The following is a 72,089-nucleotide window of genomic DNA, read 5'->3' as shown; positions in this document are numbered from 1 at the left end:
CTTGCTTTTACATTTGTATTCACACGATTCGCAAATGCAGTATGCACAATACTGCATACCACCACACAGTATCGTACCATCTTCTGTTTGAATAAATGAATATATTTGCCAAATTTCGCTTTTTCTTTGAGTTTCTTTAATAATAGGATAAACTAAACTAGTAATTGTTTTTATTGTCTCAACATTAATTTTTTATGTTTGTGTGTGTGTGCAATTGGCACACACTCATGAAAGTAAAGGCAAAGCAAGCAATAGCATTAAACAAAGATGGCAATAGCAAGCAATGAAAAAAGCACGAAATCGCGAATATGCATTAAAAGCGAGTGGCATTTTGCGGACCTCTGGCTGAAACACGATTTTCGTATGCTTTGACTTTTGACTTAAAGCCGGAGTACATGCTACTTAATGAATTAAGCCAGAAATCCTCTTATGTGACGAGGCCTTAAGTTATAAAATAAATTCGGTCACACATTCCAAATTTTATTGAAATCGGACATTCATATATAGCGTATTTGGTGCAGCAAAAACGTGAAATCGGCTGAAAATATATGGGAGCTACATTCAAGTCTGAACTGCTTTTCACCAAAAGCAATAGCGTTCTTCCTATGTCTAAAAAAATGATTTCCCCCAATTTTCAGCTTAATCGGACAACAAATGCAACCTGTACGTTGCGAAGTGACGCACGGACATGCACAAATCGACTCAGAAAGTGATTCTATTTATATCCCGAAAAGTAACTATGGGTCTATTACGTTTCCTTTTATGTTTATGTTAAGTCGCCGAATAAATGAAATTAGTTTTGTTCTTTTTTCGGGTTGATGCATGAAAGTAGCATAAAATTTAGTTTTAGACAAAAGATGTTAAAAGAAGAAATATTCTACACAAAATTTCACTATAAGTCCCAGAACAAACTATATATCTAAGTAAAACACTTTGTTAAGAAAATAACGTTACAAAATTAGATATAATATGTAGAAATTATTTGTTAAACTTTTAGACTCTTAATTAAAATTTATTCCATACTGAGTCAAAATCTCCTAAAATACTGCACTTTTTGGGGACTGTGTCAAAAGAAAAAATATTTCAAATCAAATTTCATTATGAGTTTCAGAACAAAAGAAATTTTTAGCTATAATATTTAACATCTCCCGAAGCTTTCGCTTTTTATATATGATTTAGGATCATATTCTACCGTTTTTATTCACATTTTCGTTATCTGCGGTCACAAAATATATTTTATTGATGTTTTTTCATAATAAATTCTATCAGAAGATTATGTGTGCTCGATTCAAACTGTTTTTGAAATATCTATGGTTTGGTAACGTCATTTTCTTAACAAAATGTTTGTTCTGGGACTTATAGTGAAATTTTGTGTAGAATATTTCTACTTTTAACAACTTTCGTCTAAAACTAAATTTTAACTTACTTTCATGCATCAACCCAAAAAAAAAAGAACAAAACTAATTTATTCAAAAAATATTTGGGTGTTTTGTTGGCAAATTTGATGTATATATTTTCTTGATATATATTGTATATTGAAATTTGATGGAGAATATTTTTGTCTTTAACGTCTTCTGTCTAGATTCTAGAATGAAGTTTTGTGGGACAAAACTTAATAAACTCAGATAAAGTAAAACATTAACCCTAAAACGTGATTTTACTTTTGGGAGATTCCTGGCATTTAGGTACGATTTAGAGTTTTGGTATATTCGGGGACATATAGTAAAATTTTATGACAAATAATTTTGTAGAATATTTTGATCTGATACGATCTCATTTTAAAGGACTTTTTAAACGTTTTTGAAAAAATGGACCAAAAAGACCCCTTTAGTGATTCGCATGAGGGTTAAAAAGATACACCGCATTGTTGCCCGTAATATTGCCAAGGACACTTTATACCTAAAATTAAAGGATTCCAAGGACTCGGATGTCGAATATTTCAAAACCTGTAGAAACGGGCGGAACTTGCCACGCCTATTTAGGCTACTTCTCGACGTAAACTTTCAAAACGCCGATACACGTGTCTTGTTTTATTCGGTCCTCTTTCATAATCGGGCCGAATTATCTTGTATTTTTTTTGTGTTGTACTGTGTTATTAGGGATTTTATGGTGAAGGTGAAATATTAACCCTCCGTTGGACACCTGAGTCTAGCCAGGCCTTTTTCATTTTATTTTGCATTTTAAACTGGGTTAAAATAAAGCTATGGAACTGAGATTTCAGGTAGCTTCATGAAATTTTCTTACCTTTCCAACGAAAGAAACATGAAATCAAAAGGATCACCAGAAAAGGAGCTACAAGGATTTTTTGACATACATATCACATTCGTAACACATGAGTCTGGCCAGACCCCACCTATTTTTTATTGAAAAATTTCCAAAATTTTTCTTAAAATTGGGTTTTTTCTACATTATTTGACAGAATGAATACCTTTTTATGAAATTTGTCGCATTTCACCCTACCATGTCTTCAAAATTGCATGTAAAAAGGTCGCAAAGTAGGAGATGGGTTTGAAATCAGTGTACGTACCACAACCTAAAAAAAATTCCTTGGAAGTAGGGTTACACATTTATTTTAGACAATTTTACACATAACTGGACAAATAAAACCCATTACAAAGCCTTTATGCTCTTTTTGTGGAGTGGAATGGTTCAAATATAGGATTCTCCATATGAATTAGAAGAAAGTCCTTAGGACATATGCCCTCATTTACCTATTGATATTATCGTTATTGCACTGCAATAAGCTGTAAAGTTATAAAATAGACCCTATTCATTCGAGTAATACCCCAAAATAAAATATAGTGCATTGGAGTTATATATAAATAGGATTTTCGAGCATAGATACAAGAAAAGTACGAATTTTTACTCCATAGACATATGTCCGTTTTTACTACCTTGATAATATTAATTAAATTTAGTGTTTTTAGGTATGTTTTTTTTTTACAAATAACGATTATATATGTAAGATTAGGATCCTTAAAACATATTCTACAACTTTTTATACGAAAATATTAATTAAGTTTACTAAAAAATTTATATTTATTACATGGGTCTGGCCAGACTCATGTGTTACGAATGTGACAAACAATATCGGTGTCCAACGAAGGGTAAATCAGCTGATGCACCTATTAATTAACTAAATACAAACAATTTTGGTATAATTAACGATTTTACTTCCAGTTCCCTAATAAGCTGACCAGGCTAGTATGGACCATTTTAGACAAGGGGGTTTATTTCTCACATACATATGTAGGGAATCTCAGGAATAAATCCATTTAAACCAGGGTTTCCGGTTTTTTCAAACAAAGCGGTTAACCGAACATTTCAATTTTTTTAAAAACCGGTTTTTGGTATTCAAAAATTGTTCAAAACCGTTAACCAGTTTAAACCGGCTTTGTTAAATATTTAGACAATTGTTCATAACTAGACAGCGGAATCCTATGCAAATGCATATATGGTTAGGATGGTCGCACGTTGGGGCAAGATTGAAAAAAACGGGTCTTAATTGAAAAATTGAAACACAAATGTTTGATAATCTGCCTTGACATGGTTAACGAGTACAAAATTCTACCTCACTAGCCAAAATAGCAAAGTCGTATGTTGTTTACTTTTCGTGTAGCACAGTGTTAAAGTTGAACATATTTTTAAAATTTAAGAAACAGGTGAAAAGTATTAAGTTTTGCTTTTAAATAACCACAACGTAGTTTTTGCTACATAAACTTGGCATTTTCAAAATGGATATTTCAAACAGAGGTAATTCTTAATATTTTAGGAAAAAATTATTCTGAAAAAGTCTTGTAGAAATGTGTTTAAAAAATTCGTCAAAATGTGTCCAGATTTTGCATAATTTTGAAATGTATTGGAGTATAACAAAAAAGAGTGTCGAGAAGGTCGTGAGAATTTTTTTGTATTTTTCTCTTGATTGTTGTCTTTGATATTGCGCAAACAAAACTTGCGTCTTGCTTGCGCATTTTGAGTTATGTCAAAAATGGTGGAAATAGCCTTGGGTCAAATTGTTTGCATTTTGGGGTTTTTGTCTTCATTTTCCCTGTTATTGTTGTACAGTATGTCGCGTTTTGGTTTAATATCTGTGTTCGCCCTACATAAGACAATGTGTGCAGGTCTACCATTATGTTATAGTTACTATATATAATGATTTATATGAAATGATGGCGATGCACAAGGGGTAAAATCGCAAAAAATGGAGATTAATTAATAATATTAAATTCGGTTTTTGGTATAACTGTCGTTACATGGTAATATAGTACAAAATTCTAAGTTTTTATCCAAAAAATCAAGATCATATATTGCTTACTTCTACAGTTACACTGTGATAAAGCTAAAGAATTTTTAATAATTTGAAGAGCACTATAAAAAATTAAATTTGTTGGTATATAAAAGTACTAATGGCCATTTTAGAATGGAATCGTCAACTACAGGTAGATATCTGAATCTTAGAAAAATATTTTTATGGCAAAAGAAGTGTAGAAACATATTAAAAATCATTTTAAAATGTGTCCATTGTTCCCTATTTTTGAAAAGTATTAAAGTTAAAAAATTAGCGGAATCTTTTATATGGAGGTTATTTCAAAACGAGAATATATAGATATGATGTTTGATAGAAATATTTTCAATCCCTTCAAAATGCACAATTGACAATTTGAGCCAGTTTAATTGCAATATATGCATAAAATATTCGAAAACCCCCAACTTTGACTGTACCCCTGTATGGGAGCTATACCAAAACATTGACCTATATTGTCAAATTTTCACACTATGAATTAGGCTTTCAGAACTATAAATCCTAATTTACAGATAAATGTACGAAAAAATGTGGTCAAAACCCCCGAAATACATAAAATCGGGAGATACCCTTGTATGGGAGCTACCCTAAAATATTGACCTAACTTAATAATTTTTTGCCAAATATTAGCTTAAACAATAATTTATCATATTAGAATATTTTAGATTCATCAAATAAGAAATGTAGACAAAACCGTAAAAACACTGCATAGTTTTTATGGTACCCATTTATGAGGGCTTCGAATATACCACTCCAATACTTCAATTTGCACCAAAACTGTGTTCCGTTATATTGATTGAAGTGTAAACAATCGAAAAATATTAACATTAGATCACTCAAATGCTTTCCTAATTTAATCTCCGTTTTTTGAAATCTTGCCCCAATGTGGGTCGTAGAGAAAATCTGATTAAACAGAATACGGTTTATCACAAAATAAAACGAATTAGGCCCAGAACGGTACTCCCGTTTTTTGGGTATTTTGAAAGTTGTAGCCTCAATATCCCACCGAAATGACTGAAATTTGGCATTTAGTCTTCCTTGGGGAAATAAAACATTCCACCTGAAATTTCTCGATATGGGTCCACGTCTTCATATAGCCCCCATAGAACGGTGCCTCCCGATTTCCGGTCTTCCTTGGGGGTAAAAAACATTCTACCTGAAATTTCTCGATAGGGGTTTACGTCTTCATATAGCCCCCATAGAACGGTACCTCCGGATTTCTGGTATTTTGAAGGTTGTGGCCTCAATATCACTCCAAAATGGCTAACATTTCGTATTAAGTCTTCCTTGGGGGTATAAAACTTTCCATCCGAAATTTGTCGGTATAAATCAACGTCTGCATATAGCCCCCATAGAACGGTACCTTTGGATTTGGATATTTAGAAGGTTGTGGCCTCAATATCCCTAGGAAATGGGTGAAATTTGGTATTAGGTCTTCATTGGGCGTAAACAACTTCCCACCTAAAATTTGTCGGTTTAGGTTGAGGCCTTCATATAGCCCCCATAGAACGATACCTCCCGATTTTCGTTATTTTGAAGGTTGAGGCTGTGGTTATACATTTCTCTATTTTATAGACTTGTTTGAAAAGAATTTTAAACAGAAAAATTGTATATACAAACATTTTTGTACCTATTATAGAAATATTTGTTGCATAAGAAAATATGTAAAATGCATAAATTTGCTTATGCAAAAATGTATGCATTTTGCATATATCATATGCTTTGATTGCAATTTAATCAGAAGCCAAAAATATGTCCAGTCCCAAAATTTGACATGAATCGGACCAAAATTAGGGGTTGCATAAAATTCCGCTGTCTACTCATAATTGATAAATATTTATTAAAAATGTGCGGCAAGGGGTAAATTAAATATAACAACTTGGTTATTATATAACTATCTCATAAAGTCCGGATTCTTCGTATTGCTTTGCCAACGTCAAATTACCGTGAAATGTCTGAATCAAAAATACATTTTGTTATCGTTATAACCTGACATTAATTATGCACAGACTTCGCTCGGAAAATTCGGCGGTCGGTTGAATAATGACTATGTTGTACCAAACATTCGCTACTGTAACTCTAGTGTTAAGTTCACTGTACTAGTTCAAACACGTATGAGTGACGGCATACAAACTAGCGTATTATGAAAAGCTTCAGGAACAAATTTTATACATTTTTGTGCCGAAAGAAAATTGTTTATCCAATACCGAATGTTTAAATATTAATCCCGAATAAGTGACTCGGCAATAACTGCGGGAGACCCTTAGGCCAAACAAAAAATAATAATAATAATAATAATAATAATACCAGTACCACTTTGGGAGTATTGTCTCTATAACAAAAACGCGTATTTAAGGTCGATTGGCGAAAAACTTGCCGTTCCCAAAACGATTTTTAAATATCTTTTGATATTTTTGTCTTATAAAATTTTTGATTTAAAAATTTGAACAAAAATGTATAGTTTAGTTAATTAAGTTAAAGAAAACGCAGTTATAGTACGTTTATATATGTATAACCCATGGCACAATTACCCAGGTAGTGGCATCGTAAACAAAAATAATTTTTTTATAGAGGGATTTGACTTTTCATATTCGATCAGCTGGTGTGATACCACTACCTGGTAGTTCTGCCATGATATAACCGGATTTAACAAACCCACTAGGTTCCAAATGTCATTCCATTGCTTATATTTCAAATAAATCCTCATAAAGAAGGTTAACCCTGGAAAAGGCTATAATATATGGCCTGTTCCTGTACTCTATAAAGTGGTTAAAGTTGTAAAAGTCGTAAAAGATTTTCATATAAATTTTGTGTACGGGAAAGCAAAATGTGTAAAAGTGGTAAAAATTGTAAGAACATTTTGGTTCTGGATCAGAGCTATAAACATGGCCTTAGTTACAAAATTTAACTTAGACTTATGTAGGCTGGTCAGATGGTATATTCAATTTGTCATCGTGCAAAAAAATAAAAAAAAATAAAAATTATAATAATATTAGGTGTGTACGATAACCCAAAAGTTTGTAAAAATTTGTACAAACTTTTACAAAATGCTGTTCGATAACAAACTTGTAAAGTAAAAGAGAGCGAATTTGGAGAGAATTGTGAGATAATTTTGGAGAGTTTTGTGACTGCGAACTTACAAGTGTTTGCAAGCAAAATTTTCCTTGTAAACATTTCCTTGATCAAACAGCTGATTTGAAATCGAATGTTTTGTGGCGGACTTTGCAATTCTTGGCAAAAACATAAACAAACAGTTGGTTATTAACTACTTATTTTGTAAAATAACTTATTTTGTAGTTTGTGGTGATTGTTTTATTTTTAAGGTATCAAATCCTACAAAAATGCGGCGCACCCATGGAGTAGGGGGAACTCTATGTGGACGGCCAGCCGTTAATTTATGATATGGAAAGAGAATTATTTATGTAGCAATGGATAGTCAAATAATTTTCGTAAACAACCTTCGATTGTAAAATTAAATCATATCCGCCAAACTCCTTGTTTGTCAAATCAGCTGATTTCTTGCAAGTTTTTACAAATTGTTGTTCGATAGCATTCTGCAAATTTTTAGCTACGAGAGAGTAAATTTAGTGGAGAGAAGTTACTGAGAACTTGCTGAGTACTTGCAAGTACTTTTTACTTGCGAAGTTATCGTACATACCTAATAATACCAGTACCACTTTAGGAGTATTGTCCCAATAACAAAAAAGCGTATTTAAGGTCGTTCGTCGAAAAATTGCGGCTCCCAAAACGATTTTTAATTATCTTTTGATATTCTTGTCCTATAAAATTTTAAATTTTGAAAAAAATGTGAGGTATAGTTAATTAAGTTAAAGTAAACGCAGTTAGTTACAAAATTTAACTTAGACTTATGTAGAATGGTTCCGTATTGAAGGTTATATTAAAATTCTATAAAAAAATAAGTTATATTAACTGCAAAAGGGCAGGGGTAAAAAGGGGCGACACATCTCTTAATATTTTGTGGTGGTATTTTTGATGTTTGCACAATACCCCACATATTCATAATCAAGAGAAAAATGCTAAATCGACATAACATAACGATGTCCATCATTCCTTCCATCTGTTGAAGAGAACATAAAGCTTACAACATTTAAACTAGAGCTGTGAAAAAACATTATACAACTCCTAAAGCGGCCCATACACTATCAAATTGGCTTGTCCAGCCGATGAACTAACTCCTTCTGTACGTGTGTGCTAGGGATACGTAAAATCGATTTCGGTTAATCGATTAATCGGTTATTAGCCGTAAAATTTCTAAAAGTTGTAGTCGACTATTGAATGTACGAAAAGCGGATAATCGATTATTCTAAGTCGACTTTCGGAAGACGGAGTCAACCAACTATTATTCGTAGTCAACCATCAGTCGTATTCTATTATTATTCGTAGTCTACTATTAAACGAAGTCGACTATTAGTCGTAGTTGACTATTTGGTGTGCTAAAACCGCGTAATCAACGGAATTTTTTTATACCACTGATTGCATCAACGAAAATGGTCGATTATATTCGATTATAATCGGTTTTCGGCGGTTAACGATTAATCGAAAGTCGACATTTTCAACACTCTCGAATAATCGACTAACCGAAAATCGAGTTTTAGTTTTTTCACAAAAACCGAATGATCGAAAAAACGATTATAGCATTTCACTGTATATCCCTAGTGTGTGCTTGATAAGTGTGTAGCAAAGCACTCAATCAGCCTTCAATTTGCAACCGAAATCTTCAAATTTTCCCCTAAAAATGAATGAACTTAATTGTTTTGCCTTATTAAGGCGAAGGTCATTTATAGTGATATTTAATTAATTCTCTTTCGAGTTGAGCTTATTATTTTTTTTATTTCTTCATAAACACAATGTTTTGTTTTGAAAATAAACCATATTCATCGGATTAACTGGGTTTCATTTTGAAAATCAAAACTAGTTTGATTTTCCTCAAACCATAAAATTCACACACACATTCTCATATTTTGAAAAATTTACACATACTACTACAAATATTGACATCAAAATTTGATAGTGTATGCCCCACTTTAGACTTAAGATCTATATAACATCTACACAGAAAAAAACTTTTCCGATAAACAGCTTTATCAATATTGGTATTTTGTAATTAACTAAAATGTAACTACATTTTTGAAATACGATGAAGTATAATTGATTATATTTTCATTAAATAACTACGTGAACAAAACCAGCAAGTCAAAAAATAGAAAATATTTGGAGAAATGTTTGATAAACAGTTTTGCAAATATGACAATTCGTTTATCGGCAAAAAATCGATCAAAATTTAATTAAATTGAGTAATTATTCAAGCTCGAGGTCATGTTTAATTTTTAAAATTTTCTTTATTAATCGATATTTACACAAATGCAATAACACTTTAAATAAACTATTCACAAACACAAAAACAAAGATAGAAAAAACAGAAAAGAACAATATTGTATACCAAATACCGTGCGCCGGCAATGAAAAAGAACAATGTCAACAATTATATGTTGGAACAACTAAAAATAAACTAAAAACAAGACTTTCAGCTCACAAGTCTGATTTAAAACAAAGGCATTACAATGAAAACCCAAAAACAGCGCTTGTGAGCCACTGTGCTAATAACTCACATTACCCAAACTTTGAGAATGTGAGAGTACTTGAGAATGAGTCTAATCACAGTAAACGGTATACGATGGAGATGTTGTGTATTCTAAATCAGCCATGCACGCGTCTTTACGAAAAAGTTAACTACAACTCTCTTTCCCATACAAAAACCCAAAATAGCATTCTCTTCTTGTGCACCATTGTTCTAAATGTACCAACAACACAACGAATGAATTTTAAAACAGACGTCGACAACAGCGCATTGAGTTACAGAGGCTTAATAGGCAAAGCTAAGAATATGAAGAAAACGCAATACGATAAGAAACATTAGTGCAATATTTACATCAGCTGTCGATGGTAGTGATTCTACCTTAGTTTATAAGTAAATATTTAAGTTTTGTTTTGACGATTTTTTTCCGATTTTTGTAAGTTAATTCTTAGTGCCTAAAGAAACCCACTGTGATACTAATTTATCTGTGTTTATACATATTAATTGTAGATCATCCTAAACACGCAATTCACAAATTTGCGAAATATCGATTAATAAAGAAAATTTTAAAAATTAAACATGACCTCGATCTTGAATAATTACTCAATTTAATAACATAAAAAGGTCGATAATACACAAAAGTTTGAATCAAAATTTAATTGAAATTTTTGGCATGGTAGAACAAGAAACGGTAACAGCAATACCCAGCTGACTGAACTGGGGTGAAATGTTAGTGTAAATACGACATTTTTTATATATATTTCTATCTTCGCTGTATATTAGAGATATATATTTTTTGAAGAACAAATAAAAAAAAAAAAATATTTCTTATAAAAACTTCTTCATATAAATGACATGTAACCTCCTCCAAGCCCAAGCGACGTGCTGCACAATAAAACACCGCTTATGGAGGCGGTACAACATTAGTTAATATGGCCTGGTATTTTGATAAGTTTGAAAAAATAAGGGCCTAATAAATATGTCGTCACCATAAATGCCCGTACACGTAAGCGACATGCAAATCCAAATTCGTTTTTTTTTGACATAATCTGATACATAAAGCTAATATACATGATCTGGCAAAATTTCAAGCTTCTACGTTCAAAAACAACGATACTATTCAAGAAATGGCATTTCGGAAAATGGGATAATATTGCAGATTTTGTTGTAATGGAGGATCTTAAAACTAAGCACTTCAGCGGTTTTGTTTTCACTACTAATTCCCCTTCGTATATGATCGATAATATCCCATATATTCGCCTTCATAAGATTAATAATCCATAAAACAGTTGCTTCTCCTGTAAAGTTTTGGATTTGTGGGTTACGTTTTTGGGGTATTTATGGTGACGATGTGTTTTTTGATTTCAAAAACAAGAGATTGAAACAACTTCTCCTTTTTCAATGAACTTCCAGCGACCTCAAACATGTTAGCAAGAATTATACTTTCTGCGAGAAATAATGCATTTAGTGAAATGATATAAATCTAACGAGTTTTCATTCATGTTTTCCATAATATTCAATCAAATGTGAAAAAAATATTAGTTTTTTAAATTGCAATAATTTATATATAATTTATAGACATTTTCTTATTTTGTTTACATTTATTTTTGACACTAACGTTACAAACAAAAACAAATTCCTATGTGGTTGTTGTTGAGTTGTATTTGTTGTAGTACTTACTTTACCTGATTTGTTCTACCATGAATTTTTGTATTGAAGATGGATTATATCGGTCCATGTTTTGAAATAGCCCCTATAGAACGACACGGCTATATTGATTAAATAAAATTGATTGCTGTAAATAAAATATTTTTTAACTTTCATGTATTGACAAAACTGAAGGGTAAAAAATGTTTGTGCATATATCTATATATATGCACTTTTTTCGCTAAGAAATGCAAAAATCATAAATCAATAATAAAAGACCCAAGGAAATCTGTGGAGACAATAAATTTTCTTCAATTTTTTTTTTGCAAATTTTCCCGGATTTTTCGCGATATTTTTTAGGTTTTATTCTTTTTTGCTATGACACCATTCCGAATTAGTGCGAATTATTAAAATTAGTTCTGCCGTTCTTGAGTTATACGCGTTGTAACTAACATCATTCCCTTTTATATATAGATTTATTATGAATTGTGTATACCCTTTTCTTTTTTCATTTAAATCTAAATACTAAATCACTCTTCACACGTCTGTATCAAATGGTCTATCAAATCGCGAAATTTTAAAACATAAATCATAATTTCAAAGAGAAAATTAGATATTATTAGCTTCACAAGCCCACAGAAATTGTACTGTGATATTAACCGTCTAATATTACATTTTAATTGTCTGTAGCCAATTAAAAAGCAATCATTTTAAAAACCTCTTGCCTACAAATTATAGTGCGATCAAAACTTTTCAAAAGAAACTTAATGTTGAAGGTGAGAGTTTGGCTTTGCCTGTATCGATAAAAATAAATTCAAACTTTGGCAAGGCATACTTCAGATTTCATAATCCCCAAGAGGATTGCTTAGTGCAAGAAACCGTAACCACACAAAACGAAGAAAGGATGTTAACGCTTATCAACAAATTTAACCAAGGGAACAAATAATCCGCAAACAAAGCAATAACAGCAACAGAAATTTGAGAAGGACGCGGCTGACGACTATAGGCGAAAAACAACAAAATGTGTAACAAAACTTTGCAAGCTCCATGAATTATGAGAGTTTGTGAAGATTTATGAATGACAAAACATATTTGATATTTTTGAAATCATCTCAAAATGTAAACATCTACCCACCCCATCCTTTTTTCATCGTCCTCTTCGTTACAACCCCATTATAAGGATTGCCATTGGATTTGAGTAAAGACCACAACAAAAGATGTTAAAGTATGAAAGCTGGAATGAAAAAAAAAAAAAAAAAAATCCATCACAAACAATGCACTGTAGGACACAAAGAACGCTAGCTAAGTCTGGCAGGGAGTGATACTTACAAATTTGCCGCAATTAGGTTGAATTTCAATTTTCCATAAAAGCCACTTAAAACAGAAGTATTGAAATAATTCAAATGGGACAACCAGTATATATGGGTGGTTGGTTGAGTAGTCAATGCCAGCCCGAATAAATGAAGGTGGAGTTTTCTTTTGTTTTAAAGGGATAGCAATATTGGTAATTGAAAAAAACATGAGTGCAAATTTTAAAGTAATGCTTTTCTTAAAAACAGGCAATAAACAAATGCTCTGTTCCAGAACCAGATGGAGTTTACTATTTTTGAAATTTTTACAATTTTCATTGGTCATTGGTCAAGAAACATGTTACTAAGGCCAGATGTTGTCATCCATACCAGGTTTACAATAGAATCTCATCCAGTTTTAACAGCTTTTATCTCGCACAGGTTACTGAAAGCATCATTTCTGAATATACACAATTTTCATATATATTTTGCACATATTTCTTTTTTGCAGCATTCCACTGAGTTCCAAGTTGTTGATTTCTGCATTCATTGACAATTTTTATCAAAAATAGCAACGTTTGCAGTTTTTCTGCTTCAATAAATTTGAATGAAATCGATCTCAGTGTTAACACCAAAAGAGATGTGTTCTTTCGTTGTTTTTTCTTTCGTACAAAATGAAAAATAAAACGGAAATGTTCACATACAATACGAGAACAATTTCACGCGAATTCTGATTGTCGATGTTGGGTTTATATGTCAAGGAGCTACAATTATTTAATTGAGACATTAATTTGATGAATTCATTAGTAACAGTACCTTAATCGAGTATATTTTCTAAAAAGGATTATGTAAGGTTTATTCTGAGGCATGCTGATAGGTATGCATGGATATTTGTTTGCTTTTCTCTTCAAATATAAAGGGTATACGAGGTAATTAGTGGTGATTCTCCCTTTTCAAGACGGTAAAAACTTTGCAGTGATTGAAACATCTACCCTGCAAATATTTTCTATCACCACTGTCGCATTCTTTTCCAAAAAGTAAGAATGACTAAAGAAACTGTTCTACTTATGCGGCATTAACTGGAGTGTCGCTTCCGTCACTAATTGAAGTTATTCAAGCTATGTAGATTGCATTGACGAACAAATATGTTTATTTCATTTTATCGTTTTATCTATATAAAAGGAAGTGATGTTAGTTACAACGCTTATAACTCAACAACGACTGGGCAGAATTTGACGATTCGCAATTTGGAATGGTCTCATGGCCTAAAAATGCGTAAAAATCCGCACTGGGGTATAGATTCGAAGAAACTAAACAACGTGTTTCTTATTTAAACGAGTGTAATGCAATGTTTTATTAAAATAGCAAGTAAGAAGGGCGTAAAGTTCGGCCTGGCCGAACTTTTTATACCTTCCACCACAACTGTATTGCAGTAATAATTTTAATTTTGAATGTATAATTTGATATATTTCATTATACAATATAATTGTTATTTTGTAGATCAACCTCTGAAGATGCAATTTTATAATTGCGAAATATTGGGGTAAATACCAAATAAAAATATACTGGCCTCAAGCTCGAAGAGAATTTTATTTATTAATTATTGGATAAAAGGTCGAAAAACATAACAAAATCGTAAATGCCTATGAATAATTAGTAACTGCTAAGCTCCTTTCTACGTTAACTATAATTCCTTGGAGAAGAATAATATCTTAACTGATAATAATCACTTTATGCTGATCATTTTCTGTGTGAAGGTTTTCTACCCATTGAAATTCCAAAATACCAAGTTACATCCACTTCAGAAGAAAAATGTAGAAACACTCTTTAAAAGAGTTCATCGTTGTTCTTTCTATCCTCTGACTTAACACAATACCAAATAACATCAGTCCCGATTAGAAAATTTGAAATACATAAAATTGGGCAATACCGGTCCATGAGTGTTAGACTAAAACCTACCTTTGGCACAACGTGGACGTTGATTTTTTGAAAGGAATGTTTGGTGTCTGTTATACCCCCATTATTATAAGTCTTCTTTTGTTATAGTTTGGACTTACCGAACATATTTATAGTTGTCCGGTTAACATAAAGTTAAAAGTGATGATTGAATTTCAGGGAGGAGCTTCTTGGCAATAACTTTCAATGTAAAAATTATATTTTTGATGCCTCTAAATTCGTTTATTTTGTGTTTTCAAATCCATCAGATAGTAAAAGAACACATATAATAATCGCCCATAATGTTTTGTACCCCTGGCTAAAACTTTAAAAATATCGAAAATCCGTGAGTGCAAATACCCCCAACGAAGACTAAATACAAAATTTTAGCCATTTCGGTGGGATGGATGTTGAGGCCATAACCTCCAAAATACCCAAAATCGGAAAGTACCATTCTATGGAGTCTATATGAAGACGTGGATCTATAACGACAAATTTTTTGTGAAAAGTTTTATATCCCCAATGAAGACTCAATACCAAATTTCAGGCATTTCTATGGGATGTTGAGGCCCAAACCTTCAAAATGCCGAAAACGGAAGGTGCCCGTTCCATTTGGTCTAAAGAAAGACGTGGACCTATACCGACAAATTTCAGGTGGAACGTTTTATACCCCCACCGAAGACTAAATACAAAATTTCAGTCATTTCAGCTGGTATATTGAGGCTAAAACCTTTAAAATATCGGAAATCGGAAGGTACCGTTCTATGGGAGCTATATGAAGACGTTGACCCATACTGACAAATTTCAGGTGGAAAGTTTTATATCCCCACCGAAGACTAAATACCAATTTCCAGCCATTTCAGGTGGTATATTGAGGCAAACACCTTCAAAATATGGAAAATCGGGAGGTACCATTCTATGGGTGATATATCAAAACGTGGACCGATATATCCCATTTTCAATACCAAACATCTATCATAAAAATTGTGAGCTGTATCTCGATTTCAACAGATGGACGGAAAGGCGGACATGGCTGTTTCGACTTAGAATGTTATGCCGATCAAAAATATATATAAAAGTTACAAACGTAATGACAAATTTTATTACACCTTATCATGGTGGGGGCTTGGTGTAAGAAGTAAGGTGTTTGCACGAATTACAACAACTAACAATATTACAATAACAACATGGTTTTATGGGAATTTAATGTCAATGACAACATTTGAATAATAGGGTCTTTCCGAAATAATTCAGAAAAATTGAGAGGAAATAAATGAAAAGATTTAAAATTTAATTTTAATTGGCATCGAAATTACTATATACATAATGTGATACATTCTACACTTCATATACGTATTTATTATGTGGCACTGAATAGAACAGATTGGAAATCAATTTATTAAATTTTGGAATATTTGGGGTAGATCATAATATATTCTGACAATTCTGTTTATAAAAAAAGTTCAAAACCGTAAGATTGTCACTTACACCTTATATTATTACACCATGGCACAGTGGATCCACCCATTGGCCAAAACTAAAAATATGAATGTCAAAATTTTGGAACAACATCTGGCAACTCTGACAGCTATGACATGGACCTTTTTAAAAACATATTAATTTTTGTTTCATTCGAACGCGATCGTCTTAAGAATAGCTTCAAAAGTTGGAACATTTGACTAATATTTTTTGTTGTGAGGATAACCTATATTTTAAGTGCAAATAAATATATTCAAAATATCGCGAATCTTACACGTATAGCAAACTATTATAGTGGATTTTGAAGGAGGAGGTAATATCTTAATTTTCATTAAAAAAAAAGTGTTTTAGTGTGTTGTGGATCTAGTTAGCTGCATATTTTCTTAGTGTATTTTGTAATGCCAATTCGATCATATACTTAAATTTGACCAAAGGTTTTAGTCATGATGCCCACCAGTGCCCACCTCGGGAATAATTTTCCAAAGTTGGTAATGGGTTTAAGATTATTCAGTATTAAAATCAGCTGCCATCTAGTGCCAGACTATAAGTGGTGGATCGCTGACCAAAACTGCCCAAGAATAGGGTTTCTATGGATATATTAGCGTATAACTCTGTTATCTGACCACGTACATTAACATAATTGATATCAGTGGCAAGCTGAAGAAATCTTCTTCCAAATTTGTCTTACGTTGGCGGTGCGTGCCTTCCAGGAAGAACGCTATAAGATCTATATTAAAAATTGTACCAATTTTTAGACAAAAATTTTGATTTTTTAATCCGCTAAATTGGTTGGATTTTGTGATGTTTTGGAGATTGTTTTGTTTCCCCAAGCCTATTTTTGCATCATAAATTTATCGGGACCTTTGTTCATGTCATTTTGTATTAACAGCATAAAACAATTTTTACAGTATACCCCCTCCAGAGGGGAAAGGGGGGAGAATGTTACGCTCGTGGTTTCTTAAAACTCTCTTCGCAGCAGCACAAAGCTGTAACCAGCGTATTGGCTTGATTTTTACACTCTAAATATTTTTGGCCATTTTCTCCATATAAGTGGATCCACTGTGCATGGGTGGGGGTATAAAAATTATCTTAGGAACCAAGTACAAGGTGGCGCAAAAGTAAACTTCCAAGGTTTTTTGGTTGTAATTTAAAAAAAAATAAAAACTTTTATTTTTCTTGGGGATTATTTCTATTTGGTCTTTTAATTTTTTTACATCAAGTCGAGAATATGATGTCAGATAAATGGCCGCCGCCACAGTTTCTTGTAATTTGAGCCCTTTTTAAAGCATTTTCCATCACTTTGGCCAAAACTTCCGCTGATAGGTCCTCACATTCTCGACGGATATTGTCTTTAAGAGCTGAAAGAGTCTGAGGCTTGTTGACATAAACCCGCGACTTCAAAAAGCCCCACAAAAAGAAGTCTGATGAAAAATCATCATAATGAAATAATGAATCATCATGATGAAAAATCATAAATAGTCACCAATATTCCGCGTTCTGGAGCAGTGTAGCGTAACATTGTTTATTAAGGGGTACTTTACACGGTATGTTTTTTACATATGAGTCACTTCTGCCATACAAAATGTATATGCAAAGTGGCAACTCATATGTAAAAAACATATCGTGTAAAGTACCCATAACGTGTATTTCGCATGTGTTTACTACACAAATGTCAAAACAGAACTGACATTAGGGGCCAATCGCAAAATTTATAGAATTTTCTGATAGGAGGAATACTTTTGCGCCACCTTGTATTACAATTTGACTTAACTTATAGTACGTTTATATATATATATATATATATATATATATATATATATATATATATATATATATATATATATATATATCCGAAGTGTTATTTCCATTGGCCATACGTCAAACAAATACTCATAAAGAAGGTTAACCCTGCAAAAAGCCATAATATAAAGAGGCTATTAGACCCACACACTTATCTCTTTAAGTGGACTGTATACTAAAAATAGATCCCTGTTGAACTAAATATCTCTTCTCCATAAATTATCCTCACCAACTAATTCACAATCTTTATTAGGAAATCAGCCTGTTCGCTACGTGATCATTGCGAAAATTATACACAGAGTATTATGGAGAAAATTCGATTTACCTCATATTTCTGTCGAGCCATTATGTTTGCATTATATCGTGACACTTTTGCACAGTTTTTGGCGAAAATTTAATATGCACCAACATCGTATGTAATTTTTACGCCTTTGCATTTTCAACACGGTGCTCTTGAACCAAATTTGAATTGAAGGTGCTTACACCTGGGAAGTTTTTGCGGATTCTGAAACTACAATGTTCATGAATTTATTTTCAAATTTTGAAAAACAGAACATTATATTGGTGTAGGAACACAAAAAATGTGGAATTCATTCATTTTTGGAGGAGAAATTCAAGATTTTTAGACTTGACTGATGGTTCGTGCTACACACTTCCCAGTTGTTCGGGTAACTAGGGAATAGCTAGCAATTTTGCTGGCTATTACTAAACACCCCTAGTTACCACCCAATCTACTCGCAATGTTATAGATTGGTGAATTTAACGTGGGGATGTCATAGGAAGAGGTCTATTGTCCCGTCACTGCATTACCAGTAACCACCCAATTCGATAGTCATGTGAAAGGCAATTGTCCCTTCACTGCATTACCAGTAACCACCCAATTCCATAGTCGTGTGAAAGGCAATTGTCTCCTCAGTGCATTACGAGTAACTAGTCAATTCGGTAGTCAGAAATGCCAAAAATATATATGCATTAGCCACACTTTATTTTAATACATGGAGTGCAAATATTTTACAAAGGACAATATAATCTTGTATACATATAGATCTTGATCCTTGATACTGGAACTAATGTATGACTACTTGATACAGCGACTTATCTTTATTTGGTCCTTGGAATGTTTTTCTCGTGGGTCCATCAGATCATTCAAAAGTTCCTGAAATAAAATGTATAGAAGTTTAATGAAATGACGCGATAATGAATTGTGTCAAAATATGTATCAATCAATACTTACCACATATACATATATTATAAATATTCTTCTTAAATTATTCATCCTTCTAATGATTTAGCTGGTAACACTTTTGCATCTTAATTTTTTTAACAAAAAACGCATCAATAAGTTTTTTAATTATGAATAAACAAACAAAATGACAGAATATTTTTTCTATTTTGTTAAAAAAAAGAAATAATGTTGAAAAGAGATTACAAGAGAGAAACATTGTCTAATACACTATCCATAGGGAGTCTATAAAATAGTCAATATATTAGACGCCGCATTATCTGTAACTAGTGAATTGACATCTTAAGCAAGGAAGCCCATTTCTAGTGACAAAAGCGGGCTATAGGCTATTTTGTGTGCCATTTGTGGGTGTAAAGTAACTAGGATCAATGAGTAACTAGTTACATGCCCGTGTCAAAGTAGACAATTGCTATTTATTGCACAACTGGGTTGTCAGTCACACATACAGAAAGGGTTCATCGGACTGACGGCACAGACTGAAAAATGAGTGGGAGCCTTAAAAGAAATAACGCGAAAAAGTTCAAATTATAAATGATTTGAGTCGTTTCGCTCACGTCAGGAGAATGACTGAAGACCAGAAGACAACTGCATACGAGGAATGTGGTGGTAGGTGCTGTTAGAGAAAACCAAAACCAACGAAAAATCCATGTTGAAGATAATATTGCCAAAATATGGTATTCACAAGATGAACCTACAATGTTATAATAATCAATAATCAGGACCGCACTAAAGAGGCGCAGAAATGCGGCCAAACAAATACTCTGATAGAACGAAAAAATGGGCATAAATATCGACAATTTCGTTCAAAATTGGAAAAGGCAGAAATCCGAGGTGTTGGAGATCTTTTTTTATGTGAATATTGTGATAAATGTTCCGTATCGGAACAATTATGTAAGTAACCGTGATAATGCATTATAATAGGTTATGGCACTTAATCCTAAACATGTTAAACTATAATTGACTGCGGTATTTACAATGCTGCGTCAGAAGTTCTAATATTCCTCACCAGGGTTTCGGAGTCTAGGTATTTTTGGAACGACTCCGACTCCAGGCCAGTTTTTTCACGACTCCGACTCCGGGTCGGCTCCGAGAGTGAATTCCTGTAACACTAAAATTAATAAAATGTGCACAAATTTTTAACTTTTTACTATATTTTGGCCTATATAGGCTAATCTGTTCGTTTTTCCTTACATATTCTTTAGAAATGGCTTTCGTTTGAATATAATACTCAACTACAGAACATAAATATTAAGTAAAATTCACATCTATATTGAAAAAAGGAAGAACGTTTTTGCCGGTTTTACGTTTTTTTTTCACGAGTATATTCTGGACGGAATATGAAAATATGAAAATGAAGGGGTAATACAAATCATGAGTACTAAATGCGATAAAAATTATAAGCAATTCATAGCCAAGTTTTAAACTAGATGTAAGCCAATGTGCTTAGCCTTAAAAGGAGACCCCCAGTTATAAAGCCCAATAAAAGCCATTTTTCTTGCGGTGCTAAATCTAGCACGAAAACTAATAAACCGATTGGCATATATTTTTCTGGCCGATTTCTAAATGTCATTTGGAGAAAAACACCTTCATATCTATCACTTCATTCTATCACCTTCATTCTATGATATTTATCCTTTTTTCAGAAATTGTGGGGATCACCCCTAAAACTAAAATTCAGATCACCCCTAAAACTGAAATTCATTTATAACTTTGGTGTCCTTTACCCGATCCTACATAAAATTTTCGGTGAACATCTATATACAGTTGCGAAAACAATAATAGCACCACCGTGAACAATTTCTTTGCCACTACAAAAACAATTAAGATTGTTGTTGTTTCCACTAATGTTGTTGTTAGGTGCATATCCTAGGGTGTTCCCTTTTATAAAAAAGTAAAATTTATATTCACATTTTTATAAATATTTGTTTTTGGCAGCTTTAACCAAAAACTATCAAAAAAGAGGCGAACAAAATAATAGCACCACTTACATTTTCTATAGAAAATATTTTACCTTTGGGATATTTTCTTGCATTTAAGCACTTGTTTGACTGAATTGAACAGTAATTTCTATTTTTTTTATTATTATTTTTATTTTAAAATAGATCGTAAAAGGGCCTACAGTGCAAAAAAGCCGAAAATAATAAACAACACCTCTGTTGATAGCAAAGTTAGCAGATTTGTTTGAAAATCTAAGAAAATGATTCATCACGCTATTAACTGTGAAAAAAATGCGTAAAGTAGTGGAATTAATTGATCCCTGACATAACATCAGGTCAAAATTTTCATCTGAAATGCAAAAAGGTACTATTTCAAAGGACCTAGTAGGCTATTAAAGGACCATATTGTATCGGAAACAGTACAAAAAGTTCGCAAATATCTCAGAAGACATTATTTAAAAGCACACAGTTCCTAGAAACGCCACAATTTTAACGGGTTACACGATACAGAGCCGAATAATAGTCACAATGAAATTTTAAATTTGCAAACCAACTGTGGGGCAATATTTTATGTAGTTGTGGTTCTAAATATTTATGTTTGCAGGAAAATAAATTCATTTCTCATTTACATGTTCTCAAAAAGCTCTGAATAGAACCAAGAATATATAGCAAAAACCATTATGAAAGGATTGTTTAACCGTAATAGTATAGAGCTGATTTTGTCTTTAGAGACATGACAAGAAAACCGTAAAGAATTAACTTATTATCGTTGAAATCCTAGAAAATATGACTCTATTTCATTTAGAAAATAAGATGACACTAGTTTGGTCCTTCCAAAAGGATATGAACAGTAATAAACTGGGTTATAACCTGGAAAAAAGTCAAAGAAATTGTCTTTTAGAAGTTCCTTGGCCTTTCTCTAGGGTTGTGCGTTGTCCCTAGGCTATGACAGATCAACAAAGTGTTAGCTAAGGTCAATAAGGCATCTACAGCATCAAAACCAAAGATCAGAAAATCATTTTGGATAGTTATTTAGAGGTCCTTTGAGAATAATCCTGCGAACAATACCAGAATCCGCTTGTTCGATACCAAGCTTATCCCGAGGCGTTACTATCGAATTCAACTGAACAATAAGTCAGTAGGCACTTGTTTCTCTTGATGTACTACTATTCTTGAGCAATAAAGTGAAAAAATTTTCAATGGTGGTGCTATTATTTTCTTCGCCCACTTTTTGGAGTTTTTGTTAAATTTGGTTTATTTTTTTTTTAAAGTGTCGAAAATAATTGCAATTCTTGTTACTTTTATATTCCTTAGAGTCGTTTTGTTCTAAAATCGCATGAAACGGTCAGCAAAACTTGCACATGAAAATAAAAATGCCTCGAAACCATTTGTTTAGGAGATGGTGCTATTATTTTTTTCGCAGCTGTATGTATATATAGAATCTGCCATCATGTTTGAAATTAAATTCCTCTGAAACTGCTGGACCGAATTTAATGAAATTTTGCATGTGGTGTTTTTAGATCTGAGAAGAGGTGTTTAGCTGCTTTTATGTACTGGTCAGTGAAATGACCAGGGTACCTCCCCCCACAAATTTTTTAAGAATACATAAGTTATCCCGGAAGTAAAATATCGCGGTCTCGACAATTCAAAGTTGCATTTAAAGGTAGTTTTTTTAGAATTACAGAGGGTTTCATATTTAGGATAATAAAATAAAAACGTGTTCAATGAAACAATACATTGTTAACAACATGTAAAAACGGCGTTAAGTTCAACTGGGCCGAACTTCAATCCGTTCTTTGGAAGCTATATATAAAACCTGGAAGGTTTTGTACACAAAGATGACTAGAAGAAAATTGTAGCCATTTCGGTAGGATAATTAAACTAAAACCTCCAAAATATCTATAATCTGGAGATACAGTTCTACGGTAGCTATATCAAAATGCATAAATATTTTATGCCTCCAAGGGAGACTTAATACCGAATTACATCCAATTCGGTTGATTAATTTAGCTACAACCCTTGAAAATGTCTAAAATTGGGAGGTACTCTTTTGGGTACCGGGAGGTACCCTTCCCATTAAACACCAAATTTAAGCCACTTCGGCGGATAATGCGCCTAAAACCTTAAAAATACCGAAAATCGGGTTTTGTACCAAAGTGCAAAGTTCTATATTAAATATTGTGAGCTGTATCTTGATTTCAGCTGAAGGATATCGCTATAGTGACTTATTTTTACGTTGATCAAGAATATTTCGAAGTTACAAATGAAATCAAGTTATGGAATAATTCAAATTTCAAATGGAGTAATTCGAATTACAATTTAAATGTTTCGAATTGCAAATGTAACTTAATTAAACAGCATCTGAAAAAGGCGTAGATAGATAAATACATATGTATGTAGATCGGTTATAAATGCTTACACGGAATAACAGACCCCTCCCCCACCCAAAAAAAACGGGCCAGCAACTACTTTTTGTATAAAATTTAATCTTGTGTTACTTTCTCAGTTCATGAACAAAAAGGACATGGAAGAAACTGAGCTAGAAGGACAAATGATTAGACTATTTAACTGAAAACATGTCATCTCAAAATTATGAAACAATATCTCCAAACAAAGATATAAAGCTATTTAGACTCAGATATTTCAGCTATGTACTCCTTTGGGGTTCCTAATATTGTCAATAGGGGCTTTCATTCCGAAAGAGAATTTTCCACCCCAGACATTCCTTGACTTCCATTTTGTGACACATGGTATTCAGTACGATTTCGCATAGAGACCACAATGTCTTTAATAAAATACAAAGATGACTTTTCATACAAACAATATCAGAAGTCCAGTGGACCTTTTGTTTGCAACAATTTAAAGTGTTAATCGGATCAACAAAACAGGGATGAATAGAGTAGACTTCAGAGGATAATATATATCCTGTGAATTGTCCTCTAACTTAGTATAATATACCGTTTGTATGTATGTTTTCTTATATCATCCTTTTAAAATAATGATTTTTGAAAAAATATTGGTGTGCCGAATTTAATGTTATATTTCTATAACGCAGAAAAAAGTTTGCCCGGAGTCGGAGTCGAGATATTTTTTTCGACTCCGACTCCGACTCCAGCAGAATTGCTCGAAACCCTGTTCCTCACCAAACTCGAACTCGAAATACACCTACTAACTACATACAGGTGACCAACTAATCGGAGGAAAACAGCCGCGTGTTAGTGCGACCAGACTTAAATTGAATTTTTTTTAACTTTCGCAGAAAAGTGTCATCAGATGAGTGCAATTTCACCAGGGAGGTCATTAAATGACTTAATTTGTACAATATATAGTCATGGACTCAACCCAACATTCTTAATAAAGTCAATTACTTCTTGAAATATTTATGATTAAATTATATGATTGAAAATCATAGCGATCACAATTCTATCGACACAAAAATGGATACATTTCATTTCCAAAAAGCTAATCTCAATCTCAACTCAACGAAAAGGATCCTATCTCAGAGGTTCCGAAATTTATAGCAACAATTGCTTAAGTGAAATATGGGGGCTATTCCAAAACGTGGACTTGTGTTCGTCATTTTAGGAGGAAAGTTTTTTTGGCCACTTTGAACTTTAAATGTTAAGTTAGATGCAATTTGCTCCGAAAATTTCAATAAACATTATGGCGGCTAATCCAAAAAGTGGGCGGATATAGCTCATCTTCGAACTTGTCCTGTCTGAAAACAAAAGACGCATCTGTGCAAAAATCCTATCTCAATTTGTCTGAATGCTAGAGAGATTACCATAGACAGACGGACGGGCATGCATAGATCGACTCAGAATTTCAGCCTGATCAGAAAAGGGTCACAAATGATTATTGCAATGCCTTTCAAATGGAAAAACAAACTTAATATAACTTCCATACTATGTTGGGGGGTATAAAACCAATGCAGATTATTGTTTCAGTCACTAATTTTATTTTCGCTATAATATAAATCTTCATATATTAATCCCTAAAGTTCATTGTATTTTTTCTTTCTTTTCGATAAGATAATAAAAAAACAAGATACAAAAACTCCAAAAATTTAGTTAAACTTGCTTAATTTTAATTTAAGTACAGTAAGTGTGTAAAATGTCTACTACTACCTACACACATTATGTACTTGTTCATAACGGTGCACATTTATAACTTCGTTTTGTTTTACACTGTAACGGAAATCAATGAATGCCGTTAAAATTAATATCCTGAAACACAAAAATCATCGACAATATAATCGTTGATAATACAGCTACTCTGCAAAGAAACTTTGAGTAATGAATCATTGCAGACCACCAAGCCAAACCCTAGCCATTTCCATTAAAATTTTCATATTTAATCTCGATGAAGCCAGAAGCAGTTATTTCTTTCTTTACTTTTACATCATCGGGATTTCCTCTACTCTACTCAGGTGCTTTTCAATTTAACACCACAGCTGTCGTCAGTGAGAAATCTATCATTTTGTTTCGCACTTGAAATATGCCTTGCGGTTAAGGATATAATCATAATCGTGGAATGGCGTATCTGCCAGTAAATGATTTATGAAATCAGTTTTTTATTCTTGCTGTTGAATTTGTATTTTATTTTCTTTCTTTCGGCGGTTGTTGTCAATTAAACATCGTAGCCGTGGCTTTTTAAAAAAGGCACATACAAGTTTTTCATTTTTTTTTAATTTTCCCTTGGAACGTTTACGAATGTATAAATTCGTTATGGTTATGCAAAATTTCGTGTCATTAACGGTGGGTGGTGTGACATGGCGCATTTGGGAAATCCTCTTCGTCAAACTTGACAGTAGCCCGTCCATCCCAACCCCTGATTTGCTGTGTGTTGTAATGATAATCTTTGAACGGCGCTTATGACTGTTGTGAGGTTTCCAACTTGGAAACTGTCGCAACACCTGGTGTAGCATAAATTGTATATTAAATGAAAATTGTAATTGTCTTTATAAGAAGTATAACAATTGTAATAAGAGTAATATATTGCATTATCAAAATATAATTCCGAGATATACGTATGTATACCAACGTGTCTCGTTTTGGGGAGAACTTGTTTAGCTATACCTATTCCTACTTTCAAAAGACAGAACAATGGAACAAGTGTAAACAATATGAAATATATATTAATTACATTTAATTGGTTAATTATTGGCAAATTGTGTAAAACATAGCCTATTCATTATTCACAAACTGTTTCCATTCATTTCTATTTCTTGCCATATATCTTAGTTCGCTAATTTAAAACACGAGCAGTAAGATGGCCCAGCTTACCCGACCACATCACTACTAATATATAGTGTAAGACTTTGTATTGCGTTAAATCATCACTTCAAGATAAGTTTTCTGTGATGAGGTCGCAAAAGTTATATAACGTCTCAAAAAAAAAAAAAAAAAAAAAAAAATACAATTTCGGAACAGATCACGGCGTGGAAAACTTGTCATGGACTTACTGTCTCCTCAATGAAAAATTAAGAATGTATCTGGGAGAATTAGAACGCGACACATGTGAAACAGTCGATGAGTTGAGGAAACCGACTCGCATATCTTCTGATGCTACAAGCAAAACATGAGCGCCAAAAATCGACGGTTGTCTCGAGGTCGTCATGCCGAAGAAATTTGATTACTCCCGAAAACAGCGAGCGGGAGATGTAAAATAAACAGGATTCGAGTGTGAAGAGTTCCCCACCCATGCACTATAGGTCAAACGGGCCATTTCATTGGCCAATAGTCTTAAAGTTAAAACAAGTATTTGGTTTAAGTTAATATAACGTGTTTAGATTCAGGGAGAAAAATGGAACCGATGATAGATACTCACCCAACCAGAGTAGTATAATAAGAATACTAAGTGGGACGAGGTTATTCCGATCCTGGGTGATGCTGCAACGTTTAGTGGTCAGAGATATCTCAAAGTATAAACTAGGCCGTGTTCTGTGCTACGCCAGATTGGATATATAGGAACCGTATAATCCCATCCTATACACGATCTCGAACGTGCAGTTTATAACTCCTGTCTCTGAGAATTAGATAGTGGATTTGTCCAGTGGAGAGAATGTTTGAAGACACCACCGTGGGAGTGCCGCCCGCCTCAAATGGAGCCAATACTGTTTGCCTTCCACGTATTGTATCAATTCATTGTTATCAATGATCCTAATGTGCCTAAGCGAAATAAATATTTTAAACCACATATTTGGTCCATATTTTGCACATCGAAATATTTCTACGAGACATAGATTGGGTTTCAATATGGACTCTATCGGTTCTCTCCTTCGGGTACCCACCACCACAAAATTTCGCGATAACTGTCGAAGACAGTAAATGATTTGGTCCATACTTTGCACATCGTAATATTTATTCAAGACATAGATCAGGTTCGAATATGGACTACTTATGTCCATTCTCTCGGGTATCTCCCTAACAAAAATTGCAGTTTTACACCTGCTCGGAAATCCCTTTGATTTTTGTTCAAACAACTTACCGACAGTACAAGTTTTTTCAGGTGCAAGTCCATACTTCCTGAGAAAATAGCCCGATAACTCTGCAACGGATCAGCAATTCGGTCCAAAATTTGGCCCTCGTAAAATTTTGTCCAAATTTCGAAGATGGATCATATCTGTCTACTCCTTTCGGTGCCTCACCCCAAAAGTTCAAAAACAACAACGGAACAACCGATTTGGTATTATCTTTGGATCTCCTAATATTTTCTCCAAATATAGTTTAACTTCAAAATTGGTCCATATCGGTCTTCTCCTTAGGGTACATTCCCCGCAAATGTTCAACATTTTTGTTTAAGTGCAGTTTAGGATCTGCTCGAAGATTTTTTGTAAAATTATACTGACTATGCTTCCTCACATAGTGGTATAAAAACTCTAAGTTATACAGTGGCCGACTAAGTGGTTGGACGCGATATCTATCGAAAAAATGACTCCCATAATAAGATCCACTTTCAAAATGGACTATGTCGATGCATTCCTTCAAGTACCTCCTCCGCAACACTATTGGGCATTAATGTCCAAAAAGGACCACAAAATACACAATTTTATGGATCTGTCCGTAGATGAAAATTTCAATTCACATAGGCTGAGGGTATATCTCTGTTACCCACACAGGTACAACGTTTTTAGTTTTTTCTTGTTTTTATACCCTCCACCAAAATATGGAAGGTTAATTAAATTTGTCAAAACATTCCAGAAGGGAATGATCAATATATGAAGGTCTACGTTTTCATATAGCCCAAATAGAAGGTTACCTCCAGATTTTTCGTATTTTGAACTTTGTGGCCCCAATATCGCACCGAAATGGCAGAAATTTCGTATATAGTGCTTAGGGGTAGACAACTTTCCACCAGAAATTTATTGGTATAGGAGCACGCCTTCATATAGTCATACATATATAGTATATTGAAGTTTTCAGCGTCATTATTAAACCGCAATGGATGAAATTTGATCTTCGATGGGTATATAAAACCTTCCAGAAGAGAATTATCAGTACAGATCCATGTTTTCATATGTCCCCCATATAAGGGTACCTCCCGATTTTCCATATTTTGAACGTTATGAAATGGCTGAAGTAACTTGGTATTTTGGACTGTCAATGGGTAGAAAACCCTCACGCAGAAAAATTCTCAATAAAAAGTGATTTTAATCAGTTAAGATATTCTACTGCTCCAACCTCAACGTTAAGGAAGACCTTAGTACTTTCATAAACGAAAGGAAACTAATTGTTTATATTTACTTCAATACAGCTCGCAGTGAAGGGTTTAAAAATTCGACCCGGCCGAACCTAATGCCGTTCTTACTTGTTTATGTATAAATTCAACTCACCTCAAATCTTCCCAATAAAAACCACACATTATTGAAAAAAAAAACATTGACATATATTTGCAATCACATAAATTCGTTCAACTTTCTTAAACTACACATACATATTTTCATTTTAGCCTCTAATCAATTTGTGTTATTGATGATTCATCCGGACTTGAACAACGACTACTGCTGCCATCATTGCGATATTTAATCGAATCGATAATTTCAACATCAATATCACGTTCACGATTTGAACTTTCTTCAATGTCATTGTCTTCGGAATTGGTTATTGAATGATGACCTTCCGAATCTGCATCACATTCAATATCTGATTTATTATCAGATTCGACCAAGTCCGAATTGGCAGAATTATTTTGAGCATTTTCGTTTTGCGCCTGAGCAATAAGATCGCGAGCAGCAAACTGACTGTAGAGTCGTGGCAAATGTTGTAGCATATAATTGGCGCTACATTTTGCTATGTTCGGCTGATTCTCTTTACTCTCCCCAAAGTCATAATATTTGGCGTAATTTTCAAATTTGTTCATAACTGCCCCAGCTCCGGTAGAACTTAAATTGATAGCATCAGTTGTCTGTAGAGAAGCTAAAGTTTTTAGATCATTAGACCTGGGAGTGGGAACAGTAAAAGCGGAACCGTGTCTATGTTTATTTGGCAAGTTGAGGGCATTTGTAGCTGGAGGAGAGTTTGCTGCTTCATTGGCTGGCGTTGAGCCATTATTCTCAGCATTGGCCAGTGGTGACACATTTTCCTTTTTACGATCATAAATGTGACCGGATACACGTAAATCTATGAAGAAATGTAAGGGATCAATTCCATAAGGAGGGTACAGCGGCGGATACCAGACTGGCGGAGGTGGTGGCAGTACCAAATCTTGGGGTGGCAATGAAGCAGCTGGCGGTGTACTCTGCAATGTGGGATCTGCTCCACTTGCGCCACCTCCACTGACCGTCGTGTTTGCTGTTGTCTGCTCTACATCCCGTTCCCCTACTTTTCCTGCCGGCACAATGTCCTTGCCCGCTTCCGATTCTAATTTGCGATATTTATTAGCCAAGTGCTGTAAATAAGGTTTGTGTGTGGTCAATTCCAAAGGTTTTTCTGTCGCTGTGATGTGTGGTGGCTGTTGTTGATGCTGAGATTTTTCTAAAATCGTTTCATTCTCTTTAAAGTAGGAACGATGATGAGACCATGTCCGTTTCCTGGGACGTCTTGCCAGGGCGGCAGATTGTTGTAATTGCAGATTACGAACATTTTCTTGGTTGCGAGCAGCTACAAGCGAACGCAGCATGTCGCTAAAAAAGAAATTGTTGGGTCCCATTGGAGCCGAATATAAGTAGGGTGGGGTGGCAGCCATCAAACGGCTTACAAAATCCTGATTTCTCATTTCATGAATGTTGGATTTGCGGGGTGGTGTTGTCGTGTTGTTGTTGGCACTACTGTTTGTGTTTGCATCCTTGGGGGATTTAATTTGTTGATGTTGTTGTTGCTGCTGATGCTGCTGGTGCTGTTGCAATTGTTGATGCTGCAATTGCTGTTGTCGTTGCTGGTGTTGTTGTTGCTGTTGTTGTTCGTCAGACATATTTCTTTTTGTTGTCGTTTTCTTTGTTATTTGTTTAGTGTCTACAATTAAAAAGGAATGAAAAAAAGAAAAGATGAAGACACAAAAATATGTTTATAAATGTTTTAAATGGATTCTAAATGGATTTCTTAAATGCAAATCTCCCTATTCAGTTGGGCAATGGGGAGTGGTGTAGACTTAAATGTGAGTTGGGAAAATAGGAAAGATATCAAACAATGACAACTTGAATCCATTAAACAAATTTCATCTTCCATTATTTTATTGTATTCAAGATGCTGCAGTACTTTCACACAATGAAGGTGGAAGCAAGTATTAAGATACTCCTTGAGTACTGTCCTCACATTGTTTTATAATAAAGAGAACTACTTGAACAACTGTCAGGATATTTGTAATGAACAGCCCAGCATGGTGTATTGCCAAAGACATGTTGTGTATTTCTAAAAAGAGTTACAGCTTGTTTTTTGTTTTATTTGGTTGTGGGATGTTACAGCGATGTTTAATGTCTTTGAAAGTAAAATATATAGTTAAAACAAGTAAAAGAATGCAAGAATACAATACATACAAGAATGCAGTTGCGTAAATTTTAGTTATACCATAAACCTGATTATGTATTCACATCTGAAAATTACCTAGAAAAACATGTCAACTCAGTTCAATATAGTCAATAGAATGACTCTTTTGGTCCATGTAATTCAATTTAGCCCTTCATTGGCATTTTCTCCTACTTGGTCCAAAAATGAAAACAAAATTCTAATTGTAGAAAGCAACATTCTAAACGTAACCAGTAAGCAAATGCTATAGTCGTACGGGGCCGACCATGTGATACCCTACACCACTAACTTTGGAATTAGCTACTACCAATACAAATCCAATTGGACAATTAATACGCTGAGGCTCTACGTAATTTGCAATAATGCCAGAACTGGGAATTTCTCAGTCATGATGAGACAATTTGTAGCATGGGAGGAAATTGTGGTTCTCTACAGAAAACCCACTATATATTAGGGATTAGGCCCGTTATCTAGCAGACACATTATCGCAATTTGCATCAGGGGAAGCGTCAGTAGCTCTTTTTTCATATGTAGGCTACTTTGTATCTTATATCTTTCATACAAAAGTAATGGTTAATTTCACGCGCTATATAATATCAGATCATCGTCAAAATCATTGTAGGCATCTTCTTCGACCTAAACTCTAACCCCGTGCAAAATTTCGTGACTAATGAGCTATAATTGCAACCTCTAGCGTCTTTATGGCTACACTATAAACAAATAACTGTATATATTAGGCTGCAGCTCTGTTATCTGACCTCGTACATCAACATAATTGGCATCAATGGAAAGGTCGATAGATCGTCTTCCAAATATAACTCAGGTAGGCGAAATGTGTCTTCGAGGAAGAAAGATATAATCAGTATATTAAAAATTTTCACAATTTTCATACATAAGTTGTGGTCCATTTAACCGTCTAAATATCGTCTGATCGCCATCTCAATTTGCAAACTTCTTCTTTGCCATATACTCATAACTTATTTAAAATTTCGGAACGATCGGATTATTATTGCGACCTACAGAGCAGCTACAAAATAGGATAAAAATTATGTTTTTGGTCCATTTCACCCGCTAAATATTTCACGATCATCACCAACTAAAATAGCGATCTATTCTGGTCTGGACCCGACCTCCATGCAAAATTTGGTGACGATCGGTCCATAATTGCGGCCTGGAGTTTGATTACAATTTATAATGGACAGACGGAAGGACGGACGCACTATATGGAGGGTATAATTAGATTGTGATTCCGTTTGCAACACATAGAATTATTCTTATCTGTTGAAATCAAGATACAGCTCGCAATATTTCAAATAGAGCTCTATAATTTGGTATAGAAGTTTCTTCCCAGGATGTTTGGTTTTGAAAATGGGCTATATCGGCCCCCGTTTTGATATAGCCCCAATAGAACTGTACTTCCCGAGTTTTGGTATTTTCAAGGTTGTGGCCTCAATATCCCACCGAAATGGCTGAAATTTGATATTTATTCTTCGTTTGAGGTTAAAAACTTTCCACCTGAAACTGGTCGGTATAGGTCTACGTCGTTATATAGCCCACCTGCCGTTTTTCTGGATTTTGAAGGTTGAAGCCTCAATACCTCGTATAAAACTTTCGACCAGAAATTTGTCGATATGGGTCCACGTCATCTTGGCTTATAGGACGGCTTTTAGGATTTTCGGTAGTTTGTTGGTTTTAGTCGCATTATTCAACCGATATTACTGAAATTCGGTATTTTGTATTCGTTGAAGTTACAAAACTTTCCTCCAGAAATTTTTCGTGTTGATACAGCCCCCACTGAACAGTACTCCCGATGTTCGCTATTTTGAAAGTTTTAGCCTCGCTAATTAACCAAAATGACTAAAATTTCGTATTTAGCCCTCGCTAGGACACAACAAATATTAACAGGTACAAAACATCCCTTGCAAAAAAATCAGACATTATAGGTCCACGTTTTGGTATATCCACCAATAAGGGTACCACCAGATTTGAAATATTGTGTTCTCAGAAGATAAAAAACTTACTAGCAAAAATATGTCCATATTTGTATATCTGGGTTTTAGTCTAGACCTAAGCACCGGTATTGCCCAATTTTATGTATTTCGAGGGTTTTTTTTTGTCAAATTTACGAACCGAGATTGCTTTAATTTAGAATTGTGTATTGTCAGAAGATACAAAAGCTCTATTCGGAAAATTGTCCATGTTTTGGAAAGAACAACCATGACGCCCCATGTGAACTGTTTTGAATGGTTTTGCTACATTTTCGTTCTGAAGTGAATTTGACTCCGTATTTTTATACCCTCCACCATATGGAGGGTATAATTAAATTTGTCATTCCGTTTGTAACACATCGAAATATTTGTCGGAGACCCTATAAAGTATATATATTATTGATCACCATAAAATTCTATGTCGATTTGAGCATGTCCGTCTGTCCGTCCGTCAGTCCGTCTGTCTGTTGAAATCAAGATACAGCTCGCAATTTTATTATTACTTGCAGGATGGTTGGTACTGAAAATGGGATATATATCGGTCCACGTTTTGATATACGAGTAGCCCCCATAGAACGGTACCTCCCGATTTTCGGTATTTTTAAAGTTTTAGCTTCATTATCCTACCAAAATGGCTGAAATTTGATACGTAGTCTTCTTCAGGGGTACAAAACTTTCCCCCAGAATTTTGTCGGTATCGGTCCACACCTTCATATTGCCCCCATAGAACGGTGCCTCCCGATTTTCGGTATTTTAAAGGTTTTAGCTTCATTATCCTACCAAAATGGCTGAAATTTGGTACGTAGTCTTATTTAGGGGTATTAAACTTTCCCCCAGAATTTTGTCGGTATCGGTCCACACCTTCATATAGCCATCACAGATCGATACCTCCCGATTTTCGGTATTTTGAAGGTTTTAGCTTCATTATCACACCGAAATGGCTAAAATTTGGTACTTAGTCTACGTTGGTGGTATAAATCTTCCCCCAGAACTTTGTCGGTATCGGTCCATGCCTTCACATTGCCCCCATAGAACGGTACATCGGTATTTTGAACGTTGCGGCCTTAATATTCCGCCAAAGTGGCTGAAATTAGGTATTTAGACTTTGTTGGGGGTACTCAAACTTCCCCCTTAAATTTGTCGGTATAGGTTCACGCCTTCATATTGCCCCCATGGAAAGGTACCTCCCGATTTTTCGTATTTTGAAGATTGTGTCTTCAATATTCCATCAAAATGGCTGAAATTTGGTATTTAGTCTTCAATATGATATAAAACTGTTCGCCAGAAATATGTCTGTACAGGTCCACGCTTTTATATTGCCCCATTTATAGGTCCACGTTTCGATATAGCCCCCATAGAACGGTACCTCCCGATTTTCGTAATACTGATGATTGTGACGTCAATATGCAACCGAAATGGCTGAAATTCGTTATTTCGTCTTCCAAGAGCTATAAAATATTCCAGAAGAGTATTATCAGTATAGGTCCACGTCTTCCTATATCCCCATAGAAGCGTACTTCTTGAATTTTGGTATTTTTTAAGTTTTAGCCACATTCTCTTACCGAAATATAGGAAATTTGGTATTTAGTCTTCTTTGAGCCTAAAAACTTTCCGTCAGAAATTTGTCGGTATAGATCGACGTTTTGAAATAGCCCCCATAGAATGGTGCTTCACATTGTTTTACCGAAATTGCTGAAATTTGTCGGTATAGATCGACGTTTTGAAATAGCCCCCATAGAATGGTGCCCCACATTGTTTTACCGAAATTGCTGAAATTTAGTATTAAGTCTTCTTCATTTAACACAATTTGTGGTGGAGGGTATAACAAGTTCGGCCCGTCCGAACTTAACGCCGTTCTTACTTGTTGACTCTCAATGGGTAGGAAAATTCTACACAGAAAATTTGTATATAAAGGGAGTTTGCATGGAATAGGCCTTATCGTTGAGGAGAAACTTAGTACTTTCATAAACGAAAGGAAACTAATTATTCCTACTAACTTCAATACAGTTCTTGGGGGGATATAAAAAGTTCGTTCCGGCCGTACTGTCGTTCCTACATGTTGTTTCTTATGTGCTATATAAAAGTTATTACTTAATTGCACTGGCGAATTAGATTCAACCGACGTATTGCGATTAGGAATGTCGAACGGGGGGTGCCACCGTGGTGCAATGGTATGCACACCCGCCTTGCACGCTAAAGGTCGTGGGTTCGATTCCCCGGCCAGTCAACATCTAACACTTTTCAACGGTGGTGAAATACCCCCCAGTAATGTTGGCGACATTTTTCTGAGTATTTCAGCCTTGTACAACTTCTCTACAAGTGGTGTCTTAGACACGCCTTTCGGACTCGGCTATAAACAGTAGGTCCCATATCATTGAGCTAATATGAATCGGGATGCACTCATTGAGATGAGAGAAGTCTCCCCTGTCCAGCCTGGGATGTTTGTATATTTATATATATATATATAAAATTTAAATAATAAGCTTACTTCATATCGCACCTGTGCAAGAAAAAGCTAGTAACGAAATTTTTTGACATTTTCACTTTTTATTAAAAAAACTATACATAATTATCAACTCCACCCATTGTAAAAGTTTCCCATTATTTTGTCCACCCTTTCATCAAAATATACCGTTATGTCACTGTTCATGCTTTCAGAGTAACAACTTATGTATCAACATATATATATATATATATTTTTTTTTGCGGGCTCAATATGTGTTAACACTTAATACGGATTCTTTTTCATTTGCAAAAACCTTCTGATCATTAATACCTTATACCTTTTCTCTGTTTGTTTTGGTTCTATGTGTTTTGCCAAACAACTTATATTTATACAACTACATTATGGTTAGGAGTAAGTGTATTTTTCTAAATTATCGGCACTAACATGCCAACAAGTTTTCAAAATCAAGCTAAAACTGCATTTGTTATAGCAACCTAATCGAATAGTGTAAAACGAAACAATGGAAACTTTTAGAAATTAGAATAACACCATCAAACATGGCTAATTAAAATAAGGTAAACAACATTTACGGACATATGCATGTAAATCCTTCTTTACACATATGCAAATTTCAACACAATACCTAACAACACATTTGTTGAGCATAATGTATGTATGTTGTTGGCTGAAACATCACTTCCATACAAGTTTATGTGGCGATTGTCAACATTCATATCCCTTTCCGTTGAACAAACTCTATTTAAAAGTTCTGGCCGAATAACAAACAAAGCAAATGTTGAATTTTTGACAGTCGTCCAAACTGATAAATAAGTTATGTACGTACACGGACAAGTATGCGGCATCTACGCACACCATTGAACCGACTTGAGCTGAAATATTTTAATAAGCCAGTCAGTATCTGTACCCACAACAATAATGTTAGTGTCAGTATTAGTAGCAGCATCAAAACGCTCATTGTTTACATCCCAATTTGTGTCTAGTTATCCTTGTCAGTGAGCCAAAGAGAAGGAATAATATGGCTAAATATTTTCAGGCCACCCATTTTAAGTCTACCATGGATTGCTTGCTGGCTGCTGTCGTACAACAAACAAAACAATATTGTCGCCAATCTTTATTCTGCCTCTACCGCCAACATCGTCTTTACCAAACATGGTGCAGAAAAAAAGAAATATGTTTTAATTTGCTGACAATCTGTTGCCACACTTTGCAATTTAGCGCTCTTTTATATTCACATTAAAAAAAGTTGATTTTCATTTGTTGAAACACCCTATGGCAATTTATGTACATTCTCTAGTTGATTGTTCCACAAACCAACACCTCACTGTGTTGTCGCGTAGAGGTTGTCATTCCGTTACGTTAATGAAATCCAACAAAGTTTTATTTTTATTGTTTTTTCATTTCGTTGAAAAAATAAACTTTCCAAGGATTTGACAAAATTTTTGGAGTTGTGATGGATTCTCGGCTAACTTTTTTGTTGTTACAAGCGGCATAACAAAAAAAAAAGTGAAGATTATACTCATCAGAATGAAACATAAATTAGATTATGCTAATTTTGCCTATTCAATAGCATTTGAAATTGTATGAGTATGAGAGATGTCGTTTGGAATTATTTAGGAAATTGAATTAATGAGCAAAGATGGAAGTGGCGTATTTGTGGTTGTTTAAAATTTAAAGGACACATATTGGTAATGATATTAAAACAATTCTAGAAAAAAGAAATATTTCTCATTGCTTAGTTCTGAGATACTACATTCCGAGATAGATGAGTCTATCTATGTATACAGACTTTATTCCAAGTATAATTTAAAAATATGCAACGTGCCAACTTTTTTATACCCTCCACCATATTATGGAGGGTATATTAAGCTTGTTTTTTTGCAACGCATTGAAATAATCATTAGCGACCCTATAAACTATATATAGTCCCAATTTACATTAGGCGAGTTTACTTGCGGCAATTGTCAGTTTGTAGGTGAGAAAGGGTGCTGAGAGGCAAAGGGTTACCATATGCCTCACTTCTCTCTCCTACAAAATGACAGTTGCCGCAAGTAAACTCGCCCAATGTAAATTGGGACATATTCTTGATGAGGGTGAAGTTCTGAGTCGATCTGTGCATGTCCGTTCGTCCGCATGTGGTAATCACTCTAGCATCCACTAAAATCGAGATAGGATGCTAAAATTGCAGGCAGTTCAAGTTCGATGATGTGCTATATCGGTCCACGTTTTGGTATAGCCCCCATATAACGTTACTACCCGATTTCTGGTATTTAGACGTTTTTAGTCACATTTTTAAACCGAATTAGCTTTAATTTGACATTTAGGGTTCCTAGTGGTCAACAAACTTATTATCCAAAAATTATGGGCATAGGTCCATGTTTTGGTATAGTCCCCATATAACGGTACCTCCCGATTTTAGGTATTTTGAGAATTTTAGCAACAATTTTTAACCTCACTAGCTATAATCTGAGATTTGAGGTTCTCAATGGTCACGAGACTTCTCTACCAAAAATCATCAATATAGGTCCATGTTTTGGTATAGCCCCCATATAACGGTACCACCCGATATTCGGTATTTTGAGGATTTTAGCTGCAATTTTTAACCGAACTATCTGTAATTTGACATTTGAGGTTCTCAGTAGCTTCGAAACTTCTCCACCAAAAATCGTCAACATACATAGGTCCATGTTTTGGTATATTCCCCATATAACGGTTCCTCCCGATTTTCGGTGTTTTAAGAATTTAGCTACAATTGTACACCGAACAAATTGTAATTTGACATTTGAGGTTATCAGTGTTCACGAAACTTTTCCACGAAAAATCGCGAACATGTTTCGGTATAGCCCCCATATAGCGGTACCTCCTGATTTTCGGTATTATTGCGAATATAAAGCATTTTGGACCACGGGACATTCCTGAAAATTTTCTGAAAATTTCATGAAATTATGTTCAGTAGTTATGTTTACTTATGGTAGATTTGTCTGGCATCAAACACTTTGGGATAAGACACTATTGTCGAAACTAACAAGTGTGTAAAGGGCTGCGTCAATTCTAATCACCGGAGCAATCACAAGTCTGCTTTAAACGTGAGCCTGTATCCCCAACCTCTGGATATCCTCGTCTAGTTTCAAGCTGCGAGGGCTGCTTTCAGTCTCCGAGAGTAAGAAACGTGGGGAGTTTCACAGTTTGGACTGGCGAAGGCCATAAGACTGTCTGTACAAACATTGTTGCAAGATCGAAGAAGGTACTGACGCCGGTGTCTTTTGCGAAAATCCATTAAACGAACACTCATATAAGCTTAATGATAGCTTTAGGGTCATTTAACCCAATCACTGCCGAAGATTTTAGAAAAAAGTAAATTTGCACTTTATCGTGCACTTAGGGCATGAAGTGGAACTCAAATGGCCGATTCCTTTACAATTAGAAAAATACTGATATTAATATAAATATGTTCAATTAGTGGATTTTTTATTATATCGTTAAATATACTGGAAACGTATTAGCATTTTAACTAGCTCGGAATGGCTATAAATGGATCGATTTATCAATTCATGCCATTATGCCATTAACACTGCATGTAGGTTATGGATACAGTAGTCGCTCGGTGAATTCCATGTCCACACTGTTTCCACGCTGTGGTAAAGAGCATTATATATTTGTCCATTTGTATGTAACATACGTAAGAAAACAAGATAGACCCATAGTTTTTTTAGGATATACATATGTACGTAAAATCACTTTCTGCGTTGATTTATGTATGTCCGTTCATCCGCCCGTCTGACAATTTAGTATTGTAATCAAAGTACAGGTCGCATTTATTATACTATCCGAGTGAAAATTGAGGATGATCATGTTTTTGTCCAATGGACGAACGCTATTACTGTTTGCGAGAATCGGTTCAGATATAACTCCCATGTATATTTTCGCCGATTTCATATTATTAGATGCACCAGTTTCATAAAAATTGGAAAATGTGAGGCAATATGGTCGAGAAAAAATTTCGCCAAATGATATTGAAATTGTTCGTGGGTGTGTAGTGAATTCGCCCGCCCGAAAGTCGTATCCGAAGTTCACAAAATAAATACTAATCTGCGAATGATTTTTTTTACATTTTTAGTAAAGAATAACTAAACAAGCTTGTCTGATGTTGAATCTGTTCATAGATACAAACCTCTACTCCTCGCTTGTATCTTTGTTTCCTACGAAAAATTTTGCGTCTATAATGTTCAGTTAAAGGTGTAGGATATTTATAAATCCGTTTTGTTTATCACATACAGCCTGTAATCAAAGTTATGCAATAATATGCACAAGTTACATTTTTATAGTTTCATCTGTTTGTTGTTGTTTGTCTCGTAGAACTTTTTTGTGCCCACAAATAATAATTTCTTTGCTGGCACTTGGATAAATATGCTTTAAGTTTTTATGGAGAAACACTAAGTAACTGAAAGAAAATCTGAAAAAACTTTTGTTTGTTAAACTGCATGTTAGGTTTGAATTTATGATTCTAAGTGGGTATTGCGAAAATTGTCATGGAAATGAATTTTATTAAAGCATAGAATTTTATTACATTTCTGAGTAAAGAGAAAAACTTCATCCGTATCTGAGAAACGATAATTTTTTGGGCTTTCATAAAAATTTTATTGATTTGCTTGGGCATTAGCTGTAATGATCGATGGACATTAGGGTACCAAAAACAAAGTGTTCTTTATATTTGAATAAATGCAATACAACGTACAGGCCACCTTTCATCCTAGTTCACCAATTGCATTTCTATCCAATTTTTCCAATCAAGGACAATGTTGTCCATCTGATTTTATGTTACACGAAAGCCGTAGAAAATAAGTTTCGTTCATAAACTACATTGATATAAATAGTAGTACTATCTCGCAGGTTCTGGAAAATCAACTATAATGATATCAAATTATATTTTCATTCATTTTGTTAATATATGACTAAAGATGGGATTCTACCCGGTATTTACCCAAAACATGGGTAAATACCATGGTAGAACAAATAAGGTAAAGTAAATACTACAACAAAGACAACTCAACAACGACCACATAGACATTTGTTTTTGTTTGTAATGTTAGTGTCACGTGTATATGTAAACAAAATAAGGAAATGTCTATAAATTATTGGAATTTAAAAAACTAATAATTTTCACAATTGATTGAATATGTTGGAAAACATGAATGAAAATTCGGTACATATTCAATTTGAATGTTTCCATATCATTCCACAGAGGCCAATTTTCCGAAAACCCTGGCCAAAAATCGAAAAAAAAACAGTTGTATCAATTTTCACTAAATATTGTGTATAGGAGTCTACTGCGTGTAGTTGTGCAAAATATATACGTTTATTGTTTAGTAAGTGGGTATAAAAGCAGGTCCAAGTGACCTTATTAAAAAAAAATGTTCAATATTTGAGTTGTTTATTAAAATTTTATAATATCCAAAATAAACAACTGTTTTAATTTTTATTTTTTAATTGTAATGAAAGGTATGTGAAACGTATTTAAAACGTTCAGAGTTGCGAATGAAGTGCGCGTTTTTTAATAATCAATGTTCGTGTTTGTTGATTTTTTAAAGATCAATTTTCACAAAAAGCGATGAAAATAGTTATGAGTAAGATCGAGTTGGGCTGTAGAACTTATCATTTCATAAAAAGGGAAGAGTTTTTTACCAATTCCCATCGAAACATCCTGCACATATTTGCACTTTTCATTTTTATGCGATATTTTGTCTTGCAGGTATATGCATGTATCAGTCTGTTCAGGAGTGTATGACAAAATTTCTTGATATTCCTATATATAATTTTTACTATTAATTGCTTTTACTATTATTGCAAAGTATACCTTCTGGAATATGCAATACCATAAAACACTATGATCAGCATTGTAAAATATGCCAATTTATAAGAAAATAAATCAGTTTTGAAAATATTTCTCGAAAGAAACAGATGTGTTTCAAGTATTACGGACTATATATATATTTTCGTGATTCAAAATGGCAGAAAATAGTATAGAGTGCACTCGTCATGAAATTTTCAATACATGGCCTCAGCAATTTCATTTACCACTAAATGAGAAAATCAGGCTTTTGGAAAAACACCTATCCAACAAAGGGAAACGGCCAGTTACAATATATTCAGATCAAAAAAATGAAATCAAAGTCCTACCATAGGAAAAAAATGGAATGAAAGTTATCGAATGACTGAACGTTTTCTTATCTGCAATGAAAAATGGTTGCAAAAAGTAATAACATTTCAGGTATGCATCAACTAATCGTTTAAGTTTTTAGCATTTGATTGTGTTTATTAAAACGACTATAGGTTGAGACACTGCTTGAGTTAGATATGATGAATTCAAAGCCTGAAGATGTGTCCGAATCTTCACAAAAAGGGATCGACCTTCTAAAGAATTTGAAAAGCGAGTGAAAGAACGAAACGTAGAGTCACAAAAGATTTACGGGAATCACATAGTGTATCTGAACTAGTGTTTGACATCACTAATACATCACCTAATCGAGCTTCCAAATATAAATCTGCTTTCAAATCAGCATCTCTACCGCAGCAAACAGAAATTTCTTGTGATCTTGCACTTTCCGATGTTATTCAAGGTAAAATGACGAGACATATATATCGTATTATACGAAAACGGGAATCGCAAAATAGCATGTGCCCTATTTATCCGCCATACCCAAAAGTATTGGAAGCAAAAACCCGTTATTATCTACCGGGAATCATAGTAAGTGAAACTAAAGCAGAAGTTCCTTTACAGTCTCTATTGGATCATATTTCATGTAGACTTTTAATTGTGCAAAGTGATGTTATTCATACATTCTCAAATGATAAAGTTCATAACTTATTATTAACTGTCAAATACGGCTTTGACGGTTCTTCCGGTCAAAGTCAATACAAGCAAAAATTCGAAGACGAAAACGCGTCGGATGCCAGTATGCTTTTGTCATCCCTTGTACCCTTACGATTGTCTAAAAATGATAACCAAAATACAATAATTTGGCAAAATCCAAAACCATCGTCTCCTCGATTTTGCAGTCCAATAAAGGTGGAATATGTTTGTGAAGACCAAAATTCGATTATTCAGGAGCAAGAGTATATTGATCAACAAATATAAGCTCTTGTTCTATATTCTACCCACATAAACGGAAAAGATATAAATATTGTATACAAATTACTTTTTACGATGATTGATGGCAAAATTCGTAATAATGTTACCCTTACAAAGTCAAATATGCGTTGCTGTCTATGTAACGCTGCGTCGAAGCAGTTTAATAATTTAGACGAAGTTTAAGCTTTGCCAGTGAGGAAGCAAATTTGCGGTATAGTTTAGCGACATTACATTCCTGGATCCACTTTATGGAATATTTCTTGCATTTAAGATATAAATTAGAAAAAAGTGGCAAGCGCGCTCAAAAGAAGATAAAAGTAGATTGGAAGAAACAAAAAGGGAAATACAGAAGAGTTTCAAACAGAAATTGGGGCTTATTATTGACGCGCCAAAAGTTGGAAGGTTCGGAAACAGTAATGATGATAACACGGCCCGAAGGTTTTTTACCGATTCAACGAAATACGCTGAAATTTTAGGTTTAGATGCCGAATGCCTAAACGTAATAATGCAAGCTTTATCTTGTGGTTTCGCAGTAGATATTAACCTTTTTAAGCAATATTGCTTGGATACTGCAAAATTATTAATAAACAAGTGAGAAAAGGCTATAGTCGGTACGGGGCCGACTATGTGATACCCTACACCACTACCTCTATGCATATTCTTTTCACTCGAAAACATTTCTTTTAGGGAGATACGAAATTTTTCACCTATCTGGCTTTTATACCAAATGACTTAAGGCGAACTGAACCAAAATAATTAATATTTAATTTTTGACTAGCTGAACCCGGCGCGCTTTGCTGCCCCGACTACGATAAAATATAATGGAATGCCATAATTATATTAACGTTTTTAATATTTTAACGAATAAATGTAGCAGATATGAAGGAGTTATAAACCTATTCAGGGTTGTTATGGAGCTACTATGGTATTTTTTAAGTTTCAGGAGGTAACACTCCTTCGAAAGCCTTTCCGCCTATAAGTATTCCTAATGATTTAGATATATCATAATAAAACATAAATCTTAAGAAGTCTTTCAAAGATATGATACTTAACAGCCTTGGTGAATTCCTTCCCAACTATAAGTACTTCTGTAAATAATGATGACTTTTACTGACTGCTAAGTCTTCAAAATTGCATTGAAATTGAACATACGTAACAAAAACATTAAATCGACCGAAAATATATATGGGTAGCTATATTTCTATATGAACCGCTCTCAATATAATTTGTCATTTTTATTTTTAGACCAAATCCCGTCTTACATTCACATTTTGTGCATAAAATACGGAAAATCAGCCGAAAATATATATGGGAGCTATATTCTAATCTGAACCGATTTCGGTATAATTTGTCCCATTTATTTCTAGAACGAATTGCGTCACGCTTTCCAAATTTCAGTGAAATTGGACATATGTAGTGTGTCCAAATCTGAACCGGTCTCGATAGAAATTGGTACATTTATATTTAGAACAAATTCCGACAGACATTGGACACATATAGCGTGTTTAGAGCATCAAATACAGAAAATCGGCCTAAAATATAGATAAGAGCTATATCCAAATCTGAACCGATTTCGATATAATTTGGCACATTTATTTCTAGACCATCCAAATCTGAACCGATTTGAATATAATTTGGTAAATTTATTTCTACATTAAACGCATACAAAATTTGGAGTTTGGATCTGTAACAGTTCTAAAGATATTTGCATATAAAATCTAATTTTTTTGGGGGTACCTCCGGTTTTGATGCTATATCTCCAGATCAACGCGAAATTTCAAAAAATGATAAAGCCTATTTTCATTCCAGGCCATGTAGCAATGTACCCTAAACATTTCAGTAAGATCTGTTCAGCGGTTTTCGAGTCTATAAGGCACAAACAAACAAATAAACAAACAGACAAACAAACAATTTTATATATATAGACTACTATCGACATCACCAACATTAATAGGCCTCTATCTCTGTGCGAAAATTTCGTGATGATCCGATCAAAATTCCGACCTGTAGTGTGATTGCAGAAAAAGTGGAAAAAAGGGATGCATTCCGGACTATTGCCATATCTCTATTATTTGACCACCTACGTCAACCTACTTTGCATAATTTTAAAGATGCGATTTTCTACTTTCTTAGTCAGGCTTTGCTTTTAGAAGGTCCCCAACCAAATCCGTCATTATTATTAAAGTCACAAAAATGAAAAGTTGGGTTCTATTAGCGACTAATGCGATACCTTCGTTATTTGACCACCTACGGCAACCTACGTTACATCGTTGTAAAGGTGATATTTTCTACTTTTCTTTGCTTTTTGTATACACCTTATAGACTCTGAGATATTTGCTTTGGAATAAAATGTTGACTTTTTCTCCAAATAAATTTTTTGCTCATTCCGACCCCTAAATATTATCCGACCATGACCAAAATCAATAGGCTTCTTCTCCTGGAGACCCCCACTAACCCTCGAAATTTCGTGACGATCCGACAAAACTGCGACCTGTAGCGTGTTTTCCAAAAAAAAAAAATTGAAAAATGGGATGTATTACTGACTATTGCGATATCTCCGTTAGAAGTTCACCTACGCCGACCTAGTTTGCATCATTGTAAAGATGGGATCGCCGACCTAATTTGCATAATTGTAAAGACGGGATCTTCTACTTTCATAGTCAGGCTTTTCTTTTTGAAAGTTTCCAACCAAAGCTGTGACATTCGTCATTATAATTAAAATCGCAAAAATGAAAATTTGGGTTTTATTTGCTACTATTGTGATATCTTTGTTGTTTGATCACCTACGAGAACCTACTTTACATAATTAGAAAGGTGATATTTTCTACTTTCAATGTCAGGTTTTGCTTATGGTATACCCCATATAGAAGCTGAGATATTTGGTTTGAAAAAAAGTTGTCTTTTTATCCACATAAGTTTTTTGCCCATTCCGACCCCTAAATATTATCCGACCAACACCAAAATCAATGGGCTTCTTCCCCTCCGGGACCCCCATCAACATCCAAAATTTCGTGACGATCCGATCAAAATTGTAGCTTGATTACAAGGTTTAGATGAACAGACGGACGGACGGACACACATAGCCAGATCGACTCAGCTCGACGAGACATTCATTTTGGTATATATAAGTATGGGTCTACGACCATTATTTCGATGCGTTACAAACTTTTTGGCCAAAACCAACTTATAGTGGTGTAGGGTATAAACATATCGTGTAAAATACCCATAAAACTGAAAACTTTCGGCGTGAAAAGTTATTATACCCTACACCACTATGTGGGGAGGGTATTATAAGTTGGTTTTAACCAACAAGTTTGTAACGTATCGAATGATACTCAAAATTATGAATGAAAAGATCAAATAAAGGTTGACAACACTCTTGCCAACGGTAGAATATTGCGAGTTCTTTTTATTCGTCGCTAATTTACCGAAAAACATCGGTAATTAACGAAATTATAAGCATTTGAATTTTACCGACAATTGTCGGTAACTCAAAAAATGGGTTAGAGAATCGCACTACAGATGGTCTAGTTTCACTATCAAGCTATCCTCTTGGAATATGTCTAACAGAAGCAGAGGTATCTGCATTGGAAATAAAATTCCACAAATTAGAAATTGGAGTATTTGAGCGTCTTTTTCTAAATTTATTGTATTCTGCGACTTTTGCTTAAGCAATTGGGATCAATTTTAAGCTCGGAATGTCTTCTTTAATATAGTTCACCTTTTGTTAAAATGCACTTAACCAAAGCTGGAATATTCGTCAGTACAAATCAAAACCAGTATAGAAAGGATTATAGTCGGGCAGGGCCGACTATATGATGTCCTACGCGACCATGACTTCAATATAACTTGGCGATTTTTTTCTAGACCAAATTGAGTTACGTTTTCCAAATTTCATCAGAATGTCTCTCCAATTTTATTTTGGTGAGTCAAATACAGGTATCCGGGTAAACAAATCCAAATCTGAACCTTTTTCCAAATACTTTGGCGAACTTATGTCTAGTCCAAATTCCGTCACACATTTAAAATTGCATCATAATTGGACATACATAGATTGGTACACCACATACCTAAAAATAGGCGAAAATATATAATATGGGAGTTATATTCAAATCTGAACCGATTTCAATATTATTTGGCAAACATATTTTTAGTTCGAATTCGGTGATATTTGACAAGTTATATAAAAATCGGACAGAATTTGCATCTTTGGAGCACCAAATACCTCAAATCGGGAGAAAATATAGATGGAAGATTATATCCATATTTTTCTCCACATTAGATTTTGGATCATTCCGACGCCTGAATATTATCTGACCAAAAAATCAATAGGTTTCTTCCCCTCCAAGACCCCCATCAACCCCCAAAATTTCGTGAGATCAATCAAATCCGATCCAAATTGCGACATGTAGTGTGATTATAAAAATGTAGAAAATGGGATGTATTACCGACTATTGCGATATCTCCGTCGTTTGACAACGTACGCCAGCCTACATTGCATCATTGTAAAGGTGAGATGTAAAGGTGGCTTTCTTTTGGAAGACCACCAGTCAAAGCTGTGCTATTCGTCTTTACAATTGAAATCCTCAAAATGAAGACTTGGGTTGGATTGACGACTGTTGCGATATCTCCTTTGCTTAATCACATACGCCAACCTACTTTGCATTGTTGGAAAGGTGAACCTTGAAGTTTCTTTTGCCCATTGAGACCTAAATATGATCCGACCATCAACAAAATCAATAGCCTTCTTCCCCTACAGAACCCCCATCAACCCCCAAAAGTTTCGTGACGATCCGATCAAAATTGCTAAATATAGGGCACAGTGTCACGACCGTGGCAAAAAATGGTAAAAACCAAGTATTTCGTTCGGAATATAAATTTATTGATGGAATTGATAGAAAACAATTCAATGTGAATGAATTTAAATTATGGCATTGATAATGCCAAGTAAATTTGTCAATTGTTGGAGATAAGTATTTTTGTCCTGATTTTACTAAAATTAATAACTTTTATTATGCTCCAATATTCTAATATTTAAAGTAATGGTAGATATTTTTTGCTGTTTGGAGGACTAATGGGAGAGAGAAGCGAAGACGAATAATATATCTGTTCACATAGCCAATCCTCTTCAAACGTCAACCTCACCCACACGCAGAGAAAAAATATTTTTCGGTTTTGTTGGAACAAACATATCTATTTTGGTTCCAAAAATGTGTTTGTTTTGTAAAAACATTGTAATCCAAATCCAAAAATTCCATCTTTTGTTTCGAACATAGAAAACAAAAACAACTTTCGAATTTTCGCAATATTGTAAAAATCGTTAACAATACCGATTGTACGAACAATCATAATCTAAATTTTTTACAAAACATATTGTCAGCCCTGAAAACCAGATACTACATTTTTTGATTTGAGTGTATATACTTCTCATATACACTTATCACATAACTTGGATATAAATGTCGCGTACAATATTGCAATCATTGATGAACACAATACATGTTTTGCTACTTTAGCTGACAACAAAGCCAAACAAAAAGCCACTAGCAGCCACCACCATACCAAACACTACCATAACAAACATGAAAAGGAAAGAAGAATGAAACAAAACAGAAACAAATAAAAACAAGAGTCTCATTGTTACATACACACAAAAAAACAAAGATAAAGGCAGCATGTCATACAAACACCACAACTCACCAAAATTGTTTTTTCAACACGGCATCGAATAGCGAGAGAAGAGAAAAAAAATTCGAAGAAAAGAGAGAAATATTGTTCAGTTGACACAAACTATTTTTGGATTCACAATACTACATAAGGAATCCAACAATATGTTAACAATACATATTTTGCTCTTGGAATATTGTTGGATCAAACATATTTTTTCTCTGCGTGCACTGTCCACTTGAGACTTGGTGTCCTCTGTTCACGCAAACGAGGCTCTGGCGACCGATCATGGGCGGTATAACCCCAAATGCAGCACGGCAGAAATGCCTGCAGCACTTTTTAACTAGAGCACTTCTCTCGACTCCTTGTTTGATTGTGATGGGATCAAGCAATAGGGATGGCAGCGGATGAGCCAATGGTATGGCCAACGGTGGCGCCCAAAGATCTTCAACATACCCTTGCCTAGAGGATGGCTGGCAGCCCCAGCACTAGGTGCGGATGCGATGGCCCAATCAGCCACCCATCTTTAAAACACCAGATTACAGAAACATCAACAAGCAATATAAGAACTGATAACGGTGCCCTATGTTCTACCTGAACTTTTTACATCTGTTTTTTATGTAATTAATGCAATTTTTTTATGTAAGATATACCGATGTAAATAAAGGACATATATATTGTGTTGTGAAAAGTAAGTACTTTAAACGTATAAAGGAGCCAGTTGTACATATTGGCACACGAACATGTTATTTATCTTTTTCAGTGACCACCTCATTAAGGGGTTACCCCCATTTTTAGAGTGTGTTTTGGAGTGTTCACTAAAGTTCGAAAGCTAATGGGCCGATTATCATATATTTTTGTGGGGTTATTAGGTATCTAATAATATTGTCTTTAAAAATATCCGTTTAAAAAATGGAAACTGTCAAAGTCAAAATTCCAAATTTTTGTAAAAAAATTTTGCCGTTTTTGACCATTAATCGTTCAAAAAACTTCTTCAAGGAAAATTCTCTTATTTAAAAAAAAATTTGATGTATTCAATAAGCCCACAAAGATACATACATATATGTATTTGAAGACTGAACACCAAATTTCAGTCATAACGGGTAGATAATGTGGCTAAAACCTTCAACATACCGAAAATCGGGCGGTATCGTCTTATGGGGGCTATAAAACGCTTGCCGTATAATTTTGTCACCATTTATAATTTAAATGCAAGCGTTTTATTTGAGAGATTCTATCATGAGAAAGAATATATTTATTGAGGCTAAGCGACAAATTATTTCCTAGTATTAAGTGCATTTCTAAATAAAACACTGAAACTTAATTTTTTAAATTATATTTTATTTTTAACTTTTTAATAAATACATTTTTTTGACCACTGACAATTTAGGCGAATATTTAGATAAAAACTTTAAAATGCCTGAAATCGTGCAGTACCGTTATATAAAGGCTATACCAAAACCTGGACTTATGTCCAAAATTTTTGGTGGGGAAGTTTCTGTACCATTGGGGACTCCAAATGCCAAGTTATAGCCAATTCTGGCTAAAAATGAAGATAAAATCCTTAAAACACTTGAAATCGGGTGGTACCACTATATGGGGGCTATATCAAAACCTGGACCTATGTTCACAATTCTTGATGGGGAAATGTCTGTATCATTGGAAATGCCAAATGACAACTAATTTGGACAAAAATGAAGATAAAATCCTCAAAATACCTGAAATCGGGTAGTATCGCAATCATCCAAATCTGAAAAGTGTTCAAAGTTTTAGTCCGATTGGTCAACTGCAACTGTGTCAAAATTGAGTTGACAGATTTGAAATGCAATTTAAATAAAACACCGTAAAAACACTGTAAAAATGGTAATAATGGACCAATATTGGTTTTGATTTCATATTCATGTATTGTCATCCAAATCTAAAAAGTGTGCAAAGCTTTAGTCTGATTGGTCAACTGCAACTGTGTCAAACTTGAGTTACCAGATTTGAAATGCAATTTAAATAAAACACCGTTAAACACTGTAAAATTGACCAATCTTTGTTTTAATTTCATATTCATGTATTGTCATCCAAATCTGTAAAGTGTGCAAAGTTTTAGAGCGATTGGTCAACTGCAACTGTGTCAAAATTGAGTTACCAGATTTGAAATGCAATTTTAATAAAACACCGTAAAAACACTGTAAAAATGGACCAATATTGGTTTTGACTTCATTTTCATTTATTGTCATCCAAATCTGAAAAAATGTGCAATGTTTTAGTCTGATGGTCAACTGCAACTGTGTCAAAATTGAGTTACCAGATTTGAAATGCAATTCAAATAAAACACCGTTAAAACACTATAAAATGGACCAATATTGGTTTTGATTCCATATTCATGTATTGTCATCCAAATCTGAAAAGTGTGCAAAGTTTTAGAGCGATTGGTCAACTACTTAAAAATGAGTTAACAGGTTTTAACTAAACGGACCAAAGCAAGTTAAATAAATCACTGTAAAAAAGCTGTGAGTTCGGCTGAGCTAATACGGAGTAATTAGTTTTCTTTCTGCCCATAATTTTAGATGGAGATGTTACTTGGTCACTAGGAACTATATATTATGGCAATCCGGTCTTATAACGTGGACCTATGTCCATAACTTTTGGTGGAAAAGTTTCTTTACCACTAGGAACCCCAAATGACAAATTATAGCTAAATCAGGCAGAAGATGTAGCTAAAAAATACCTGAAATCGGGCGGTACCGTTATATGGGGACTATACCAAAACGTGGGCCTATGTCCATAAATTTTGACATAGAAATTTCTTGGTCTTTGGGAACCCTAAATACCAAATAATAACTAATTCTGCCAGAAAATTTAGCTAAAAACGTTAAAATACCAGAAATCGGGCGGTACCGTTATATGGGGCTATACCAAAACATGAACCTATGTCCATAATTGTTCGCGGAGAAGTTTCTTGGTCTACGAAAACCCTTAATGCCAAATTATAGCTAATTCGCTCTGAAAATGAAGCTAAACCCGTCAAAATACCTGAAATCGGGTGGTACCGTTACATGGGGGATATTAGAAAACGAGAACGTATATCTATAATCTTTAGTGGAGAAGTTTTTTTTACCACTGAGAACCCTAATGTCAAATTATAGTTATAGTTTAATAGTTTAATTAAAAATTTTTTTCTTGAAAACGGTGGGTCTAATCAAAAAGTGACTAGAGCAAATATTATAGGCAGGAAATTTTTCTACAAGTTTGGTCTTAATAATTTTTTCTTAGAAGGAACCATTCTTGGCATATAGCGGTTCTAAAAACACATCATTTATATGCACTTATGAGGGAAATACGCACATATTCAGGTGAAACGGCAAAAATAACCGGAGTAACCGAGTCTATCCCTACAAAAAAAATATATATTTGTTTCCTTGAAGAGCGAAGTTATAACCATATTAAAAAATCCAAAAAATTAGAGTGTGTTTAGTAGAGTTATTCCATGTACGCAAACATTTAGTTGGCTAACGTTTTTTTTTTGTATTTGTATTTTTTTATCGAATCCAACAAAATTATCTTATAGTTCGAGTTCATCTTCATTTAAGGACACCACCATTTTATGAACTCCTTGAAGTATATACATAGATACGTAAATTGTTTCATAAATTCATTGTATAAACAATCCCTAAATAATGTGTTTACTGTACATCTTATTATCTACCCAGCAAAATTTTATGGAAGTGGTTCCATGAGATGCCATGATTTCACTGGATCTTTTGCATTGGTTCAAATGAAGTCGTGAAAGATCCGATCTTTTCATCAGCATTTGAAACCATTTGAAGGAAGTCGTGAAAGATCCGATCGTTTCATCAGCATTTGAACCAATTCAAAGGAAGTCGTGGTAGATCCGATCTTTTGCTTAGCATTTGAACCCATTCCATCGATCCAATAGAGATGAATTTTGTGTTTTTATTTTTACACATGTATATATTCTTTTATTTATCTAAATATGTACGTTTAAAGCAATGTAAGATTTATTATGCTAGGAAGCCCCAATCATTGAGCTAAAAGTAGAGTCGGACTGCACTCTTTGGTATTAGTCGTGTTCCTTTACGTGCCTGAGGTTACCAGTTTTTACCCGAAAAGTGTTTCCCTACTTTTAAAATCATACAATTTATATGAGAGCAGTTCACCACTTTTACCATTTTTGCAACAATTACCATTTTTAAAAGTAAGGGAACATACCAATTATAAAAGTTTCCTTGCCTGCTCTAGAGAACCTTTTTCAACAAGTCGATTTGTAGATCCCTACAAAACAACAAAAATTTCCAAAACGTTGTAAAACAGGAGGAGGCATTGTGACTCACAAGAGAGCCCATGTGCTCTAAATGAGCGTAAATTTGTTATCGCTCACAGCCTGTGTAGATGCTAACACGTTGTGAACAACAACAAATTTACGCTCATTGAGAGCACAAGAGAGACCCAAAAATGTTCTCTGCCTCACTCTGTTGTAAAATAAAATTCACGAAATAGTAATCTGCAGTTGGAGTCAATGTCGAAATCTGCACTGCACTGGTGGGAAGTAAAATCCTTTTGTAAGATGAATCAAAACCTGTTGCGGAGGAAGTAAACTCTGTTGCGTGCAGCGGCGGTGTTTAGACTGCAACAGCTGGGACGGCCGGAAGTCAAGTTTCTCACTTAAATTTACAACCTGTCGCTTGCCAAACACATCGTTTCCGAAGTCTGGAAAATAGGCCAGCTACTGAAGCCCGAAAAGGATGCCAGCAAAGGTGAATCTTACAAACCGATTTGGCTTTTGTCGGCCGTAGCAAGGACCCTTGTTGGCTATAGTTCTTCCAGCATCAGAAATAACTTTCCAGTTGCCGATCAATAGCATAGGATCCGTAAGCAACACAACAACTGCGCTGAAGGCCATCTCCATATTAGCAGAGGATTCACTCAGAGCAAGCCGTGCTCATAATCTAGAAAGAGAAGTCTAACGTTACAAGAGAGAACCTCTAGATCAACAAGCCTTTCAACCAGGTTTAAGTAGCATTCACACGAATGCAGTCGCAGATGCAGTAAACAGTTGTCGTGTGAATGCGGTCCTTGGAGAACATCTACCATCTATCGCTGCTGAGAAGCGCCAGCTGTCAGGACAGTTAGTTTTGTGTCAATACGCTCGTCAATACGCTTGGTGCAGACGTCAAAATTCCTATAGGCAAGTACTGATGACACCGTGGAAAACATCTGCCCAGCATACAGCACAGGCCCCCACGACACACTGCTCCTTTTCAATTGCCCTACCAATCCTGCTAAGAAACTTAAGTTTGCAGCTTTGTGGTTACAAACCATTAGATTAAGCAGAAAAATGAGAATACAAACATATTAACTACTGTTACAACAACTAGAAGAAACTGCTGCTTATGATGATAAGCAAATTATAGTTATTTCATTAATTCCTTTGAATTAATAAAATAAAAAGATGAAAATAATTTTTCAATACAGCATTTTCCATTTTCCGAACAATACGTGAAAATTACATGCCAAAGGGTTGGTGAAAATGACATGCCAAAGATTAGTGAAAATGCTATTCTTGGGAATTGGTTAAGATGGCATGCCAAAGAATTGTTGAAGATGCCATTCTATCGAGTTAGTAAAGATGACATGCTTAGGATCTGAAAATGAATTGCATCTTTTGGGGGTCACGCTCTTGTAAAAAGAATGAGTGAAAATGCTGAAAAAATGACATTCCATTTCACTTGCACCCATTCTTGAATAGCATCTTTGGCATCGAACATTTTGCTGGGTACAATTAAAATATCTTAAATTAAAATTACACATTTCTTCAAATTGCAGTTCTCTAACAGGGTTGATATCATTCAACAATCCAATGATTGATTTGTGTCTGGCACATTTCACCCTGGTCTCCTATAATATACATAGGACATTATACCAACACTTAACTTATAAACAACCCAACAACTTAATTATAATGAAGTAAAAATTTTTCAAAGCATTTCAACCCCTCCCAGGACTCGCACACATTTTAAACTAGTCGTTCGAACGTGCAATACGTACTGCAACCTCTCAAAAGTTTTCATAGATTATCACATGTGAACATTTCGAAGGGATGCAAACCAGAATTGAACATTTATGACAGGATAACAAGGACACAACATTGTACAACTTGTGGCTTGCTAAGTGCCAGAAGCTAACAAACAAATTTCAACCACAAAAATTTGAAAATTCATTTCCAACATCATTCATGCAATTACTGGCTGCCCTTCTGAAAAGTATGCCGAACTTCATTGTTATGTGGCCGAAAATGTATGACTCTTTAACCGACGGTGTGTGGAAGAAAGCACTTGATTTTAGCACAGTGAATATAATAAAATGTTGAGTGATTTTAATAGAACTTTATAGTCTAAATATCTACCTTTGTAAAATATATATGGGATGTTTGTGGAATTGTGGATTATATATTGTAGCCTACACTTTTATTTGGGGAGTATATTGAGACTTCATTTGGTGCCAAAAGTTGAAATAATGGTCGTAGACACAACTTTATGTATAAGAAATATCACTAATAGTAAAGGGAGTTACATGTACTATGAATTCCAAAAACAACTAAATTTAGATAAGGTATTAAGCGGTTGTTTCAGCTTTAAGACTGCACGGACGAAAGGACCAAACACAAAATATAAAAGCAACATCGAATTAACACTTAAGCAAATTTAAAACATAACACTAAAGACACTGTGCCATGATATAATGATATGTAGTAACAGTCGAACTTCTGCGTTTACCCTTAAATCGAATTTTATGAAGTCCTTTTATGTGCTAAAATGAGAGGACGTGTTGCTGTATGTGTGTACTGTAAGGTAAACCTTCATGTGGGAGATGGCATCATTCAGTGCTATTCGAGTATGAACCCTGTTAATCATTTCGTGTTTAAGCCTTTGGCCTTTACATGAGTGAGTATGTGTGACTTGATTTAAACTCATAGAGTGAACTAGTTAACGAGAATCATTTTATGTGGTGGTTGATGATAAATGATTTGATAAACGTTTCACTTTTACTGAAAATAATTTCATTAATAAGTATGTAATCAAACACAGTAACATCACGACTTTCATTTAAAATTTTTACTGTTTCAAGCACAAATTAGGCACTTATTTTAATCAGCTCTTTTTGAGATATAGCTTACGGCCCTATTTTACGATGATCTCCAGAAATTCCTTACCTACGATCACAAAAAATATTTTTTTGGGATTTTTATACCCTCCATCATAATATGGATGGTATAATTAAATTTGTCATTCCGTTCGTAACACATCGAAATATTCATCGGAGACCCTTGATCAGGGTAAAATTCTAAGTCGATGTAACCATGTCGCTCTGTCCGTCTGACTGAAATCAAGATACAGCTCGCAATTATTAATATAGAGCTTTGTAATTTTGTATAGATGTTTCTATTACTGCTAGGATGTCTGGTATTGAAAATGGGTACTACCACCAATAGTACCACTCGATTTTAGGTATTTTGAAGGTTTTAGCCTCATTATCACACCGAAATGGCTCAAATTTGGTACTTAGTCTTCGTTGCAGTTACAAAACTTTCCGCCAGAAATTTGTCGGCATAGGTCCACGCCTTCATATAGCCCCCATAGAACGGTCCCTCCCGATTTTCGGTATTGTGAAGGTTGTGGCCACAATAATCCACAGAAATGGCCGAAATTAAGTACTTAGTCTTCGTTGGGGGTATAAAACTTCCCCCCAGAAATTTTTTGGTACAGTTCCACGCCTTCATATAACCCCCATAGAACGGTACCTCCGATTTTCGGTATTGTGAAGGTTGTGGCCACAACAACCCACGGAAATGGCTAAAATTTGGTATTTGGTATACGTTGGACGTAAAAGGGTTTCCGACTAATATTCGTTGGTATCGGTCCACGTTGCGATATGGCCCCCATAGAACGGTACCTCCCGATTTCCGATATTTTGAATATTGTGGCCACAACAACCCACCGAAATGGCTGAAATTTGGTATTTGGTCTTCGTTAGAGGTAAAAAGCTTTCCGACTGAAATTCAGTGTACTTTTCCATACTGCCCCCATAGAACGGTACCTCCCGATTTTCGTAATTCTGAAGATTTCGACATCAATATCCCACCAAAATGACAAAAAATGTTATTACGTCTTCCAGGGGTTTATAACATGTTCCAGAAGAGAATTATCAGTATAGGTCCACGTCTTCCTATATCCCCCATAGAAACTTACCTCTTGATTTTCGGTATTTTGAAGGTTTTAGCCACATTATGTTAACGAAGTATCGGAAATTTGGTATTTAGTCTTCTTTGAGTCCAAAACCATTCCGCCAGTATAGATCGACGTTTTGATATAGCCCCCATAGAATGGTACCTCCCAAATTTAGGTATTTTGTAGGTTATCCATTGTTTGGTATTTAGCATTCATCATAAACGAAGGGAAACTATTCCATTTTACTTCAATACAACTCGTGGCCGACCGAACTTAATGCCGTTTTTACTTGTTTAGAATTTCGTCATCATAACAAGCAATTCTTATCTCATATTGTACGTCAAAATGCGTATGATGTTATTAAAGATGGCAAAGAGATCATCCAACCAAAATATTTCCTTTCTTTCAATCCTTTATAGTCCTTTAAAAGATCATTTATAATTATTTAAGTTGGGGAATTCAAACTCTATATTTTAAAAGTTATGGGATTCTGAAGAATTTAGCTTTTAATACACCAACCCCCATTATTATAAGTTTTCTTTTGTTATTGCTTGAATTTTTCGAAAGGATCCATAGCTTTTGGTTACCTTAAAGTTAAAAATTAACATTTTAAGTGAATTTTATATCTTTAAAGTCTACGAGTTTATTTATTCTGTGTTTTATTATACCCTACACCACTATGTGGGGAGGGTATTATAAGTTGGTTTTGGCCAAAAAGTTTGTAACGCATCGAAATAATGGTCGTAGACCCATACTTATATATACCAAAATGAATGTCTCGACGAGCTGAGTCGATCTGGCTATGTGTGTCCGTCCGTCCGTCCGTCTGTCCGTCTGTCCGTCTGTCCATCTAAACCTTGTAATCACGCTACAGGTCGCAATTTTGATCGGATCGTCACGAAATTTTGCATGTTGATGGGGGTCCCGGAGGGGAAGAAGCCTATTGATTTTGGTGATGGTCGGATAATATTTAGGGGTCGGAAAGGGCAAAAAACTTAGGTGCATAAAAAGACAACGTCTTTTTCCAAAGCGAATATCTCAGATTCTATATGGGGTATACCAAAAGCAAAACCTGACAATTAAAGTAGAAAATATCAACTTTCTAATGATGTAAAGAAAGTGCTCAAACAACGAAGATATCACAATAGTAGCAATTAAAACCCAAATTTTAATTTTTGCGATTTAAGTTATATTGACGAATATCACAGCTTTAGTTGTAAACTTTCCAAAAGCAAAGCCTGACTATGAAAGTAGAAGATCCCGTCTTTACAGTTATGCAAACAAGGTCGGCGTAGGTAACCAAATGACGGAGATATCGCAATAGTCGGTAATACACCGCATTTTTCTATTTTTTGGAAATCACGAAACAGGTCTCAATTTTGATCGGATCGTCACGAAATTTTGAGACTTAATGGGGATCTCAAAGAGGAAGAAGCCTATTGATTTTGGTGAGGGTCGAATAATATTTAGGGGTCGAAATGGGCAAATAACTTATTTGGTTAAAAAGACAACGTTTTTTTCCAAAGCTAATATCTCAGCTTCTATAAGAGGTATACCAAAAGCAAAACCTGACAATGAAAGCAGAAAATATCACCTTTCTAACGATGTAAAGGTTCTCGTGGGTGACCAAACAACGAAGATATCACAATAGTAGCAATTAAAACCCAAATTTTAATTTTTGCGATTTTAGTTATATTGACGAATATCACAGCTTTAGTTGCAAACTTTCCAAAAGCAAAGCCTTACTATGAAAGTAGAAGATCCCATCTTTACAATGATGCAAACTAGGTCGGCGTATGTGACCAAATAACGGAGATATTGCAATATTCAATAATACATCCCATTTTTCCATTTTTTTGGAAGTCACGCTACTGGGCGCAATTGTGATCGGATCGTCACGAAATTTCGAGGGTTAGTGAGGGTCTCACAGAGGAAGAAGCCTATTGATTTTGATGATGGTCGGATAATATTTAGGTGTCGGAATGAGCAAAAACTTTATTTGGAGAAAAAGTCAACATTTTATTCCAAAGCAAATATCTCAGCGTCTATATGGGGTATGCAAAAAGCAAAACCTGGCAATGAAAGTATAAAATATCAGCTTTACAACAATGTAACGTAGGTTGTCGTAGGTGGTCTAACAACGAAGATATCGCAATAGTCGCTAATAAAACCCAACTTCTCATTTTTGCGATTTTAATAATAATGACGGATATCACACCTTTGATTGGGGACCTTCTAAAAGCAAATTCTGACTATGAAAGTAGAAAATCCCATCTTTGAAATTATGCAAAGTAGTTTGGCGTAGGTAGTCAAATAATAGAGATATCGCAATAGTCGTTAATGCATCCCTTTTTTCTCTTTTTCTGCAATCACACTACAGGTCGAAATTTTGATCGGATCATCACGATCACAGAGATAGAAGCCTATTGATGTTGGTGATGTCAAATATAAAATTAAATATTAATTATTTTGGTTCAGTTCGCCTTAAGTCATTTGGTATAAAAGCCAGATAGGTGAAAACTTTCGTATCTCCATAAAATAAATGTTTTCGAGTGAAAAGATTATTCACAGAGTTAGTGATGTAGGGTATCACATAGTCGGCCCCGTACCGACTATAGCCTTTTCTCACTTGTTTTTTATTATGGTTATTAAAGGCGAACTATTTAACTCCGTGGTAACATGTTTATAAAATGTGTCCATCAGTTTATTCCAAAATTTGAACATATGCCATGCCAGTCTAAGATTTCTCTTTAGAATTAATACCATTACGCAGGATAACTTTTGAAGTTACAACATCTCCAGTTAAATTTAAACAAAAACTTCCTGGGCCGTTCTATGCCAAGGTAGGTTTCAATGAAGGTGGCAATCTTGGTGTATATCACGATATACACAAAAAAACATGTAACTTGCTTACCCAAATGATCTTATGTCAATAATCGGTCGAACATTGGGAGCCATAACAGCCGTCTTTGACCAACAATATGATGGTCAATTATGTACCTAGACTTTATCAATTTTCAGCTGAACTACTCACTGAAAAAAAGACCGAACTACATCAATCGAAGTCGTTCATTAAAAGAGCGGATGACAATAACACTGTGCAATACTGGTATTGCAAACAACTTCTAGTGGGCATTTTCTGAAAGTACATATTGAGACTGTGAAAACCTTAATTGGGTTTTGTGTTTTGAGATCGGGTTTGGATTTGATGGCTTTGCTTTTTCAGCAATATTGCTGAAGACTGGAACAGCAATATTGTAACCCTAATCATAAAGTTGTAGAACTTAAGTGTCAAATAAACGAACTATGAAAAATATAGAAAAGTTCGCATAATTTCTGGAATTCTGGTCCGTAACAGCGAAGTAGCCTTTAGCAAAAATTTTCTAAATAATGCCCACAATAAATCATTCTGAAACTCAAAAGTACTAATATCAAGTTATTTATGCAGTATTTCATACCTTCTACAAACAATTTTTTTTAACAATGTCCACATTGGCATTTAATTCTTATATTTCTACAAGTGGTTTCAGAGATATAGCCCCGATTTGCTTTAAAATGTCAATGTTTAACCATGTTTAGATAGGGCCATCAAATTCGAACCGATCCACACTGGTCCCAACCAGCGATAAAAATCGAAAAATCTATATTAGCAAATCTCTTCAACAATTCAGCGAATTGTCTCTAAACATATTATATTTTAATATTCCAGCACTGTTTTTGTAATTTATAACGGTATTTAACACAACAAAACAGAAGAAATTGACATTTACGTATGATCTCTTAAAAACTTTAAAAATATCAGTAAGGTTGTGACTTCTTACAAGGCAAGTAACTCCAAATTGAAAGGATAAAATTATTTTTTTTTCGAAATGGAAGTTTTAGTACATGGCTTTCTAATTACTTTTACATAAAAATTTGTACACATTATTCGCATAAAATGTGCTGGAAATCACATACTTTTTTGTGGATTTTTTTCCAAGTCCTAAAAATTGAAGTTGAGTTTTACTAACTTCGCCATCCTTCGAAACTCTCCAAATTTATTGAAGAATGTTCAAAATAGTGCCAATTTTACAAAACATTTGGTTCCAGCTGCATATATGTATTTGCATTTCCGTGTGTGAAATTAAAAATATTGACGATGCCTCTGTTCATTTCAGTGAATATGCCGTATTACTGTATTCTCAGTTTCTTCTTTGTTTTGTGTTTTAATTGTTCGTTTTGGTTTTTTTAGAGATTTAGACATTTTTCTTTTGGGATCTACTTATGAGTGTATTTTTTTTTTAAATTTGTATATTTTTGATATATGTATGATGCTACATATTATATGAAAAACAAGTAAAAATGTAAAGTTAGGTCGCACCGAACTTTATTATATCCCCTACCATGAAATATTCTGACCTCAAATGGAATAATTTGTTTCCTTTCCTGTCCACGATACCAGTCGGAGACGTTTTTTGACCACTAAGAACTCCAAATACCAAGTTACAACCAATTCGAACCGAAAATGTAGATAAAAACCACAAAATAACTGAAATAGGTAGGTACAATTTTTGGCGCACAAGGTTTTTGATCATTGAGAACTCCAAATGGCAAATTACAACCAATTCGGGCCGAAAATGTTGATAAAATCTTCAAAATACCTGAAATCGGGAGGTATCGTAATATGAGAGCTATACTGAAACCTGGACCTAATACCACAATTTTTGGTGCAGAAGGTTTTAGACCATTGGGAACCCTAAATACCAAAGTACAGCCAATTAGGGCCAAAAATGTAGATGAAAGCTTCAAAATAGCTTAAATCGGGTGGTACCGCTACATGGGGGCTATAGGAAAAACTGGACCCATATTAATGATTTTTTGGCTAAAGTATTTTTTACTTATTATACTGAAAAAATCAGAGTGATCCGACGATTACAAATATTCTTGTCGCACCTTCCCATACAAGTGGGACCACTGTGCGATCTAACAAAACGTAAATAGGGTTTTTCATAAAATGCTCGGCGGAAGTTGTTTCATGCTATTACCTCAAAAATGTTGCACAGTGTAATCGTTCTTTTCAGTTCGTATATCACATGTTTGAACTATGTTCTAATCTGGTACAATTTCGTTTAAATGTTATTTATGGATATTATATTAAACAAAACACATTTAATTAAAAAATATGTTACCAACATCTTATTTTGGACCAAAACGGAAAACAAATAATGAACTGAACGCTGCACAGTGGAAAAAAGTACCTATTTAGCGCGCCAAAAGTACAAATCTATGTTTTATTGCATGTTTGTCCATAAATTCGATGTCAACAGCTATAAATTGATAATTTTATTCATTTATTAATATATTTGGTAAATTTGTATTTTTACCGTAGAATGGTACCTATCGATTTTCGGTATTTTAAAGATTTCTATCACATTATCCAACCGAAACGGCTAGGATTTGGTATTTAGTCTCCGTGGGGGTTATGCATACACTCCTATAAACATTTTCGGTATAGGTACACGTTTTCATATAGCCCCCATAGGCCGGTACCACCGATTTCGGTAATTTTTGAGGTTTTAGCCACATTATCCAACCGAAATAGCTGAAAGTTGACATTTAGTCTTCGTTGGTGGTATAAAATATTCCGACAGAGAATTTTCGACACAGGTACACGCATTGATATGCCCCCCATAGAAAGGTACCGCCCTAATTTCAGCATTTTTACATAAAAAATACTATTAATAAAAATAGTAATAAAATAAAATGTTGCAGTTTGTTGCAGCTAAAATTTTACAAATTGGTTAAGAACTATGTGTACTAAAAATAAAATAAAAAATCTACGCGCCATCCCTCGACACTCCTTAGTAATAGCTTTAACAAAGTGCACAATTTGGAAAAAAATCGGATGTCACATGTTTTAAGTGTAAACTCCGAGTTGCAATAAATAACATCTTATATTTAACATTTTTTAAATCACCTTCTTCACGAAATGTTAAATTCAGTAAAGCTTTAAAATAACTTTGTAGGAAGAGTGCATGCGACGATCATAAATTTACTAGTAAACTATATTATGAAAACTAGTTCAAAAAATGTCAACCAAAAATGGACCGTTATTACGCTTAGACTGATGCAAAATAAATTATTTTAATAGCCGTTGCATTCTGTGGATACCTTAGATTAATACTGCAATAATAATTTTTAAATTGGCGTATGTGATTTTTTTGACTTTTGGCGCGCTAGATCGGTATTTTTTTCCACTGTGCGCTGGCGCGAACAAACGATCAAATTAAAAAGAAAGCTGACGAACTATTGATCTACTAAACAAAGAACGACCTAGTTCAACTATAGAGCTGAATTAAAAGGATAGTTTGTCTAAATAAACTTAAAAGTGCAACCCTACTTTCCACAACGAGCAGAGACTACCTGATACGCCGAATGGAAAAGGTGAAGTTCCGATAATAGTTTGGCTTCAAAATGAGTTAAATTCAGAATCATTTAGTATTTTCTCTAATTCGAGCTATCCGCATAGTGTAGGAAGGATCACGGATCAAGTAAATGGTTTAAAGTCAGTATTTTTTACCCTCTACCATATAATGGAGGGTATATTAATTCCGTTTGTAACTCCCCGAAATAATCATTTTGAATCCCACAAAATTTATATATTCTTAATCAGCATGGAATTCTACATCGATGTAAGTCTGTGGAAACCAATCTTGCGTCCGAAGTAATTGAAGTAGGTGGATACAATTTTGGTGAAATCTATTGTAGGTCCGTGGAACTTTTGGTATTGCAAATGGGCCTTATAAGTCCATGTTTTGGCATATTCCCCGTACAAAGCGACGCTATAAGGAATTTTAAAGGTGTTAGTGCCATTTGAATTCCAAATTGGTTGTAATTTGGGACTTTGTGTTTACAGAGGTTAAACGAAAACTACAAATAATAGGTTATATAGGTCCTCCTATGGTATAGAACCCAATATAATGAAGGTATTAGCTGCATTTGGTTGTTATTTGGGATTTTGTGTTTACAGATGCAAGAAAACACACAAAAATGTCTACATAAGTCCACGTTTGGGTAAAGCCCCCTATATAACGGTACCGCACAATTGCAGGTATTTAAAAGTTTTTATCTACATTGGCTGTTATTTTGCATTTACGGTTTCTAGTTGTCAAAAAGTTGTCTACATTAAAAAATGTATAGCTAGGCCCGCATTTGGGTATATCCCCCATGTCACGGTATCGCCCGATTTCTGGTATTGTGAAGATTTTATCGACTTTTGTGCTTCAATATAGGTGTAATTTGGCATTTAGGGTTCCTAGTTGTCAAAAATTGTCTCCACTAAAAATGGTTGTCATAGGTCCACGTTTTAGGATCTATACTTACAAAAGAGTTGAGTAATGATGACTCAATCACTCACAGGCTAAACGGCTGGATATACGAAATATAAGTGTACCAAAAGTACTAAAATGTAATAAATTTGGTACCAATTCGTATTTTGTGAACGGACAAAGCTTAAAAGTTGAAATTAGGAGTAAGAATCAAGGATGACAAGTACGGTTGACATAAGAAGGTGGTTTTGGAAAGGTGCACACATGTGTACGAAACGTACTAAATGGTACTAAATTTTGTACAATTTGGTTTTGGGCGAAAGGAATAGAATCCAAATATTTTGAATTAAGGTTACTATTGGTGTGGAAAGTAGTTTTGAAAATTCGTACTTATAGGTACAAAAATGACTAAATAGTACTAAATTTGGTACAACTATTATTTGGGTGGTCGCTTAGAGCTGGAATAATGAAATTTGGAATTGAGGTTACTGTTGGAGTGTAGAATGGAAGTGGTTTTGAAAATTCGTACTTATGGGTACAAAAAGTACTATGTGGTACTAAATTCGGTACAACTGTACTAAATTTGGTACAACTATTATTTGGGTGGACGGAAAGAGCTGGAATAATGAAATTTGGTTAGCGTACACAAAGTTCTAAAGGGTAATATATAATAGGTGTTTTAGAATTACTAAATTGCACTAAATATTTAAGCAGTGGTATTGAATGAATGGGTAAATCCAGCACTCTGAAATTTGTCATGAGGGTGAATGCAGGGATTAGATCAGAATGGTTATGAAAATTCACACTAAAAATGTATGGCATATTTCTACATGTAATGTCATAGGCATTGGTCCAACAAGTAGGGATAAAACTGTACAATTTGAGATAAGGTCCTGGGTTTAAAAAATTGTATTGAATATTGCACCATTGGTTTTATATGAACGCGAATGCGGTTTTTATTTTTCAACATAAATTTTAGAAAGTACATCTGGAAACGTATACCTATGCGACATTTTTTTTGCAAGAACGTTTTTGGACCCTGAGTACAGAAAGCCATAAATTGAATTACTTCGATGTTAATTTGCAGGGGTGAGATACGACTAATTTTTTATGAAAATCTAACTAAAGTGTTACGAATAGTACTTAAATGAAATTACATATCAATTAAAAAAGTAGTAGTACAACAACATTTTCAGAGTTCATCATTTCGATATTAAATATTGTTTGTTGTTGTTTTTTATTTCGTTTCCGCATACGAAGTGGCGGGCACTTTGCTAGTAGCCCTATAAAACGGAACCGTCCTATTTCATGTATTTTGAAGTTTTTATTGACATTTTCGGTTGAATTTGGGTGTAATTTGGTACTAGGGGTGCGATTTCAGACACTTTAAAGTTTTTATCATCGTAATCGAACCAAACTGTATGTAATTTGGAATTTACGGTTTGAAGTAGTCTCAACTAAAAATTATGCACATAGGTCCACTTTTTGGAATAGCCCATATAGCGGTACCACTGGTGGTAAACATCGCCAATTTTTTCCCACTAATAAATTAAAATCGTTTTAATAAAATATTAAAACAAAGACTATGGGCCATTATTATATGTGTTCTTTTACTATCTGATGGATATGAAAACGCAAAATAAACCAATTTGGAGGCATTAAAAATACAATTTTTACATTGAAAATAGATGCCGAGTAACTTTTTCTTGAAACTCAATCATCACTTTTAACTTCAAGTTAACCGGAACGCTATAAATCTCTTCGGTAAACCCAAACTATAACAAAAGAATACTTATAATAATGGGGGTATAGGATTTTGAATTTTTATCGACGTTTTTGGCCCAAATGTAATTTGGCAATTAGAGTTCATAGTGGTCAAAAAACTTCTCCAGCAAAAATATGGGCATATGTACATACATAAGTCGATGTTTTAGAATAGACCCCTATAAAGGTACGTCCCGGTTTCAGGTACATATTTTGAAGATTTTATCGACGTTTTGCTCTGAAATTGGATGTAACTTAACATTTAGGGTTAGAAGTGGTTAGAAAAGTTCTCTATCAAAAACTGTGGACATAGGTCCATATTTTATGATGGTACTAACCGATTTCAGATATTTTTATTTGTTGTTTTGTTGGTTACCAATTCTGTACGGAAGGACCATCTCTTTGACATTTTCAGCGGATAAAGAAAATTTTTCATAATTATACCCTGAGCCTTTAGGCTCGTACACACTTTGATACGACCCAAATGTTCCTCATCGAAATAATGGTTTTGCATCCCAAGTATGTTTGGACGAAATCCGTTTCAGACAATTTGTTCGACAGTCTGTAACTCTGGTTGGAACACACGATAATCATCGAACGGATCAATGATTGCGCCCAAATTTGGATCTCGCAATATTTTGTCCAAACTTAGTTCAAATTGGAAATCCAAAAGTTCAAAATGTTTCACTAAAATGGTACGTTCGATATCTTTCGGATGGAGTAACCAATTTGGTCCAAACTTTGAACACTGCAATATTTCTTCCAGAGACAGATCAGTTGTGGGATTCTGTAACTCATTTTTGCTGTTACCGACAAAAATCGGTAAAATTAATATCGCAAAATTATGACTAAAAACATAAAGAAAAGTTGGCATCACTGTTTGTGTCGGTAGAGGCTAGCGACTACTTTTTATTCGTCGTTAACTTACCGAAAAATTTCGTTAATTATCGAAATTATAAGCATTTTAATTTTACCGACAATTATCGATAACAGCAAAAATGAGTTACAGAATCCCACTACAGGTTCGAATATGGACAATATCGGTCCACTTCTTCGGGAACCTGTATGTATCTAGGATCGTTTTGAATTTTTTACAACAGGAAGTTCGCGTGTCTCATATTAATATATAAGTCCATATTTCCTGAGATAATTACCCTAAAGCTGTAAAAGCCCTACGGTCACCAAGACCTAGATTTTGTCCAATCTTTGTACATCGTAATTATTCTTCCCAACTTATATCAAATACGAAGATGGAGTATATCGATCCAATTTTTTCGCACCTCCCCTACAAAAGTCCAAAATATTAGGCTTAAGAAGAGTCTGAGTTCTGTTCGAGGATAAATTTCGAACTTTATAAAGTATAAAGTTTTTATAGTAAAATGTCAATCCTTCTTTCAAAGTATGTTATGTGTTCGAAAGTCCTTTCAAAACAGTTATTTTTTATCCTTTTTAAGAGGTCATATCTTCCGCTTGAATATAATTTTTATTTGGTAAACACAAAATTAGGCCTCAGAAATGTTTCTATTTTGTGATCAAAATTTGGGTATTCATCCTCAAGAGGCAAAAACGTTTGACGTAATGCCATAAGAATGGTGTAGACATTTGATATAGTTATATTTCATAGCCATAAAACCATTTCAGGAACAAACTTAAAAGGGATCTACTGTGAACAATATAAAGATATTGTAAACAAACGACTAGATGCAATGTAGCTAATTGATATTCAATATAAACACTTTACGAAAAAATTTATGTAATTTCTCATGCACAGGGGAAGTGGTCTACGAGTAGGTCGACCAAGTTTTGCTTTCCTGTTTTTTAGATAAATTTAAGGAAATACTTTTACGAAATCGGTCTGAAACATATTTGAATATTTATTAAAAACGTAACTTAGAAACTTTAAACTTAAACACTAACCTTCAACAACCTGAAGATTTTACCATTTTTTCCAAATAACTTTCAAAAATTTTACAAGATATGAGCAGAAACTAATTAACATCAACAAGTTTAAAATAATACTATTTTTTGTATCTCATAGAATCCGACGGCACTGCAAATACTTTTGCACTTCTTCATTTAATCCTTTTTGCATTTATCACAATCACATATCCTGCAGAACTCACATTATTCACTTGATGCATTCGTTTTAATGCTTAAAATCACTCAATGGTGTATTATTTCCTTTGTTAAAATATCGAATCCAAACGTGCGTTAAATTAAATATGCAACGCCGGCATAAAAATCAATTAATGATTTCTTATCTGATTCACTGACTTTTAATCGAGATTACGCGCCAAAGCTATGTAACGAACAAACCAAAGCGTCCGCACGACAACTGATGCTGATGACAGTTTAAAATCAAATGAATCGTTGGCAAAAGTCTACGGCTATTTAAAATTATTAAAAAATACTTATTCTAACGAACGGAAGAAGTGCGCGAAGCAACAAACACCACCGGTACGAAGGCGCAACCAACAGTCAAGCATCAACCAACAAGGTACAAGGAAGCACTGTAAAGTGTTAATCTGAAACTGAACTGAATTGTCAGCCAGCAGCCAACCACCATTACCACCCCAATCGTCGTTTGTGGGAGTATGCGGATGGATGCAGCCACAGGCACTACCAACAAAACGAACAACAACAAAAGTAACCAAAGCATGGAAATAAGACCATAATACAAAACCACCAATGTTCTGGAAACCACCCCCACAATAAAGATCCTTACACGTAGTATCTCGTTGGCAACATGAATTCGTCGTAAAGGCAAATTTTGGCGCGCAACATTTTTACGAAACCAAAGCTCAGTGCATCACCATTCCGCAACTACCAATAACAATCAAAGCGAACAACAAACAGACAAACGAAAAAAAAACAACGACAAAGACAAAACAAAAACAAACATGTGTAGAAATCGACACAATACATAACTCGAACATAGGACAACAAAAACGTGCATCAAGTGTAAGGGATGATATCGTTGCGTCGGATGTTTGATTTTATTTAAATAAAAAAGTAAGGTATCAATTTTAGTTTCAGTTTAGATATTTTAGATGTAAACCTTGAAAACGGGAACATGTCGGCAGTAATTGTTATATGAGGGCACAATCAATGTTAAAGGGATTAAAATGTTATTAAGACCAACATGAAGATTTCCAATGTTCGATGCCAAAGATGTAATTTTTTCAGCATCTTCAGCCAAATGTTGAAAAAAAAGATCCGATGTTTGACGGATTGTATTTAGCATTCATGAAATTGGTTTTATGCTGTAGAAAAGATCTGATCTCTTACGACTTCATTTTTAAATAATGAGATACAGGGAAATTATTGAATCCTATGGAACCACTCCCATAAAATTTTCTTAGGTGGATTTAGTAAACTAAGGGCCATTATTATATGTGTTCTTTTACTATCTGATGAATTTGAAAACGCAAAATAAACCAATTTGGAAGCATTAAAAATATAATTTTTACATTGAAAGGTAATACCAAGAAGCTCCCCCTTGGAATTCAATCATCACTTTTAACTTTGAGTTAACCTGAACGCTACAAATCTGTTCGGTAAATCCAATCTATAACAAAAGAAGACTTGTAATAATGGGGGTAAGTGTATAATTTAGTCTTTGATCGGAGGGTATTGAAACAAATAAAAATATCAGTTGGCTTGGCAGGCACAGATATACTCTCAGCCTTTAATCTGAAAAATGATCGAATACCGGTTATACAACAAAAATCGGTTTCACCAAAATTTTGTATTTAAGGGGTTTCCAGAATTTTTCCAAAAATTCCAAAGAATCGACTTTAAACTAAGATTCGCAGAAATATTACGATATCCAAATTTGGACAAATCCTCTATCCTGCTCGAATGTTGTTCTGCGCCCTAGCCTCTACAAATGGCAGTAGAGGGTTTTTACAGCTTTCATGCCATTTTCTCAGGAAGTATGGACTTGTCCCTGAAAAAAAACTTGAACCGCGAGAGACCCGAAAACAACCTGTTGCAAAAAATGAAAACTATTCGAGAGCAGGTTTTAAACTGCACTTATCTGAAATTTTGTGTGGCAGGTACCAGAAGGAGTTGACCCATAGTCCCTTTTCGCACTTGATCTATGTCTGGTAGAAATAGTATGATATGCCAAGTATGGATTCAACCGGTTAGCCCCTTCGAGAGTTATCTTGCGAAATTTTTGCGAAAAATGTGGAAATTTTGTGGGGAAAGTACCCGAGGGAGAGGACCCATATGACCCATCTTCGAACTTGATCTAAGTTTGGACAAAATATTAGGAGAGCCAAATTTTGAACGAAATCTGTTGATCCGGTCAAGTGTTATCGTGCGCACCAGCCATACAGACAGACGTACTGATGGACTCCAAATTGTTTGAGGCACAATTTTGGTAGTATCAAAGTGTATATGGTCAATATTTTTGAAAATTTAACATAGTTAAAGCCAAGGTTTAACTCGCGAATTTTTGGTTGTATATTATACAAATTAAATGCTTTTGGATAAAATGAAATGTTTTTAGACTTGGCAAAAAATATTGGCCTTAAAAGTTAATTTGCGTGGAAGCTGTTGCCATATTTATATTAAAGAATGAGTTGAAGCCGACTTGTCTTTTTTGTTTTCTCTCGATTTGTGATTAAACCACGCTTTTCACAATTTTCCTATCAAGGTAAAAGTAGAAACCAACTAAATGAAGATCATCTTACCAATGTATAACTTTTTAAAATTTGATCTGCGTCTGTCATTAAATTATGCTGAATTGTTTTTGAAAATATAGCGTATTTTATGGCAGCTACATTCCAATAGTGTGTGATACTACATCCACGGTTCTTGATTGATCGCCTTGATATAGATATATGTACGAGTACAGCGATGCAAATTTTCATGGCGACACTGAAACCGGATGCGGTCAAAAATTGTATCCACTTTGAGAAAATTAAATTATGCTCTCGACTCTCTCTTCTATAAACTGACAATAGCCGCGAAAAAAATTAGGTATCTCTAAATCGGGACGAAGATATATTTTTTAAGCAAATAACACGTTTTGCGATGTAAATAAAAATATTTGGTAGCGCAGTTGAAGCAAAAAAATATCATAACGCCCTACTCGTTTCATAATCGATGGTTTTCTGCAATTCTTGTTTCCACCACTGAACACGATATTTCACTCAAGCAATTTAATATGAATTTGAATTTAATGCTGAATATAGTGCTTATTTAAATTTGCGTTTTAATCAATTAACCCATTTTAACCTATTTACCCATTTTGATCCGATCGTTATCAGGTAACCTCCTTCGTCTTTTTTATACCCTCCACCATAGTATGGAGGGTATATTTAGTTTGTTTTTCTGTTTGTAACACATCGAATTAATCATTTGCACATATATTCTTGATCAGGATAAAATTCTAAGACGATCTAGCCATGACCGTCTGTCTGTCCATCTCTTGTAATCACTCTAGCGTTCGCAATAATTGAGCTAGAGTGCTATATTTTTGCACCCGAGCGTCTTTTTTCCATAGGCAGGTCAAGTTCCCCAAAATACCGAAAAAGTGTTCCGATATAACCCATCTTATATCGGAACACTTTTTCGGTATTTTGGGGATTTTAACTAAATTTTTTGACCGAACTACCTGTAATTTCACGTTTGGGGTTCCCAGTGGTCACAAAACATCTCCACCAAAACCGTCAACATAGGTCCATGTTTTGGTATAGCCCCCCTATATTACGTACCTCCCGATTTTTGGTATTTTGAGTATCTTAGCTAAAATTTTTGATCGAACTACCTGTAATTATACCGTTGAGGTTTCTAGTAATCACAAAATATCTCCACCAAAAACTGTCAACATAGGTCCATGTTTAGGTATAGCCTCCTATATAACTGTACCTCCCGATTTTCACTTTGATATAGCCCCATATAAGGTTCCTTACCGATTGAATGCATTTTTTATGTTTTTTACCTTATTTAGGTATCAGAGGTCACAAAATATCTTCGTCTAAAATTGTGAACAGGAAAGAATATTATTATTCCGTTTTAGTTCAGAATATTTTATGGTGAGGGTATAAAAAGTTCGGCCCGGCCGAACTTAACGCTTTTTTACTTATTTTTTCTAACTTCTCTATTTAACGCTTTTTTACTTATTTTTTCTGACTTCTCTATATAATGTGATCTCCCGAATTCTATTTGCACTGCAAATTCGGTATTAGATGCAATGGCTCTGGTAACATGGACAGAGCTTTTCTATTAGTTGCGTTCTTTGTGTGTTTCGGATGCTTGAAGTCTTGTCACACTAACACGTGACTGTTGTCGATTACTTGGTCAACCTATATTTAATTTCGCCGTTTGTAA

At 34.4% G+C, this 72,089-nt stretch overlaps 1 protein-coding gene across 2 annotated transcripts; it reads right to left on the bottom strand.

Moving 5' to 3' along the window:
- Positions 1–29,094: 29,094 nt before the first annotated feature.
- LOC141396770 (uncharacterized) lies at positions 29,095–68,261 on the bottom strand. 2 transcript variants are annotated; one of them, XM_073972408.1, is made up of 2 exons: positions 67,871–68,261; positions 29,095–30,681 (listed from the first exon to the last, which is right to left on the bottom strand). In XM_073972408.1, the coding sequence occupies exon 2, from the start codon at positions 30,638–30,640 to the stop codon at positions 29,183–29,185; it is 1,458 nt and encodes a 485-aa protein (XP_073828509.1). In that variant the 5' UTR covers positions 30,641–30,681; positions 67,871–68,261; the 3' UTR covers positions 29,095–29,182. The 2 variants fall into 2 exon arrangements, with proteins under 2 accessions (XP_073828509.1, XP_073828510.1); XM_073972409.1 differs by having other exon boundaries at positions 67,665–68,248.
- Between the last annotated feature and the right edge of the window lie 3,828 nt (positions 68,262–72,089).

Source organism: Musca autumnalis, unplaced genomic scaffold, assembly GCF_047663935.1.
Source record: "Musca autumnalis isolate F117 unplaced genomic scaffold, ASM4766393v1 scaffold_3, whole genome shotgun sequence".
Lineage (NCBI taxonomy): Eukaryota > Metazoa > Arthropoda > Insecta > Diptera > Muscidae > Musca > Musca autumnalis.
This window is presented reverse-complemented; position numbering and strand designations above follow the sequence as displayed.

What these genes read in the sequence shown, in the direction of transcription:
- LOC141396770 (XM_073972408.1), bottom strand. Translation starts at nt 30,640, where the DNA reads ATGTCTGACGAACAACAACAGCAACAACAACACCAGCAACGACAACAG.